Source organism: Limanda limanda, chromosome 10, assembly GCF_963576545.1.
Source record: "Limanda limanda chromosome 10, fLimLim1.1, whole genome shotgun sequence".
NCBI lineage: Eukaryota > Metazoa > Chordata > Actinopteri > Pleuronectiformes > Pleuronectidae > Limanda > Limanda limanda.
Window position 1 is genome coordinate 18,748,736 of NC_083645.1, and position 70,100 is coordinate 18,818,835.

General features: G+C 41.4%; 6 protein-coding genes across 10 annotated transcripts in view; 3 read left to right on the plus strand and 3 right to left on the minus strand.

The window, feature by feature from the left end:
- gpr101 (G protein-coupled receptor 101) overlaps positions 1-64 on the plus strand; it is a 1,323-nt gene extending 1,259 nt beyond the window's left edge. Inside the window, exon 1 of the mRNA XM_061078981.1 lies at positions 1-64. This exon is cut by the window's left edge and continues 1,259 nt beyond it. Coding sequence (XP_060934964.1) covers positions 1-64 — 64 coding nt within the window.
- Positions 65-2,268: 2,204 nt separating this feature from the next.
- Positions 2,269-11,969, minus strand: tm9sf5 (transmembrane 9 superfamily protein member 5). 2 transcript variants are annotated; one of them, XM_061079358.1, is made up of 18 exons: positions 11,673-11,969; positions 11,224-11,291; positions 11,012-11,105; positions 10,310-10,437; positions 10,058-10,187; positions 9,611-9,738; positions 9,400-9,514; positions 9,187-9,266; positions 8,991-9,096; positions 8,506-8,556; positions 7,992-8,124; positions 7,346-7,465; positions 7,182-7,239; positions 6,835-6,994; positions 6,567-6,718; positions 6,379-6,490; positions 5,558-5,729; positions 2,269-3,272 (listed from the first exon to the last, which is right to left on the minus strand). In XM_061079358.1, the coding sequence occupies exons 1-18, from the start codon at positions 11,808-11,810 to the stop codon at positions 3,205-3,207; spliced, it is 2,013 nt and encodes a 670-aa protein (XP_060935341.1). In that variant the 5' UTR covers positions 11,811-11,969; the 3' UTR covers positions 2,269-3,204. The 2 variants fall into 2 exon arrangements, with proteins under 2 accessions (XP_060935341.1, XP_060935342.1); XM_061079359.1 differs by lacking the exon at positions 8,506-8,556.
- A 2,757-nt stretch (positions 11,970-14,726) lies between these two features.
- rbmx (RNA binding motif protein X-linked) lies at positions 14,727-19,728 on the plus strand. 3 transcript variants are annotated; one of them, XR_009680765.1, is made up of 10 exons: positions 14,727-15,002; positions 15,087-15,215; positions 15,716-15,822; positions 15,907-16,069; positions 16,176-16,319; positions 16,479-16,596; positions 16,783-16,911; positions 16,995-17,086; positions 19,386-19,478; positions 19,585-19,728. XR_009680765.1 is itself a non-coding variant. In XM_061079574.1 (9 exons), exons 2-9 carry the CDS (start codon positions 15,107-15,109, stop codon positions 18,160-18,162), a joined length of 1,179 nt encoding a protein of 392 aa, XP_060935557.1. In that variant the 5' UTR covers positions 14,727-15,002; positions 15,087-15,106; the 3' UTR covers positions 18,163-18,477. The 3 variants fall into 3 exon arrangements, 2 of the variants coding, with proteins under 2 accessions (XP_060935557.1, XP_060935558.1); XM_061079574.1 differs by lacking the exons at positions 19,386-19,478; positions 19,585-19,728 and adding an exon at positions 17,846-18,477; XM_061079575.1 differs by lacking the exons at positions 19,386-19,478; positions 19,585-19,728 and adding an exon at positions 17,846-18,477 and having other exon boundaries at positions 15,090-15,215.
- A 573-nt stretch (positions 19,729-20,301) lies between these two features.
- arhgef6 (Rac/Cdc42 guanine nucleotide exchange factor (GEF) 6) lies at positions 20,302-41,986 on the plus strand. 2 transcript variants are annotated; one of them, XM_061079245.1, is made up of 22 exons: positions 20,302-20,575; positions 21,601-21,684; positions 23,530-23,614; positions 26,108-26,229; positions 26,896-27,100; positions 27,577-27,629; positions 28,058-28,152; positions 28,422-28,517; positions 29,093-29,215; positions 30,945-31,083; positions 31,393-31,452; positions 32,531-32,677; positions 33,870-33,956; positions 34,236-34,317; positions 34,821-34,936; positions 35,138-35,317; positions 36,449-36,469; positions 37,805-37,901; positions 38,541-38,627; positions 38,755-38,854; positions 39,171-39,225; positions 39,436-41,986. In XM_061079245.1, the coding sequence occupies exons 1-22, from the start codon at positions 20,411-20,413 to the stop codon at positions 39,562-39,564; spliced, it is 2,328 nt and encodes a 775-aa protein (XP_060935228.1). In that variant the 5' UTR covers positions 20,302-20,410; the 3' UTR covers positions 39,565-41,986. The 2 variants fall into 2 exon arrangements, with proteins under 2 accessions (XP_060935228.1, XP_060935229.1); XM_061079246.1 differs by lacking the exon at positions 36,449-36,469.
- A 2,242-nt stretch (positions 41,987-44,228) lies between these two features.
- On the minus strand, positions 44,229-45,899 carry cd40lg (CD40 ligand). The gene is made up of 4 exons (XM_061080042.1): positions 45,650-45,899; positions 45,099-45,129; positions 44,915-45,001; positions 44,229-44,835 (listed from the first exon to the last, which is right to left on the minus strand). Exons 1-4 carry the CDS (start codon positions 45,848-45,850, stop codon positions 44,450-44,452), a joined length of 705 nt encoding a protein of 234 aa, XP_060936025.1. The 5' UTR covers positions 45,851-45,899; the 3' UTR covers positions 44,229-44,449.
- A 2,073-nt stretch (positions 45,900-47,972) lies between these two features.
- Positions 47,973-55,476, minus strand: tmtops3a (teleost multiple tissue opsin 3a). Its single transcript, XM_061079247.1, has 4 exons — positions 55,056-55,476; positions 51,973-52,301; positions 49,190-49,423; positions 47,973-48,200 (listed from the first exon to the last, which is right to left on the minus strand). Exons 1-4 carry the CDS (start codon positions 55,474-55,476, stop codon positions 47,973-47,975), a joined length of 1,212 nt encoding a protein of 403 aa, XP_060935230.1.
- Between the last annotated feature and the right edge of the window lie 14,624 nt (positions 55,477-70,100).

The window sequence follows — 70,100 nt, forward strand, 5'->3', positions numbered from 1 at the left end:
CACGGCTTCCACCAGCATCAGCTCCGAGAGGGAGCTCACGGTCCACAGCAAACAAAGCACATGAGCGGCCTTGAGAGTTTGGAGCAATGTCGTCATACAACAGGGTTATTCATTCAGAAGTTACTGGCATTAGGAGCAACAACTTGACAATGTTTTTATTTTCTCATCAGACAACTAACTTGATGTCAGATGTATGTAATGGAGGGGAAAACACTTTGTAAATTGACCGCTTAAAAGAAATCTCGGTCAAATGTTGAGAAACAAGTTTTATGTTTTGTCTCATCAGTGTAGTAAACGTGTGCAGTTATTATACAACAGCTACACAGTAAAACCAGAATCAACATTTAATTTGTACTTTAGAGTCTTTAACCTACAAGTCACTACTTAATACCACTAGGGTTTTTGACCTGCTGTGATATAGAAAATATTTCATTGGATTAAAGTGCTGTGTGATCACTTTGCTTTGATTCAGGTAAACAGACGTCTCTGATAACGTATTGATCTGCAGTATCTACGCAGCTACTCTGTCTCCTTTAAACCTTCTGTTTGTGTGTTGTATTCAGAGTCAGAGGATGTACTGTGTACCTTGTGTTGGGGCGGGCGAGCGTCGTCTGCCACTAATGAACTCAGGATCTGTTTTTGGATAAACTTTGTGGTGCCCTTCTCTATTCTTGAGCAAGTGGAACGTGTGCGTGTTTACGTCTTTGTGTCTGTAACTCTTCTTAGTCTCGAAGCGCCTTTTGAGGAATTGAGTAGATCAGTGATGTGCCTGTTCAAACACACAAGGGATGGTGGATTACTCTCCTTGATGGGATGGACAAACAAACCAGTTTGACTTAATCTCTGTATTTCCTTTAATTCTAGTTCAAATGAAGTGGGAATTTTTAATATCGGTCCGGAGACTCTGTATTTTTCTGCCTTTGTGATGTCGGCCTTTCTTTGAGGAAGTACAGTGTTATTGTTGAATCAGTGCAGTGCATAGAGAACAGGGTATAGACTCCAGTGGACTCAGTGGACCAGTTATTTAACGTAGGCCGCATTGTATATATATATAAACCAGTGGCGAATATATATAAGAGTTTTCTTATGTTCCTCGAAACACATGTATATTTGTAAAGATCCCTCCTGATAGAACCTGCCCTCTCACAGCCAGAGAGGATGAATACCTGCCATGACTCATCTCACAGAAAGGCGAATCCCTGAACTGATTGTAGATGATGTGTCGCCAAAGGATTTCACAGTTGCATGACCACATTATGTGCATTATTTGAAAAGTGTGTCCGGTTCTGTGGTCAAGTTTTTATAACTTTTAAATGAATGTTTTATTATTAGGATCATAATTGATATATCGTACTTGACTGGACTGCCATAGATTTGAGCCTGGAGTCATTCAACAGTTTTATAGCAGACAATCAAGCTTGTACAGCCAGTCTGACACGTTTCTCTGTGCAAGACAAAGAGATACACCACAGTGTGTGGAACAGTTTATCATCAAATAAGAGAGTAGTGATGTCTTTAAAGTGCTTTAAAACAACATATTTTTGTGATTTCTATCGTGCTTTTGCATTATTTCTGGTTTCATCGATCAACATCACAAGTTGTCTGTTGTTTAATAAAAGTGAATTATATGTATTATGTGTCTAAGTGTTGTATTCAACTCAAAATATACCAAGTAGTAGGTGTGCATGTGAGGGTGTCAGGTTGTTGTTGTCCCAATTAACACAAAACAGACTTAAGTTATCAATTGGATCTGTGGAGTGAGGTCTGGTCAAAGCATCATTCTGTAAGAACTCAAGACTTCAGGAAAAGGAAATTTTTTAAATCAGAGTGAGACTAGGAAAATGCATCTACATCAAATGAAGTGAGGTTCATTTTGGATTTTGAATTCTCACTTTTAAAACAGCATGACACGCGCTGCACTTTTAAAATGCTCGCCACAAAGGGCACCAGTGGTTTTTAGAGGTGTTTGTGTATTTGTACTAAACTTTATTTTCATTAGTGTTGTATATATTGTTATTTTGTTGCTCTGTTACATACTATATTTTATTTGATTAAATTTGAGATGAAGTTCATCGGTTTTAAAAGTCAACTCAACAAAACAACTTCATGAACATTTAAATGGAAATATAAATCTTCAAAGCTACTTGTCTTTGTCACAAGGGGTAACCTATCCTTTAACCTCATACATATAGAGTAAGGGACGTGGTTAAGAGTGTATAAAATGATCATATATGTATCTAGAGGCTCAAAAAAGAACGTGGCCTTCACTTTGAATTAACTGCATTTATTTGTAAAAATGTTACCACCTGGGTGATGACTCCACGCTGCTCAAAGCAAAAGGCAGCAGGGTTTTACGTATAGTTACAGTTCAGCAAACTGCTTATTAATATCTAAAAGGTCGCATCTGTACTGAATCAGTAAATGAACGGACTGCATGATGATTTCACTGGGGGAGAATCTCTCCTGAGATTCTTAACGTGCAACATACTGTAACTGCAGCATATTCTTCAATGATACACGTGTGCTTCTTAGACGAGTGTGACCTTTGCTACTATGCAAACTTGAGCATAGCCATCAAATACAAGAGAATAGACATGTGTCGTAGCAATGTCAGTATTTTATATGATTTCTTAACTACAATACAAGCTGATAGTTTAAGGATTTAAAGCCCACCCTTTACCTGAAACAAGAAATTAAAGTTCCTTAATGGTGACAATCTTTAAGTAGCATCTTTTCACACACACACACACTCGCTCTGTACAGTATATGTACACACAGTTTTTTTCATTTTTACAATATAAGTAATGAATGAAAAAAAAGTTTAGACATTGAGACACAACATAATAAAAAAAAAGGAAAAATCAAAAATACAGGGCAAACATTTGATCTTCTCTTGTTAAAACCCACCAAAACAAACTGTTCACTATGAGAAACGAGATCATTGGAACCCACACTGATTTTCAAGGCGCCACTCCAAATATTACTGGTCAACAGTGAAGACAAAATCACATATATACTTTTAAAAAAAAAAAGAAGAGAATAGCAATGTAGGTTTAAAGCACAAAAGAGGACGGGCTCTGCTCTTCAGGTCTCTCCATTAGAAGTGATGGTTTCATTCAGGTCCATTGAGACCTCTCTATCACACAGGCAGCACCGAGGAGGCGAGTGCTGCGACAGCAAGGAGTCAGTCTTTCCCTCAGTCCTCTAGTCCACCTTGACCACACTGTAGATCTTATTTACAAACCAGAAGCAGGCAAAGAAGCCAATTGTACCTGAGAAGAAAAGGACAGAGGTTACAGGGATGCTCTGATAAATGTGATTACAAAATATAAAAAGAACAAAAAGCACAAAAATCCACCAGCCACTTTAGGGACTACAAATATGAGTAGAGCACAAAGCTTATGTAAGGCCACATCGTCAAGACATGAATGTACTTTAGGAGCATGAGCACACAAGTGTGAATCTGTACAACCGGTTTGCTGTCAAACTAAAACCACATTCCAGCCACTTTGAAAAAAACTTTAAAAATAACTTTTAACAGGGAGTGCCAATCTGCACGCCTGGAAATCACCCCACCCCTTCACTTTGTCAAAGACAGAGGAAGCGAGAGAGCATGTTCCTCTGAGCTCCACCGACGTTGAGAAGCCAGATTGGACAAAATCCTGGATCAATTCATCTGGGTATTAAAGTCCAATCTGACTGCTCGATGGGGGCAACGCAGCCCAATCCGAATGAAGTTGTGAATGAAGTTGGAATGAGGTATAAGAAACAAACTTAATAAAAAAAAAAAAAAAATTCAAAAAAGGGAAGTGAGAGGATTATTTAGATCAAAACTGGAACCAAGGATGGGAAGCGATGGTCTTTTCCTTGAATCCTTGGATTACTTCTTGGTGATAATCTTTTGACATCTCGTTCCCTTGCTACTTACAGCTCTGACTTAAGATAGTGTCAAACTAGCAGCGACACGTGGGGACTACGGGCTAACTGTTATCTGGCCTAATGACGGTATAACACCATAAAGTATGTCATGGTCTGACATCCTGGTGAGCCTCATCTTTTCTGGGTGGCATAAAGACCAGGCGTGTGTTTGCCAGTTATCTAGTCCTGTATATTATCCTCTTTCGGCACATCCCTCATCTCGTCTGAGTGGGAGTGCATGAGAGTCGGACGGGGTCGGACCAGAGAGTGCCGTTACCATGTCAACATGCGTCAGTCTCGGGATCTTTTAACATGGAGACGAGCACGGGAACAACGTTCTGTTCATTGTAGCTCCGTGATAATAATGCATGTGGTACATAGATCTGCACAAGCCGAGTCACTTAGCTTGATTTTAGGTGCAAGCAGAGGAAATGTGTCTTTAGAGCAATGATCAGGAATCCTGAGTGTTTAAAGGCTTATTATTATCCATGGCAACAAGTGATTGTGGTGGCTGTATCGTTTGATGTTCAGAAGAAAAAAACGCAGAACCAGGCTCTGGCTTGTCAGACAGCAGTCGACAGAAGAATTGACCCAAATAAGTCTGCAAAAAACTAGATCTGACCATCAGGGACTTTTATCATTCTAGTCTCATTTCCCAAAGTCCCAGAGATTTTCATTCAACTACAAAAGGACTTAAGAATGAGAGTTTAAATGGGACCTTTGCAAATAAATGCTCTTGGCTTCATATGACACAGTGCTTTTATTCTGCCAATATAGCAATTAGATGGCAAAGGCTTCTATTTGTCTAAATGACAAGCAAACAAATGATGCTAATAGGGCGGAATTCTTCCTGCTCAAATACTCACAGGAACAGGATGGATATCCTGAATCTCCATAGTGTACATTAAGTGCACTTCACAAACACAGCTAACAATATAAACTACACACCCCTGTCTGCCTCTGACACGTACTGCTTTCATACATGCACTGAAGTCTGGATGATTTTCGAAAATATTCTAGAGCTGCTGAATGTGAGAACGTAAAATTCAGTTTCTTTGAACATTTTCTGGAACTTTTCTTGCCAGCCCCCGAGTAACATGTCCAGAAAATGCACGATCCAGTGAGCATGTCAGTAAGGTTTTTAAACACCCAACAGACTCGAAACTGGAAGAATACTAATATTTTGGGATGAACAAAAAGGTGCCAAACACGTATAAGAAGATGACAAAGATTCTTATGGCAATAAGGGCTGATGACTCAAATCTAATACAAATTCACCGTTATGGATATTTTGGCTACTGTTGTTAACGTGTGTGGCCCCAACAATCTTCCTGCTGCGTTTTCCATATTTAAAAAGCTGCTAAATGTCCGGACGCAATCTCCCGAACATTCTCTGGCATTCATGTGAGAAAATGTCTATGCAGTACAACACGGAGCTTCTTCACAGGTCAGAGAAACTAACACTAAAACTAAATACATTTTTCAACAAAGGGATATAGTGTATGCGGATGGTTATTTGTAATTTTTATATAAATCTGAGCTCACAAGTAAAAGCAATCGATCACAACATGATATCCAGGTATCATTGCATTGTGTCAACACAAGCAGAGCTGACAAATCACTAAACCCAAGGCCTCACCTGTGAAGAGGAAGAAGATGAGGACCATAATCAAAGTGTATCCAAAGTAAAGGAAGGTGCTGGCCGCCCCTACGATTTGTAGCTTTGAGAAGAAGTAATGCACAGCATAGATGAACAGATAGACTGCTGTGAAACCGCTGGTCAGGAAGGAGCGCCACCACCAGTGGTAGTCCTGGAAACACATGACAAAATATGACAGGTTAGGATTTAGCGTGAGAGGATGTTTCAATTTAAATCTGGACCAGATGAGTTTTCCGTTACAATACTGTGTCCTTGTGTAAACAGACATATATTTAGCAAATAACAGGAGAAACATGAACAAAGAACCAACATCATAGTATTTTAAATCCCTGTATTTTCTCCCCTGTAAAATGGTTGATGACTCATCCTGCACTCAGGGGCTGTTTCTAATTTTGAGTCTGGAGAAAATGCACTGCAGGCTTCAGATCTAGGCTAAAAAAAAAATTTATGGCCTCACTCCAAATCAAGGGATTTGATCATGGTCTTCGTCTTCAGTTAAATACTCAGGCTTAGGCGGTGGCGAGAAGTCCTCAGCAACAAAAGGCATGTTTTTGTCACGACTCTCCATGTTAAGCTGTGAGCTACTGCCTTGTGTGGGGGCGTAAAGCACGTTCAGCACCACGGCTGTAGCCCCATAGCTTCCTCTTTTACTACAACCATCTAAATATACTGAAACAAATGGTGCTCTGACTTCTGTTTCAATAGAATTGTAACAATGAGTAAATAACTTAGATTAATATAATTCCATTTTCTAAAAAATTTTCGATAAAGAAAACAACATTCTATGTATAGTTACGTACCTCGGCACATAGATGGAAGTAGCAGAGAAGAATTGTGGCCTCGGAGCAGGTGATGAGCAGAATAATGAAAACCAGGAACAGGAACCCAAACATGTAGTACATCTGATGAGACCTAAAACACAAAAAAACACTTTAAGCTACACAAGATCTCCTGTCAATCCTGAAAAACCGGATTCCTTTCTTCTTACCAAATGCTGTTGAGAATGAAGAAGAGCTGGATGAAGATGCAACCAAAGGGCAGGATCCCGCCCATTACTATACCAGGAATAGGTTTAGTAAAGAAAGACTGCTCAGGAATTTGACGGGGGATCTGGTTTGTTCGCACTGGTTGCTCAATTGCCTGCACAGGTGCGAAAAGAGAGATTGAATAATTATGATTCAAGCATGTGTGCACGTTTCATCTACAAACAGTCAGTCCCAGCAGGACCGATTAATAAACCAGGAGGCCAAACTCACCGATTTCTTGAATCCAAAGTAGGCACCAACAAAGGTGAGGGGCACAGAGATTCCAAACCAAAGGGCCAAAATAGCCACCAGAGTGCCAAAGGGGATTGCTGCTGAGGAACCCTCCCACCAAAGGATCAGGTTCATCAGGAAGAAGTCTGCAAACACAATACTAGCAGCAGAGAGGAGGAGAAAAGGACAATGACAAACAGAAAGTTAATACATGCGAGAGGGATATTTGCAGTGTCCAAGGCATGACAGGGTTTATGTAGGGCAGTGGGTCTCATTCCAGCACTCGAGGACAGACATGATGCAGAAAACAATGGACAAAAGAACATAAGCTGAGCATGTGAGCATACCCTGGGCACAAGAGTGCTGTCAGCAAGACGTTTGTCTTCCACTTTTCACCTCCAAAAGCTGAGAATAAAAACAGATGGATGTCAGCGTCATGATAAGACATTGTCTGCGTCACCTGATAAGACTGACGCTAACGAATCTGTAACCGCTTTCGCTGGATTCTTACTTTTGTAAAGGCGCGCAGAAACATAGCCGGCAGGGGTTCCCAGCAGAACCCAGAGGACGACACTGCACGTCATGAGAGCCCCTCTGTTGGCTGGTGACAGGAAACCCAGACAGGCCAGGACTAAAGTGGGCAAACATGTGACAGTTCTACTTTACAAACATTAAGGTGAACAGAGTCAAGTCCTTTAAATACCTTTACATGGATGATAATGTATGTCAGACTCTCAACCGCATTCAATATTTTAATTTGTAATATTATACTGCGTTTTTTTAGCGATAATGGCAAAGAAACACTTTGCTATGGAAATTAATAAGATTGGATTTAGTAGCTTAGCTGAGCTTTAATTTGCATAATCTTGTTGGTTTGACAATTCAATTTTATTTAGGTTTCCACAGAAATTTTGTTTGTATACTCAATACACACAACACACTGATATACAGTACATTGAAAAATCTGTATTTTGGTTTAGGATAGCACAGCCGCCTCTTAGTGTAAAATTGAACGGGACAACATCCGACCTGCTGCATATTGTTTGCTGTTCTGCACGAGTGCTCAGAAACGCGACGTAGTTTCCAATTCAATATATAGGTAATGTTGTGAAACTTATTACAGCAGTTCATGATAACGACTGTAAAACAGAACTTACAGAGTGTGATGAAGGTCATGATGAAGATCTGGGTGCCCTGCCCAAGGAACACAGACAGCAACATGCCTTTCCTGGGGGGACGGAACACATCCCCGTGCACCTGCTTCCACCCAGACTCCTCCTGTGCATCCTCCTGAGAAGGGAGCCAGTCAGCCAGAGAGGCACAGTTACAATCAAGGTCAAAGAGCTAAATACTTTTCTTGTAAATGACAAAAGTAAAAGGTTAACCAACCACCAAGCAGTGAGTAATATCTCACAAGCTTACACCTGTGAGCAAAGTTAAACGAGGTGAAGACTGAGAAAAGTTCACCAAAAGCTGGAAAATCTGGTGTGAAAACTCCTCGTTCTCGTCTCTTGAGTATCAGACCTTTTTTTCATCAAACTTTCCTGTTTCCACACCACATTTTGAATTTTGTTATAATGTGCAGATTTACTGCAATCACACACCCAAACACCCGATTCCGTAAACACAAAAAAAGGAGTTTTGTTTGAAACAGTTTTTCCATAAGCTTACATAGGGTAGAGGGGTTTTTTCCTTGGTCGTTGGAACCTTTATCAAGTCTCCCTGTGAAATGTGACACAATATATATAATTCTAGGTGTGTGTGCGAGGTGGTATTAAATACTGCAAAAGTTAACCAATAACCATTTACCTCTGATAGCAATGACCAGTAAACACTGAGTTACTGCCATGTAAAATACACTAAGCACTTAAAATGTGAAAGTTTTATCTTAAATGCAGTAAAATAATTTTCACAGTGGGACAAAAATATTACAAGCAGGGCTACAATTCAAAGTACCAGGAGATTTGTTTGTTTAGGACTTCCGTGTTTATAATGACACAAGCTCTTTAGCCTAACTTATTTGCATGGTGACAAAATGGTGTCCTACAATCCGTTTCGGTTTCTTGTCAGACATTTGAATCTTCAATAAGTCTACACTTGTTTGTTAAAAATATATCTACACATCAGGATCAGCTCCAACTGAGAGAGACCTTTACCTGGTCCACCTGGTTGTATCTGGCAATGTCCTTGTGCAGGGTTCTTAGCATGATCATGGCCACCATGCCAGACAAGAAGAGGACAATGACGAGGGAATTCATGATGCTGGAGAAGAACACAGGACATATCATAGTATCATAGCATCAGCTGACAAGACTGTTCCTCTGATGTACTGTGTGAAAAAAGTCATCATACCTAAACCACTGGATGTTGGTATGAGGCATGGAGACCAGGATGTAGTCCCACCTAGAAGCCCACTTGATTAAATTGTTTTCCTGTTAAATGAAATAAATGTATTGATAAAAGCACTGATTTGTTGTCACATTCTCTCTATTTGGGAGAAATAGTTGAATTAGCTCATTGTTGAATTAGCTCATTATAAAAGTATGATATGGTTTAGAGGCTGACCTCAAAGGAGACAGAGTAGGTGTAAACCACAGAGATGTCCTCAGTTAACTCCACAGGAACCTCCATCGGGCTGGTTCCCTCACAGCTTGGGGCTGCCTCATCGGCTTGTTTGATGCTGTTGCAGAAAAAAACACACAAAATCGTTCAGGTCACATTATTAATGAGGCTGGTATGACTTTAAATGGTGTATCTATTGCCAAACAACATGTACCTCTTTGGCTCCAGAGTGGCAGTGACCAGCCGAGCGCCTCTCCATCCCTCGGCTGCTCCACTGTGGTACGTGAGCTTTATGTCCACATGGTTGAAGACATAAAATGTGTTCTTCTTGTGGAAATCAGACTGAAAAAAAAAAAAATATTTTTGTAAAACTCAGATTTGTAAAACAAACGTATTTGAGGAGTCGTTTCTTCTATATTGAAATTGTTCAATTAGAGCAATTTTTATGAAAAGACTTCCAACCTCACCTTTACATTATATTTATGATTATCTAAACTAGATAGAGAGAAGTGAAATTACTCCATCATCCTTGGACATCCATGACAAAATGAAGATCTCATGAAACTCGTGAGATCTGGTCATGCAAGTGACCACTACGGGGAGAACTTCACATTAATAGTGAAGCACAAACCCTAAAACCAAAGACCAAAGCAGGACTCACATTAATGACACAAGCATCTTTGGGTTTGCCATCTGCCGTAACAAGGCAGCCAATGGGGAACCCTGGGTTGCAGTACTTCTGACCGTCTTCCACATCATAGCACCAAGTCACCGGCATGTTGTCGATGATCCTGAAGGAATAATTGGTTAATCTCAGCAAGCCTCTTTTTGTCTGCCGACAAAATGTCCATACCCTGAGTGCTGTAATCTCAAGTATTTCATTGTAGTACAGTGCGGTGCATAATTTACTAACCAGTGGTGCTGGTAGTTCAACTGCATTCCCATCTTGAGAAAATCCAGTTTGGTGGCATCCTCCTGGGAGGCTTTGCTGTATTTCTTTGTGCAAACTGCCTTGCATTTAACCTCTTCATTGAAGTTGAACTGGAAAAGCAAGATAAGAGTCTTATTGCATCAAGAGAGAACATGTATAAAATAGGCTTGGGATTATGGATGGGACAAAATATTGATATATAGTCGTCCTGACTCCTAAGATATGATGATCTATATGCTGGCGCCAAATATCGAGATTTTAATTGTGTATGTATATGTTTCTATATATCTGTAAATTTCTTTTGAAGACTTTCTGGACATTTGCATGTGTATGTTCATTCCACATTTGAATTATGGCACGTTAGAATATTGACAGTATGTGAGTTTCAGAGTGAAAAAGCTCTGAGATACGGCTTTAATCACTTATAACTTAACAGTTTCAGTGTCAAACTCTGTGATACCGACACCGAATTGCATTGAACAAATCAAGCACTTGACACCTTTATGGAGATTCTTCTTCAGTTAGACAGATCTCATGATGTGTGATGTATTATTGTGGGCCATGTATCGTGTCTCGTAATGTATCATGTTACACAACGATTCCCACCTCTACTTATATTTTAAAATAAATAAAAATGGTTAAACAGAGCTGTTCCCTTGTGATCAGATCTCTCTGGTAACACACCTTGTAGGGCGAAGACTCGATTCGCTCTCCGAACAGCACCTGTCCAAGGTTCTCCGAAGGCCTCTTCTCCTTTGCATCTTTGCAAAAGTCGAACCTTCAAATAAATTCACAGATTGTTGCAGAGAATGAGAAGATGACTACGAGATGGAAAATATGTTCGTGTGACCAGCAGTGACACAAATATCATCGAGCAGAATCCAGATCATACTTACACATCATACTCGTAAGGCAGGACCGACTCCACTGAGTCCAGGCGATTGACAAACAGCTGAATCAATGTCTGCAAAGAAGCAAAGAGTTTGATTACATGTTCAGCAGCTGTGTGGGATGAACCCTAGCTAACAGGCTATAAGCTAACCCTGTTGAAATCTGTACTAGTGTGGTGACAGGTTAATACTAGAAAGGTGAACCCCCTCACCCACACACCCACAGCAGAAAGCTGATTTACTGCCTCAGCAAAGACAGATCTGACCGACGCTGCGATGCCTGGGAACACTAAAGCTAGTGTTCCAGGTAATAGCCGCGGCCTACGGGGAGCACTGGTTGGCTAGCAAGATCCAGGAAGTGCATTCCATTCGAACATTCAACCATTAGCTATAATACAAAAAAGCCTCCACCACGTCAGATAGTGACTGTTATTGCATCTGTGACGGGACCTTACCTGGCAATCTTCGCCTCCGTTGTCCTTTTCACAGAAACTCACTGGGGCCAAACCCGGAAGATAGAACGCCGAGCACGAAGAGAAATGCGAGACCAGCAAATAAACCAGCGCAAAGCCTCCGTGTATCCGCCTCTCCATGGTGGCAGGCGGGTGTTCGAGGCTGTGGTCGCGGTGCTGGGAGCAGAGGGGCTTCCTTCTTCTCGGGGGACGCCGGGCTGCTGCTCGCTGTTCTCGGCTAACACGACTGTTTGTGCTCGGGACGCTGGAGCTGCGCTGACCTGACAACGTTGATGACGTTTCGCCTCCGACCCAGCCACGGCATCAGCCCCGGAAGCGAAACCTCTCACCCTTCAAAATAAAAGCGCGCACTCAAACAACGGCTTTAGTATTCTGTATTCCTCACATGCATACCCGGCGCTATGAATGCAGCAACTTGTTGACTGTACATTTTGTTTGTAATATAGATAAAATAACTATTCTTAATAATTAACTCATCAAACTGTGCCATTATGCGCTGACGGTACCTTTACTTTGAAAGTTAAGAAATCGGATTTGTCACATGTGACGAATAAAGTAGTGGAAGTAACAGTGACGTTTGCTTATCTATGTTTGATCAGTAATACCAAATTAGCATTCAAATTAGAAAACATAGTAAATATAAAAGCTGGTTAGTGGATGTTGGACGAAATATTAGATCTATGAGGAAGCAAAACTGTAAAAGAAGCGTGTAACTAACATCAAGCAAATTTGGTCAAAGGCTGCTTGGCAAACTAGAAAAACTGGAATGAGCACAATAACTTTCTTGTAACGACAACTACAAACCATTTTTTTGCTCCTAAATAGTGACTTGAGCTTTTGCACATCACCGTTTTGTTATTGCAAACTTCATAGATGCAAGCGAACTGTGTTGTAATTCAAAAAAGTCTATTATTTAATGTTTATTTACAACAGGAGTTGATTTTCCCCTTCAAAAATCAACAGAAATATGCTTTGTGTAGCAGGTGTGTTCTAGCTCTAATACTGTGGTACAAAAGTGGATATTTAGTCTAAGAACGAGTAATACTGGCGGACACTTGAAAAGCTGTTTGGGACCTGCATAGCCTATAATTACAACCCCGCTCTTCCCCAAGGGGCATTGTAAATGAAAGAATGGTGGAGGCTGACAGGTAGTGATTGTAAAGATAGACGATTTGTCAGTGCAACCTTTAAACAAGTTCTTTCAGTGTACAGGCCTTATGAGGATGATTAAGGGCTAAAGAAATATGTCCCGGAGACATGAGGCGTTAACTTACACCTGGCTGAACCGGTCAGTGCAGTCTTTTCTTTAAAAATCACATGACATAATAACACAAACTGACAGTTGCCACCAACTCAACTCAGTTACTTTACTTGAGTGTTATTCTGCATAATGTCAACTGCTGAAGGGTAAATATACATAATCTAGATACTCATCTAAAATTTGAGCTGAAGATATGGAGCCTACTTAGAAGGCATGAATTTGCACCATCGCAATTAGTTTGGAGCTGTTATGTGGATACATGATTCCTCCACTGCACATAATGAGAATAGACACTAGACTACATTTCATAAACTCTATGGTGGGGGGAACCATAGACATATGGGGGGAACAGCAGACACAATTATTATAAAAGCTTATTAAACTTACTGTTAAAAAACCCAAATCCAACATAAATATTTATCTAAAATGTTGTATTCAAAGTTTGGAGTGGAGGACCTACTGCAGCTGCACTGATGTGGCAGTAAGCTTCAGTAAAGCGGAGGTTGAAGGAAAGGTGGCAGAAGCAACGTGAGGAAGACAGGAAAGGACGGAGGTTTTGCAAAATTCAAAGGAAAGTGGGAGAAATTAGATTGACAGGAAGAAACAGGAGAGAAGAAACAATAATGTCCAGGCTCAAATTTGGACACACAGGACTAAACAGTACTTTACAAAAAATTGGAAAACACGATACAGGAAAATGTTATTATTGTGGGCAAGAGGAAGCTGTCCTAAAGATGAGCAGGAAAGAACGCAGCTAATTGTAAACCTTGGGAAGATTAAAGCACATTGTGATTTAAGAGAAATCCTACAAAATGTAAGTGTTATCAAATACAAGTATTTCATTATCTTAAAACAAACAAATACAATTGAGAGAATATAAGCTGTTGTTGTTAACTAAATAGAACTATAATTATCAGACATCCAGATCCAAACTCCTTTCCAGCTCAGGGCGGTAATGCACTAAATTGTTGTTGAGGAGGAGAGAACTTTTGGGAAGACTTACAAGACTGGCGGTCAACTAACATCCAACTCCCTGCTTCCCTCACAAGGCAAAACATTGTGTTGATATTAACTTAAGAAACATTAAGAGTGTCCCGATTATTAAAAACCTGGTGCTCCTGGCAAAATGTTTAATCCATCCATCTTCTATGTACTTGATATTTATGAAGACTATAAGATATATGAGGACCTCTAGTCAAACTAAAAAGTAGCTTATTTCTATTACTTAGGGCCCGAGCACTGACAGGCATCGAAAGACAGTGAGACCCTAGTGAAATTGTAAGGATTGTTTTTATTTTTTTCAGGCAAATTAATTGGCTTTTTGTTATAATACATCTTTTTATTTACCTCCTGCGCAGAAGTGGACTGGGCACCTCCTGTGCAGAAGGTGTCCAATTTAATTTAATTTAATTTAATTTAGTTATTTATTTGTATTTAGTTTGTTTATATTAAATTTTGTCTTTTTATTTTTTATATATATATTTTTTTACAATTTGTTCTCTTTGCCCACAAAAAAATTTAATCTTATGACATAACGATACAGTTTAATTTATCATTTCATTTGATAATTTGATTGAATAATGTGCTTTGTTATTTGGTATCACTTGTAATGACGTCAATGTCTTGATATTTGACCGATCCAAGTTTTCAAATAATAAAAACAAACAAAAAGAAATACAGGGAAATAAATAATCCTGAATCTGGCTTTGGTCAGCAGGGGGCGGTGTGGCGCCGCGGAGCTCCTGGTCAGCCGGGAGCAGAGCGGGAGAGGAGAAGGAGAAGCAGGGCGGAGTGGGACGAGTCGTGTAGAAGCTTCAGATTCTCGCTGCTGATCCGCTCGGAGGCCGAAGGCTGGAACGCTGACTTACTCCATTTAATCAACTCTGTAGTTCGATCCTAGATGTTGTAGAGTTCGCTTGCTCGCCTGTGTAAAGCTCAGCTCGGTCGCTAGCCGCCGGATCGCTCCTCAGCTCGTTAGCCAAGCAACCAGCTGCGGGCGCTTTATCGCCATTTTGCGCATTCAACAGCCGGAGACTTTCGCCCCCAGCAAGGTAACAACAGACATCCACCCAGGAACACAACTTTTCATCTCAAGTTCCTTATCGCATTAACGTTACACGATCCATTGTGTGTAGCAGGCGGTTGATTGTGCAGCATGGCGGAGGCAGACCGACCGGGGAAGCTCTTCATCGGGGGACTGAACACGGAGACCACCGAGAAGGCCCTGGACCAGTACTTCAGCAAATATGGCAGGATTGTCGAAGGTGTGTGTGTGGAGCCATTTTAACGCTCACCTCAACACGCCACTCGGTTCATGGTTTATTCCAAAATGCATAGTTTTTTGCCGATGAACATTTCAAAACTCTACAAGATGTTTGTGCACTTACTTGAATGTAACTAACGGCACCAGATGTCTACACGAGTGCATTTTACTTTGGTCTTTTCTCGCAATTAGATTATATTAATAACATTTTATTCGGTTATATTTTGAATATCAGATCTGTGCGCCATCTTACGTTTTTGGACCTTTTCCATAGTCCCTATTTTCTCTTATTTACTTTAAATAGAAATCTAGGAACTCAGAAAACTATTTTTCCACAACGTAAGCAGTAAGATTAACCTTGACAGCATTCTTTTAGATTAACAGTTAATAAATTGAGGGTAGAAATAAGTAAAAATTGTTGTAAAATAGTAATTGTTTGTAAATGATGTAATCAGCCTAAACAAAAAGTGCAAGCCTTCAGTTGTTATCTCTTTATTTCAGTTATTTTGATGAAGGACCGTGAAACAAACAAGTCCAGAGGATTTGCTTTTGTTACTTTTGAAAGTCCGTCTGATGCAAAGGACGCAGCACGCGAGATGAATGGAAAGGTAACTACTGTCATCAATCAGCCGCATCCCCCCCTTAGAAATCTGCTTCGAATTGTGATTGAAATTGTAATTCTTCTACCACAGTCTCTCGACGGCAAGCCTATCAAAGTTGAGCAGGCTACAAAGCCTCAGTTTGAGAGCGGAGGCAGACGAGGACCTCCACCCATGTACTCCCGCAGTCGCCCCCCCAGGGGAGCCCGTGGTTCCAGGGGCAGTATGGGTGGAATGAGGGGCCCACCTTCCAGAGGTCTGTTTTTATTTAGCAAACAAATTGAATGTGTGCAATTGTAAAACACCATTTTTATCCTTTTTTACTTGGTGTGTTAATATTTGTATCTCTTGTCTGTGTGAAGACTACTATGATGATTCAGGCAATGGAGAACCCTTCTTCAAAGGGATGTCATCCAGAGGCCCCCCTCCTATGAAGAGAGGACCCCCAGAACGTAATGGAGGCCCCCCACCAAAGAGGTCGGCCCCGTCTGGTCCTTTGAGCAGACGTAAGTATGAGAAGGTTCTATTGGTACCATGCTGACTGGAAACCCTGTGGTGCACAGATTTGATAACTTACCTAGTTCTCCTGAAAGTACCTTGATCAGCGTTTTGTATCTCAGATTCTTTTTTTTAATTAACAAGCCTTTCTTGTCTTTGCTTTCTAGCTTCCATGTCCAGGGACAGGGATCCATATGGTCCAGCCCCTCCTCGCAGAGACTCCATGATGTCCAGGAGGGACGATTATCCATCACCACGAGATGAAAATTACAACTCAAAAGACAGGTAAAACCTTTCTTCTTTAGTTACATTATACAATTGTGTGATAATGTAAAAAGGGTTTTGCATTTAATTAGATCAAGCATTTGTGCATGTGTCTGAAATCTGTTCAAAAAACAGAAATTCGGCTCCCAAGTGAAATATCAAAGATGGCAGGTACAGCTCTGCAGTTAATTTCGCTATGTTTTTCAGCTACTCCAGCCGGGATTATAATTCCAGAGAGTCAAGAGATTATGGAGCTCCCCCCAGAGATTATTCATACAGAGAATACACAAACTCCAGTTCCCGAGATGACTACGGCTCAATGTCAAGAGGATACAGGTAATTGTATAAGTTGATACGAATGATTTTAAGATTAAATCCTCACATTTGGTCATCAAATGACAATTGTTTGTATTGTGTAGCGATCGCGACGGTTATGGCGGAGGTCGCGAAAGCAGAAGCTACATGGACCGTCCGAGTGGTGGCTCCTACCGAGATTCATACGAGGGTTATGGTAAGATAAGACTCCATGAATGTAATAACCACTATGCCACAAAGAAAGGCTGCACAACTACCCAAGCGAATCATAGCATTGACTACCGCACTCTCCAGTCAGAAGAAGCTGCAGTTTTTCCCCGCCCCAGAGGAAGTGACTTATCAGGCAGCCTCTTAACTTTTTTCTCTTCCCTCTTCTGCATCCTTGACCTGCAACCCAAGCTGCATATGTTCACGCTATTAGAAGCCTTAATCCATTGGCATCTCAAATTCAAAACAAAATCCTATTCCAAGGCTGTTTCTTCATATCTATGTCCATAGTACCGCTACAGCCATCAAACTTTTGTGGCAATATCGTGCAGAATATCTGCAACCATAAGGAATCTCAAAAAAAAGTCCTTGGAAACATCTGTTGAGCTCTCAGTATCTGTTGCCTAGCAAAGCACTCCCTCAAGGAGTAACCTTCACAAAACCGTCAAGACAACTCTGAAACCCTCGTCCTTAACCTGCAGTTCTAACTCTTGGAGCTCTAAATGGAAAAGGCTTCTCAAATCAATGGCATGCTGAAGTTGGTCACAACCCATTAATTCCCTGTGCTTGGATACATATTTCTGCTGATATCAACCAAGTATAGCAAAACATGATGGGACATTTAAATATGTCATCCATTCAATTTTTTCTTCACAAAGTGAATTCTATTGGCGAAAAGTGGGCACTTGGCAGTGCGACAATATGTATCAAATAAACCTTGCCAATTACCTGACCATTGACCCTGCAGGTAACTCTCGCAGCGCCCCACCCTCAAGGGGCCCCCCACCATCCTATGGTGGGAGCAGTGGAAGCAGTCGTTATGATGACTATGGCAGCAGTACCCGGGATGGCTATGGCAGTCGTGACAGTTACCCCAGCAGTCGGAGTGAGTCGTATCCACCTAGCCGTGGTGAGCGTATGGGCAGACAGGAGAGGGGCCCTGCTCCCCCTGTGGAGAGAGGCTACCCTCCTCGTGATTCGTACAGCAGCTCAAGTCGTGGAGTGCCTCGCGGGGGCCGAGGGGGCAATCGAGCCGATAGAGGAATGGCTCGCAGCAGATACTGAACTGGACTTGGAAATCGCATTAAAGCAAACCTTGGATGCCGTGGCACAGAAAAGACGTGTTCTGGATGAAACCTGACGTCACAAACAAGCCATGTCTAAATCTGTGGATTACAAAGCTTAGCTTTAAACTCTGTCATGACTTTACCAGTTTTTTATGTGTAAAATTACTTTTGTTTTTGTTTTTTTTAGTATTTCTCTTGCTCATGTAACAGTACAGTTACCAAGTGAGTGTTAGTTTTTGTACATCAGTGCTGTTGGAATCTGCAATGCCCTATAAGTCTGGCTACTCTAATAAAGCTTTTAGTTGTACCATGACCACTGCTCCTCCATTCTCGAAAAAAACAGATCAGAGACAGTAACATGAATGTGAAGTAACAACATGAATCTCTGTAAAGCCGAGTCTCTGCTCATACTATATAAACAGCCAAGTGACTTAAGTTCATTCTTGCCTCATGTACCTCCAACTGGACGCTACTGTTTTTAAGGGTGAGGGAAATGTTGCTGTCAAAATGTTCCAATGTAGTTTCCTTGGAAATGGATCCATCACCCTAGAGCCATATGATGGCATGCAACGACAAAACCAAAGGCAACAACAACCAAATGCAACTCGACTGGTAGTCAACAGCTGGTAAGCAAAGCAAACCTCTTTGTTTCTCGTCTGTAACTGAGTTTCTCATTGTCCTGTATTGCAATTTCCACTCAGAAGGGTGATGTTCAAGATGGCTTTTGCTACAGTGGACAAGAAACAAAAGGAGGTCAACCGAATAAGCCTTTTTCACTGTAGTTTTCACCGGCTCAAATTGTCCAAAGTGAGAAACAGCCCCAAGACAATGAAAGCCATAACAGAAACCACGTGAGCCCTCAAAACAACCCTTTTTGCCTTCTCAATCGTTCACCCTCAGTAAAGTGATTGGCAACAGTGCATTTTAATCTCTAATGTGAAACATGTTTGTTTATTTTTTTAAGACTAAATTTTTGCGAAAAAAATTAAAAGCCATTTTTAAATTAAGAGCCATATTCTCAGTATCCAAACCTGTTCCACAAGCATGCCAACTCAAACAATGGAGACCTCTGGAAGAACCGCATCGTCCTCACTGCCCAACTGGAAACGATCACTGAAGCGAAATCGAAGGCGGACCAAGGACTACAACATACTTTCCGATTATTTTATGAATACATGACAAGGACATGGGCAACATGTTAATATTCTGTTCTCATTGCAGGATGAACATCCCTCCAAGGCAACTGCCCTTGCAACGTAGCTGACTTGTGTCCCGGTGACGTTGAACCGATGAAGCCGCAGTGTGCTAGTCCAGGTATGTCAACCAGACAGATCGCATAATCATCATTGTATCGTGGTTAAGTGGATTTTCATTGCTGTGTACAAATGTAACTGGTCGTCATTGTTTCCCTGTGTTTCAGATGCTGCCACAGGCTTCTGGTGAGAGTGGCGCTCCGGTCCTGTCAAGTGGATCAACGTGTCGACAGTGGGGAAGAACACCGGCTGAGGATTTGCTCATATTCACAGTTTCTGGTGTTTTCAATAAAGAGTTTTCTAAAAACAAAAAGAAAGAGCTTTGTTTCCTCTGTCGTCTTGTCGTGAAAGAAGAATGAAATGAGCACAACTCTCCACAAAGATATTTTTAAAGATGGTTTAGTTATGAGCTGTTTTTTTCTTTCTCATAACCTCTTTTGTGATGAGAGGCTTTTCTAATGGTGATGATTTCCTCCTGCAAATATCCAGTTAAAGTATTTAGCAGGTGGGCAATACAATAATCAAATAGCTTGGTATTGTCCTCTGTTAAATTAGTGCATGACCCATTTGGCACCAGAGTGGTTTTCCATGCCAATGCTATAATGGATGTCAGCAGACTGATCACATATCCTGAATCACTCCCACAGTGCTATGCTGTGTTGTCCCACATCAGATATCAGGACCCTGGTGTTGTTTGTAATATAATATGAGTGTAAATCCCCTGTGACAGCATGTGGTTCTCTGCAGAGGAAAAAACTCCTGTCTATTGTTGAGGTGCCTATTTGCCAGTAGGGGTGATCATCAGTTCTGAGTGTAGAAACACAGTCCTTCCCCCCACCTCCCCTTTTTTTTTTTTTTTTACTTGTGGCAGAAGTGCGGATGTGAGTTGCATATTGATACGGAACAGGCCGCCACTTTTCTCGCTGTTCTATATATATACATATTGAGTGTTTAGCCATGCGTGCACACGGGCGATGATCACTCGGTGGAGCCATGAATCCAGAGGAGCAGACGGTAACGTGGTTGATCTCGCTGGGAGTGCTCAGCTCGCCCAAGAAGAACATAGCGGACCCGGAGGAGTTTCTGAAGAGCTCGCTGCGGGATGGGGTCGTCCTGTGCAAGCTCACCGAGCGGCTCGTACCTGGCTGCACCCCCAAGGTGAGTGGTTTGGGTGAGGGGGGGAACCGAAAAACAAGCGGGGTCTGAGCTCTTGTTTTGGGGGAGGAAAAGGAGGAAGGGAGGGGTGGTTGTTCGATGGAAGTGACACCGACATAACTTCTCCCCGCTGCGGGCCTGGCGGTCCTGCAGCTCGGGTTAACTTCCCGCTCCGTGCGCAGAACTACAGCCGCTTTTCCTGGGGTTTTCAAGACGTGGTTCCCCGCGGAGCTCCGGGGGAAAATGTTCCGCAAACACCCACCAAACACACGACCCAGCCCGGGCAGGGGGAACTCAAACACCGAGGCCGGGCCGAGGCGACGGAGCAGGGTTCCCGCTACGCTTCTTTCCCTTTTAAACCAACTTTTTATATAGTTAACAACCGCGCAGACAGTGGATCTCAAACACACATTCTTTATTATTGAGGTGACAAAACTTAATAAGGATAAATAAACAGTTGCAAAGACGGTTCGTCACTTCCTCCTCGGTCCTTCCCGGTGCGAGCAGCTAGCTTAGAAAAAAACCGGAAGTAGCACGGAAATACCCACTTCTCCCTTGCGAGGTTTAGTCTTTTTTACCCTCGTTTGTTACCCTCGTTTGTTGTTATTTCTATTTCACATGACTCACAACACTTTTTAAAAAAAATGACAAGCAGTAGGGGAGAAAACCCCCCGAGCGTGTTCATTCCCCAGCGTCCGTTGATAGGGGGTGCTTTTATTTTGAAAGTTTGAGAAGTGAGCGGATGTTTTGCTCTAAGTTGCAGCTTTGACGTGTCTGCGCTGTAAATGGTTGTGTTTGTGTGTGTGTGCACGAAGGAGACGCAGGAAGAACCCGCAGTTATTTTATTTTAACTGCAGGTCTCCACGTTTGGATCATCGCAGCAGTGTTGTTTTATTTACTGTCTGTGTGTAGGTGGATTTACAGCAGCTTTTATTTTGTTAACTCGTAGAGCTTGTGTCAGATCTCTATCTCCTTTCCTATTTGTTTATATATTTATTATGTGTGTGTGTGTGTGTGTGTGTGTTCAGTACTGCCAGGATCCGAGAACCGAGGCCGACTGCATTTCCAACATCAGGGAGTTCCTCAGAGGATGCTCGTCCCTGAAAGTGGAGGTAAGAGCGTCCTGTCAAGTTTTCCAGCCCACGCCGATGTGATCTGTGTGTGTCCCCTGAGTGTGATCTCCTTAGTGCAGTTCACAGAGGACACTTCATCTCACTCTCTGCTGGTGTTGTGATCTGCTTAGCTGACATATGTTTTCTTTCACACGACCATGTGGAGTGAGCCATGCTAACCGGGTCAGTCACTCACTCACACTGACCGGATCTGAGCGAAGCATCTGTTCTCAAATTTGACCTAACTCAGCTTTTAGTTTAGTAAACTGTATTTACTTCCTCATAAATCCCCCCTTCGCTTTGCATACTGTTTCCCCTTGTTTATCTCATATGCAGGTTAAAACGAAAAAACCCAGACCCTCACTCATGCTCTGTGTTGCTTAAAAGACGTCCTAATGTTGCAAAGTGTCGAATCATTTGCAGATGTTTGGGGAGTTTTCTCCGTCTCTCTGCACCAGCCTGCTTGAGACTGGCCACACTGGACAGTAATTTCTCCTCTAGCTTTATAAATAATCTCTTTCTGGTCTTGAATCACATCAGTTGGTTTCTTTAAACGGCCGATTGAGTCAGCGGGTCTGGCTCGCTGTGAAGTCAAGTGGTTCAGTAGTTCTGCCCAGCTGGCTTGTTATGTCTGGGAGGTCCCCTTTGCTTTTATCCATGAACTCTGTCGTAGCCCATAATTAGACCTTTTTTTTTTTGCGGCCGACCAGTAGCTCGTGGGCAGAGGCTTTTGGAGATCTGCTGTCAAATGTATCAGCCAGGGGATGTATGTGGCGCTGCAAAAACGCCCTGCCCGAGCTTTGGTCAGTGATGTGATCATGGTTGAAGAACTTTTCTCTCTCTCTCTTTTATTTTTGGCGTACGAGTTGTGCCCGCTTGTCCTGTGACTACACAAAGAAAGCAGTCATACCATTTTCACTTCTGCCCTGAGTCGCAGAAAGAGGAAGCGGCAATTATCTCTCAGAATATCTGTCGTGTTATTATTTCTGTGCTCATGTTTTTCGACGCACTACTTCACAGTAACATGTATTTGTAATGCGACTCATTTGAAACGAATGACCCCGGCTACGGTCAAGGTCTCAGCAGCGGCAACGGTTATTTCTGATCAACTCAATACGCTGACGTCAGAACAGTTCACTCCTTCATTTTGTTTCGTCGCTGCGAATGGATTTTCCCAGTCTGTTCTGCTTTTCATACCAGTGGTGTAAAATATTATTACGCAAAGAGCTAAACAAAGCCTTCTCAGTTTGTTTTACATGACAGAAAAACATGCTGAGTAAAAATATGGTAATCAAAGACTTACTGGTCACACTTACTTTAGGTCTGAATGAGGTCATACACCACTCCTGACCACGGCTGTATCACTCAAACTCTATATTTAAGATGTTTTATTTAAAATGTGAAACCTTATCTGCTGGAGGAAAGAGGATAGCCGTCTGAGACAGAGCGAGCATTTACGAATCACAAATGAGTGCGGCAGTGTCTGTTTTAATACAAACCACTAAGTCACCAAATATGGGTCGTGCGTAACATGTCCGTTTTTATCTCTGTCTTGTAAGCTTTTTTTCCCCAAATCCCTGTGTGCTCTTCATTTTGTGTGTGTGTGTGTCTGTCTATTGTTTGTGCGGCAGCCTCTACCTCCCTCCCCCCCCCCCCTCTCTTCATCTGTGTGTACTTACCAAGCATTAATGCTCAGATCACTGCAATCAGTAGAAGAAGTTCCAATTATGACTTTCCATTCTTCCACATCTGATGAATTGCAGATTCTATGAAAAGATGGTTTGGCGATTTTCTTTTTTTTCTCTTTTGGTCTGAAACCGTCCTCTCTGTTCCTTCTCCATCCAGGGGTTTGAACCGGAGTGGTTATACACCGGCGAGAACTTTGGCAAAGTTCTGACCACTTTGATGGCAGTCAACTTCGCCACACAAGGTAAGAGTGGTGTAGTCTTTCTCTCTATTTCCTGTCGGCTGGGTAATATTCATGTGGTGTTGTTTTTTTAGCTTTTATGTCACAGTATCCTAATGCATGAAAGAAGATGAGGCATGTAACAAATTACTTCCAAGTCTGCATATCATAGATAAATGCTTCTTTAGGATTTCCTCCTCCCCTTTCAGTTAATGCAAACTTGTTTCCTAAGGAACAAGCTTCGATAATAAATGAACATTACACTTAATTTCATTTAAGGCCAGAGGATGTTTTTTGCCTCCATATTTATTATCTAGATTTTCTACTCTGTCCGTGCAGCACTTCTGTGTTACCCATGGGCAGCTGGCCTGGCAGTGTGTGTTTGCATCACGCTGGGTGCCATGTTTACTCATGTGCATCCATAGCATTCATGCACCGGGGATGATATCCTTCTTTGTTGGCTAATTACTTTGGAAATTAAGCTCCAGTATGATGCAAAATCCTCAGTGTGGCTGAATCCACACACGTGTACGCTAACGTGTGTGTTTCTTTAATATGGACGCAGCATACAATAATTTGCAGCACAGTATCGCTACAGCAGCAGTTTAGGCTCGAGAGCCCTTATTTTGGTGCACTGAAGAGGTAAAACCAGTTCCCCTCTCATTGTTGCCTGGGAACCAGCAGCATTGATTGTATAATAATCTAGTTTTTAGACCAGTCTGCCACTTCTGCACCATTTATAACTATTTTTTGAGGACATTGTCTTTTTGACATTCCTGCATATAAACAGATATGTGCTTGATTGACAGAGAGGATTGGAGCCTGATAATAGGGCAGAAGCTAATGTTTATTTTCATGCTTGATTATTGTATTATGAGTCTAATGTCAGAGCACTGTGAAATTCGGTTGCAGAATTTTCTCAGAGTGAGAAATGAGGTTTTCAAACAGCAAATTAATCCAAATATTCAGTTTTGAGTTATATAAAACAAACAAAGACACAACATCCGCATAATTTAGAAGCCATCAGCTGCAATTGTCTCCTATTTCTGTTTGATGAATTTTAGTGTTCTCTGTTTGACCCATCAATTAACAGGTTAAATGTTTCTATACAATTGCACATAAATGGAGGGGATAATGCACGGCACCTTGTGAGATGTGGATCAGAAGCTTCTGCCGGTGCTGGGGCTCTGCTTGATATGCAAAGCTTTTCTAGGCTGGCCAGTGGCCATGCCTAGCAGCTGTTCTCTCATCTTCAGAGGTGAACTTGATTTGAGGTGGATTAGTCACAAGTTACTTGATATAATCATACAAAAGAGGCCTCTGTGTTTTTTACTCATGATCCTCCAAGCCTCATGAGTTTCAGTTTGAGGTATTGACGCTTGTTCAGGGTAAATACTTTGAACACTGCTCAGATCTGACAATGCTTGCCACAGAGCGCTTGGCTAACAGAAGGGCTTGTAGGGATCCTGTTTGTGCCTGTATGTGTGGAGGGAGTGGCGTGTGGGATCCATGAGTCCCACCAGTACACGTGGAATGTCCCGCTGACTGAAGTGTTATTTTAATCATATCAGTTGTGCCTCAGTGTGATGCAACCTGACGTCTTAGCATATGGAAAACCGTAGGGAATCTCCACCATCTAAACCTACATGACATAGATTCCAGAGGACAGGCTGATTAAACGACAGAAAGAGTTACACTAGCACGTTTCTATTGCCCCCAAGGAAAAGCGCACTTAAGCTAATGTCAATTTTATAGACTCTGAGTTGAGCTCCTTATTTGATCTGAAGAGACAAATGGTGCATGCTCATTATTTTTTCAATCCTTCTGTAATTTGCAGTGGGAAGACACAGTGGACCTTGCTAGCATCCAGTTGGAATTTGAGAGGTAGTCATCAGTGAGTGTGTTACTGCTTTTCAGCCTGTGTGCGGCTGGGTGGCTGTCATGTGTCACTTTTCAATTGAGTGCTGGGAAAGAAAATTACTACCTCTGTCAGAGAGTCTCAAAGATTGCACTCACTGCAGAACAGCTGGCAGCGACTGAACCTAAATCACTGCTGCAGTGGCTCAGTGGTGACACTGTCGAGGCTTTGGCTGTCTGTAATGTAAATCGCCTCGTAGACTGTATATCTTATAGGAGACAGGTTTGTAGGGTATATATGTTTGAATTAGTCAGAAGGAACCTATTTGCTGGACTGTACGATCACTGAGACATATTTATATTATAATGTATAGACTTGAGAGTTCCTTCTCCCCTTTTCCAGCTGCTTGCTCGTGTCGGAGCGGTGCAACAGTTTTACTCAAATCAGTTTGTTCTGTCTGACATTGTAAATGTGTGTGCCCATGTCCACTGTCCTGGGGGTTGTGCAGAGCAATGGACCATTCCCACATGAATTATCATCAAGTGTTTACCTGTGTCAACTCTGACGCTGATCACGTGTGTGTTTTCTTGGAGAATTTCAAACATGAACACAACCAAAGTAACCGAGGCTCCATGTTTCCTCTGTGTGTTTGTCCATAGACTGCGCCGCAGAGAGGTCATGTTCGCAGTCCGGCGCCCATTCTCCTAGTCAGTCCACGTCTTCACACACACTCTCCTCTGGCAAATCCAAAGGTTCCCTGCGCAGACAATCCAAATCAGTGGTATGCTCTCTTCTACATGTGTCTACATTTTCTGTCATCTGCTCACTTCATTTCTCCATTGCGTTTGTCAAATCATATGATATGTTTTACCCCACATGACTGCACATTTGATTTGTTTACACAACAAGTATGTCTCAGTAGAGCGCATACCTCCCCCAAGGCCCCCAGTCCCCTAATAATCAATCAATCTGCAGCACATTGCACACACTCATAAATATGGATCCTCTGAATATGCTGTTTTTCATTGAGATCTATATTATTCCTCTGGAGATCAGTGAAAATGTAAAAAAAAAAAAGCTCTCTGGCAATGTTATTGAAAGAGAAAAGAACATCTTGGATGTGCCCCTCTCCCCAGATCAAAACCAAAATTGAATGTTTTCTGTCTTGGCCCATGTGCCATCGTCCACCAAGTTTCATGGAAATCTGTGCAGTAGTTCTTGCATAATCCTACCAAATTATAACTATAAACACAAGCACTGTGGCGGAGGTAATGAACAGTTAATTATATCAAGATACTTACAAGAATACGTAACCCCAGCCTAATTGAAAAGAAAACTTGTGCAGGTTCAATATGGTGAGTGTATGTATTTGATTGCACTGCACAAGATATTTTTGTTGTTGTACCTCTTGACATTTGTCTTTGTGATGCTGACGCCTCTTTAACAGGAGATGTCCGAGAACGGCGGAGGCGGGCAGGCGATGGTGAAGGCCCGCTTCAACTTCAAACAGAACAACGAGGATGAGCTGTCGTTCAATAAAGGTGATACGATCCTGGTGCTGCGGCAGGAGGAGGGCGGCTGGTGGGAGGGCTCACTCAGCGGCAGGACGGGCTGGTTCCCCAGTAACTACGTCCGGGAGATCAAACCCTGCGGTGAGTCGCAATCATCCATTTCTGAGTGTGGATTTCATTACAAACATTTCTTAGAACACCATTTGTTGGCAGAGCTATAGTGTTGCTACAGTAAAGAATTATGGGTCAGTTGCATTGTTCAGGCTTTCGAGGAAAGGAACTGTGTGGGAAAAGAAAAATGTCTTTGCCCTGATTTGTGTTCCAACACTGAAATTAATTAACTAAGAATATGATTGTGTGCAGGAGAGAATGTCACATTGAAATGCTGAGGATTTGATAAAAAAGAGTTTGACTTATTAAAGAACTTTTCTGAAACTCCTTTCTGAATGATATATATTTTAAAATTCAATTGTATTGTATATTAAAAATGTCAAACTGATGTGTAAGATGATTTTGTCTGGATAGAAATAAATAGATATTATGTTGCTGATTATTACTATGCCTTACTTCTGAGGATCTGGTTAGTTCTTACTTATCAGTTCTTATCTCCTCTACAGAGAAGCCGGCGTCTCCTAAAGGAACTCAGCTGACTAAGAACTACTACAGTGTGGTGAGTGAAACTTCTGTGTGTGCTGTTCTTCATGTCAGTTCTCTTTATTGTTTGGTTTTCATACAGATCTATGTACAGCTGAAAGGAATTTGTTATTATATACGTTTGCTTGACATTAAAAACTATTGAGTCATTTGGACATCATGCATTTGACAAAATGTAGTTTGGTCAGTCAGTGATATTTCTAGACAGTAGAGCAAAATAAAGGAAAGTGATGCATTTTATTTTATATTTACTTATCTGTCTATACAGTTTTCTTATTTTTAACAGATATATTTTTTATCTACTCTGTATAACCTCTGCATCTCTTTTTGTGATTGCATTGTTTAATTGACCTTAATAAGAAACTGAAGTACTCCTTAATGTTCCTTGTATAGTTTTTCTGGAATCTGACTATATTAACCAGAAGTTTTCTGCTGCTTTCCCAGGTGGTACAAGACATCCTGGAACATGAGCGAGAGTTTGTGAAAGAATTACAAACTGTGCTGAGTTCTTACCTCCGACCTCTGCAAGCCAACGAAAAGTAAGAGCCAATAACTAAGAGGGTGATGGATCCACTAATGTGCAAATGATTTTAAATGAGGAAGACAGAGGACAGTCTGAAATAAGAAGAAAATCTCCTTTGTTAACTGGATGATCTAGAATGATTGAATTTCAGTGTCTTAATTAATGCTGCACAAGTTTTCAGAAATATGTCTGTACTACTGTACTTTAATGTTAACTTTCTTTCATTGTGGAAGTTGTAGTACATGTATCATTCTCTGTAATAATACTACATCTGTGTGTATTAAGGCTGAGCAGTGCAGACAGCGCCACCTTGTGTGGAAACCTGGAAGAGATCCTGAACTTCCAGCAGGGACTTTGTGTGTCTCTGGAGGACTGTACCAAGTAAGTCAAGCAGGTCAAGGACCTCCATGAAAAGTTTTCTATTTAGATCAGTAATGTCACGTTCTGTCATAACTCAATTTCTACACAAAGCATATCATACTTATTTGTATTATCCTTCCTCCCAGACCTCTCACATTAATTTGTTTACAGAACAAATATTAACTTGCTGAAATATTGTAATCAAAGTTACCACCTTTGCACAATTTATTTTATAAATGTGCATGTTGTCTGGTGCATTACCTTTATGCACCCTCGGGGAAAACTAACATGCAAAACTACTGGAATGCAAATATCTACCGTGGGATGGAAGGGAAATATGTAAATACAACTAAGGTATCGTTTCCATTGGAAAATGGAAAAATGTGCACATTGTATCAGTAGCCAGTTTTCAAAAATGCTAGAACCATCTTGTATCTTCAGTAAAAATGTATTTTGCAGGAAGACATCTAAGAAAATGATTCTGTGTATCATCAGTGTAAACTTTTTGCCGCGGTCACTATCCTTTTCCTGAGCCTTTTTACTTTCTTCACATTTTCAACCTCTCTGATCTTGTCTCTGTTTGTCCGATCTTGCAGAGTCTCAGAGGGCCAGCAGCGAGTGGCGGGCTGCTATTTAAACCTGATGAGTCAGATCAAGACTCTGTACCTGGCTTACTGCTCCAGCCACCCATCAGCTGTGTGCATCCTGACGGACCACAGGTCAGCCCCTGCACACTCAACAGCACAGACAGACATACATTACACTGCCAGTGGAGAAGTCTTGCTATGGAATTACAAATGTCAGAGGGGAAAACTGAAATGGACAGTGCAGACTGGCCAAAAAAATCGGTGTCCAGCGAGATTTACGTTTTGAGTTATTTCACTGAAGTTTCAGTTGGAAGTCCTGCATTTTAAAAATGGCTTTTGACTTAAATGTCCCTTGTGCTGCTGTTTCTTAAGAAATATGTAGTTATGGTAATAAAAAATAAAAAATTGAAAGATCTAACCGTTTTTTAGTTCACTATGTAGTGGATCAAAGGCTAAAAGGCAGTTCTTTAAACTATTGAGATAAAATCCCAACATGCCCTGAAACTTTGTTTATCCACTGGCCTTTTCCATGTTATTTGTGTTGTTTATCTGTGAAAAGTTGACATGGATTAGTACTGAGTGACTTGTCAGTCCACCTTATGTTTTCCACTGATGAGCTGTAGTACATTTTTCAGCCAGAAGGTGTCAGCCTTTCCATTTGTTGATGACCAGGAGGTTAATTGTCCCTGTTCCCTGTGCACTGAAAGTTGTTGTCTCTCCGTTTATAATTCAATTGCTGTGACCTAAAGGCAGAGGGACACCCTGCCATGAATCTGTGCAGCATAGATCACAGATCATAGATCAATGTGAATAAAGCAGAAGGACCACGGTATCATTTTAATAAGGTGGTTCGTCAGTTTCTACACTGAGACATGCAAAGCAAGTCGAATTAGAAACAGGAAGAAGCCAACTGTTGACAGGATGTATGTACATGTAGTTGTGGTTAAAGACAAGCGAGAAGCTTGTTTTCTCACAGTGAGCACCTTTGTGTTGCAGTTCAAGAAGCGGTTATTTGTCACATTTACTCAGTGTTGCCGGCTCGTGATGCTACAGGAGACTGCATGACTGAAGCTCTGAATCTTTCAAAGAATGTTAGCGTGCTCGCTGAGATGTGAGCATGTGGCGGTTTCAAAAACCAAAAAGATGACCTAATTTATGTGGCCTGTCAAACTGTGTTAGCACCATTGCAGTTGATGGTAATGTGCACCACAGGTGTGATACTCTGTCGAAGTGTTGATGTGAACTGCAGTCACATCTTGACTCACTTTCCAAACCTCATCAGTGCGTGGTTTATTCTCCAGAAATCAGTCAAAATATTAACTTCATCATCAAAACTGTGATTTTGAAAATAAAAATCTTCAGTACACTGTTCATTGACCTGCTCCCATGAAAATATCTAGTTTTGAATGGTTCTAAGTTACATGAACTGAAAAGTATGCCTACTTTTATATATATTATTTGACTATTTTCAACGCTGTGTATCTCGATGAGGTCTCCTGCTGCGTTATACGTAGTAAATAAGTGGAGTATATGTGTGTTGTGTATGCACATGCAAAATGATTAAATTGATATTGAAATAGATCGTACTTAACTTTAATCCTAGCTGTGATGCAATTCTTTTTTTGTTTCTTTTGATCCATTGAAGGCACAATGAAGAACCTTTAACTTTACATGGTGCTCTGTGCTCTGTAGCCTCAGCAGAACACTCGTTTCCAATAACTGAGGGTAACACGTGTGTGTGTGTGTGTGTGTGTGTGTGTGTGTGTGTGTGTGTGTGTGTGTGTGTGTGTGTCTGTGTCTGTGTCTGTGTCTGTGTCTGTGTCTGTGTGTGTGTCTGTGTGTGTCTGTGTGTGTTTTACAGTGAAGAACTAGACAAGTTCATGGAAAGCCAGGGAGCAACTGCTCCGGGGATCCTGACCCTGACCTCCAGCCTCAGTAAACCCTTCATGAGGCTGGACAAGTACCCGACCCTGCTGCAGGAGCTGGAGAGACACGTGGAGGTACAGAAAGACATGTTTAAATACATACTAAATTAAGATTCAATATTACTCCATAGATAAATAAGGAATTAAAATTAATACTGAAAAGTGTTCCCATATTTAACCGCTCATTCAAATTCCGTTGACCTGATTTACCTCCAATACCTAAATGAATGCTAAAACCTGACAAAGTATATTAATGGGAAGTAAAAATGAACGAGTCTTTCTCCTCCTGTCTCCATCTTCCTTTCTATACCACAATTGCTTTGTTATGAAGCGCTGGTCCATGCTGCTGCATTTTATTTGATGTGTCGCTTGTTTCCATCACAGGAAGCCCACCCAGACTACACCGACATCGTAAAGGCAACGGCAGTATTCAGGAGCCTCGTGGTAAGTCTGGTAATCCAGAGAGCTCCTCATGCTTAAACCAGGTTTAAACTCAATCTTAAAATTGTTAAGGTTAAAATGAGGCTGAAATAAATCTGCATGGTAAATTTATGCATGAATTAATATATTCCTACTAAAGAATTAAGTTATGTCCTATGTGTTTCTTTTCCTATTCACAATTGTATTATTTCCCCCTCGTTGTCAGTGATGCCACAAATGATTGACAGTGGAATGTACCATAGCACCTCACAGCCCTGCATGACAGGAGTGTAATGGAAGTGTGTGAGCCTTTTGGGTGAAGATCTTGTTCTTACAGTGGGTGTGAATGGAAAACATGCTAAAGAGCTGGATTAGAAAAAGGGCAACCCGCATTGTGCCTGAGAGAACCTTAATTCTGACACACATTTTCCCTTGTAGAGCTTTGAGTTCTGTGTAAGAGCAGGTGAGGTGACTCACACATGTTTCTTCCGCAGTGCTGCACAGGAAAATTGGTGGGGGGGGAGTAGGAATTGCACAATGCTGACAATTGTAATTCTGCCTGTGTGTGTGTTTTGCATGTGTGGTTTGCATGTGTGGTTGGGTGGGAAGGCTCCGAGAAAGTCTAGTTCCCTCTGCAGTACCCTTTCTGCAGAACCTCTTTTTGAATTCTGCACAGTGGAAATGGATGATGTTGCATTATCATTTCTTCTGCTTGAAGAGGGAGAACCCCTGCCAAGCACCTGAGAGTTTACTGCTTTCTCCTCATACCTCTGACAATGAATTTAAAATAAAGACATGGACGTCAATTTTTCTAAAGCTGCTCATAAGTCAGTATTCCTAAAAGGAAAGAAGCTATATTGTTCAACAACAGGACAATTAAATGTTTTAATTAATGACGTCTACCATAAAGGAAGCATCTCATTTTTGAGAGTCGGTGTCCACATGGGCTTTAGACTTAAACTCCCTAATTCCAGTAATCTGTAAATGTGCACTGCCAATACATCTCCAAGGCAGCCCTGTGCATTCAACAGTTTCAGTGAATGTTTAAATCATTTGTCATCTTCATAGACTGATAAATATGATTGTGTGTGTTGGTGTTTAGTCGCAGTGCCAGGAGCTGCGGAAGCGCAAGAACCTGGAGCTCCAGATCTTGTCGGAGCCTGTTCGGGGCTGGGAGGGAGATGCCATGAAGAGCCTGGGCCACGTAATCTACATGTCCCAGGTCCATGTGAAAAATGGGTCCAGTGAGGTGAGAGAGCTGTGTTAGGTTTAATGACGCCCGGATACAACCAGAACTAACATCAGTTTTCATTTGAATTGTTTGAGTTGGCTGTCTTAGGCAAATGTGTAAATAAGAGTTCCAAGGTTGCCTTTCAGTCAAAGGGGATAGACTTCTCTGTGCCTGATTTTAAAACAATTATACACATCCGTGAATTATTCCACATGCCATTCGTCAACCAAGTTTTGGGGAAAACCGTTCATTGTTTTTCACGTAATCAAACAAAACAAACAAACAAACAAAGGACTTGGGTGAAAACAGAGCTAAATATCACTTCCTTATCCCAGTTAACTGCTGTATTACAAGTACAGTTTAAATCGTCTAAATTGTCCTCATGTTAAACTACAATCTAGACCGATGCATTGACCTTCACTAGTTCAAGAAAATGCAACACATATTTAAAAAATGTTTTAAATTGAGAGGATTGACTAAAGTTTTGTGCTGAAGTGAGACTGTGGTGTTTCATGCAGGTGAACAGTGTGAACAGAGGAAGTGTGAAAAGCACCTTTTGGTGAAGCGCACTTTTCTGTGTTAATCCCAGCAGGTTCTCCATTTTCAGAAAAATGAAACTTTTATCATCATCTAAATGTGTTATCATTTCCCACAGTACATCTAAAATCCACCTCCTTTACCTCTAATTCAGTGTCAAAACAGAAACGAGTGTAGGCCGCACGCAGACCGAAAAAACAGCTCCTTTTTTGTGTGGTCTCTGTTTAGGGGTAGGCTTTTATTTGATGGTGGGAAGAAATAAACCTCATTTGGATTCCCTGTCTTTTGATCACTGCAAACCACTTTCCAACCACCGTACCTGTCACCATATTTGCTTGACAACTGAACCTTCTCATCTCCTCATCTTATTTTCCATTCATATATAGAGCAACGGCTTTCCCAAACCCGTATCTAGTTGCTTACCTGAGCTGCATTATGCCAGCGTCGGCTATAATGATGGCTTTAGCGTCAGTTGGTGCAAAATAAACTGGAACGCACTTTGGTTTTGGATGAACAACATGATGAACAACCTTTAGAGCTGCTGCCACCCTCCATTCAGTGGCAATACAAAAACTGGACGTCAGTTTAACCAGCGACTAACTGTTGCCGTACATGTGTGCAAGAACTCATACTTCATATTGCAACCAAATGTTTTTCTGTTTCTCTTTTCCAGGAGAAAGAGGAGCGCTATTTAATGCTTTTTCCTAATATGTTGGTCATGCTCTCCGCCAGTCCCCGAATGAGTGGATTTATTTATCAGGTGAGCTGAAGCACGTGTTGATCCGTTATCAATAGAAAGGTGAAACCCAAAAGAAACTGTATGTGTGACCTCTGGTGGAATCTCACCATTCACTTGGTTTAATAGCCTCATTTAGTATTTAACAACCCCCCAAATTCTAGGTTTATGTAAGATTTTGCTTTTTTGTGGATGTTATCCTACATATTTCATTTATTTCATTCGATAACAACATATTGTGGCTACATGGCCTCTGCGTATGACATGATGTCATATTTCCTCTCCATTGTTTGTACCATTCAGGGAAAGCTGCCGCTGACGGGCACCACAGTGACGAGACAAGCAGAGGATGCAGACACTGCTCACTTTGCCTATGACATCACAGGTTTGCATCTGAAGCTCCTTTCCTTCAGTTTATTTGTGGAAACAGCAATAATGCATAATGATAATATATAATAATGAGAGGATCTTGAACAGCTTTGGGAATATGGCTTCAAAACTGGCAAGGGCTCACAGTTGTAGCTCCAAACTAGAGCTATTTTCAGACATGAACTCCATAAATAGTCCAGAAAATTTGGTTTGCACCTTCTCCGGAGTTTTCCTTTCACAAAGAAAGCCGGCAAAAGGAGAAGTATACATTTCACAGTGGAAATCGTGTGCATTTGTTTGCATCGGCGTCTGTTCTAATGACCAAAAGTTCTTAAATCTCGTTGACTTTACAAGTTGACATCCTCAGCTGCAAATTTTCTGGAGTTGCTGACTCCTTCGATCTCTAAATGCCACCTGCGTAATGTTGGTTTTGTAAATGTTGTGTCTTGTCAGCATTTTGAAACTTCCACTCAAGTCGGTCAATGTGTGATTGTGCGTGGGTTTGTGTGTGTATTGCAGGAAGCATGATTGATCGAATGACAGTGCTCTGCAGTAGTCCCCAGGAGTTGCAGGATTGGCTCGAGCACCTTCAGCCCTTCACCAAAGGGGGCAGCCCTGCAGGCACCATTGCAAAGGTTAGAACGCACACGCATGAATGTAAGCGCGCATTTACATACACAAGCACACAAACACACACATAAACAGCATTGAGTCAAAACCGTACTGAAACTGATAAGGTGTGAACCATTTTAAGTATTTTCTCACCCAGCATGATGAACATGACTTTCACACTTTCATTCTACAGTCACACAACCGCTTCTCTTCTTTCCACATAGACTGCAGAGGGAAAGCCACTGAGCATGATCGGCACCCCAACCCACCTGTCCCACCCGGGCAGCCTCAGCCCCATCAGCCGCGGCCCCCTGGAACCACCAAAGATCAGCAAGCCGTGGTCGCTCAGCTGCCTCCGCCCCGCGCCCCCCCTCAAACCCTCCGCTGCACTGGGCTACAAAGAGGTAGGAGTTAGAAAGCGGCACAAACAAAACCACACTTGCTGGCTGTGCATCTACGGTAAGCAGTCTGGCAGTGAGCTGTTACTGCAACCGAGAGAAGTCTCCTCACCCACGTCGCCCTCTGTCCTCTTTTCTGTCTCTATTTGGATTCAGACCCAGACGTCTTATTTACACAAAGATCTTCACCAAACGCACAAGTTAAATTCCCACACATGTCTTTAATCCATTCAGATGACTGATATGGCACCTGTTCAGAAGTAAAAGAGACAAGTGCTCTAGGTTGATGAGAATAGATTTAGTGGTTCAGTTCGTGAAGCCTGAACTATGTGGTAACAGACTCTTAAAACCATTTGCTGCTGTGATGCACACAGGAAAACCCACATTTAAAATAGTTTTCTGAAGAAAGTACACAGTGACTGGAAATGAGCAGCAAACATTGTTGTTATTATTGTTGAGTAGTAGATAGTTAGAGTCCTTTCCAAGTAAATTTTTGCAAACTGGCTGACCCATGTTCATTTATTGTAAAGTTTGTCACGAGTAACTAACCCAGTGCAGGACTCGTAAGATGGAATAGATTTTAAACTGTTGAATCGGTCCATGTGTGTCTCTATCAAAGCCAGCTATGCTGTAGTCCTCAGGAAGTTAATTCCAGTAACAGCAGAGTGATCACGGCGTCTGACTGGCACTGAGTGAACCCTGTCGTGTTCGATATGTGTTGACGGTCACTCTGAGGCGCATGCGGGAAGCAGAAGCTTTACTTCTTAGTCAGCACTCGGTTGTGAAGAACCCCCACAGACACTTTAGATACACAGTATATTTACATAGCTGTTCATTTTTAAAACTATATTCACATATTCCTCTTCTCCCACCTTGAGAAAAAAAACGGTTTATGGCTCGCTGGGTCTTTTTCTCTGGATGCACAGTCCTCTGAATGCATGACCTTCTTGCTGCTATTTTTTTAATGCTATTTTTTAAACACGTAATTATCACCCTATGCTGCATAGACAAACCGTAGGTGAACTGCAGAGGGGGGGTAAAAATGCTCACTACCAACTCTCTAGCACATCTGTCTCTCATCGTATTTTTCATGCACATTTCCTCTTTTTCTCTCTTTCTCCATCTTGCCTTCTGTAGAGGATGTCTTATATCATGAAGGTAAGGTTAGAACACTCTCTGTTTCTCTGTGTGTGTGTGTGTGCGTGTGTGCGTGTGTTCTCCCCAGTGTTGAGCTGGTATGCGATCGCTTTGTTTGCTTCACTCCTCCCTCATTGTCATCTTGTTGGTTTCCTGTTTTCTGTGGCTCTGCGTCTCTCTCTCTCTCTCTCTCTCTCTCTCTCTCTCAAAGAACGACTCACCGAAAAACACTTCGTAGTAATTTCTTCTCGGATACTATTTTTGGAAATGTGAGTACAGAGTGCAAAATACAGTCAAATGTCATTCAGCCCTGAATGTTATATGCAACTGAAGCACATTTGAATAATGAGGAGCCTGAAAATTCTAGCAAAGGTGTAGTTTCCTGTTTCTAACAAAGCATTGTTTTCCTTTCCACAATGGTCTACAGTTTTTTCAGACATTGAAATAATGATTGAATCCATCATTCGCCCAATGGCATTAAACAAAACTCCAAACTCCTCATTTATGTTAGCATGCGAAGTTCTGCAGCTCCCAAATCAAATTAAGTAATTCATCTCCATATGCTCCTTACTGCTCATCGATTCCAAGCAGGTAGATGACTAACCAGTCTTTGCTCCAAAAGGGTGTTGGGGTGACACTGACACACCAATGTGGCACAGGCCTCAGAAAACCAAGCCTAATAAGGAAAGATCCTCTGTCCATGAATGGGTCGACTACCTGTTTTCTCTGTGACGAGCTCGTCTTAGCTTCTCCTTTTCATGGAACAAATGACATACTGCAAAGTTTGATAAGAATATGTCTGGAATAAGTTCAGTCACAAGTTAGCACCACACTTTCAAATCAGCATTAGCACTTCAGCAGTTTGTTTGACTATTCACCTCACACCTCATCTTTAATGTTCTCATGGGAGGAGATCGTCCCAAACAGACGGCTGTTGTCTGAAACGTATGTAAATCCCTCATTTATAAAGTTATAGGTAGTGTCACAATAATGAAGAACATCTTTACTTCCTTTCCTGGCTTTGAAAGCAAATGTTATTGGACTTGAATAAAGAGGAATTAGGTTTTTCTTCATGCTTCTGCTTTTCGTCAGGAAGGATTCATATCAGCACAGATGGATTAGATGGGTGCTTCGGTCCCAGTCCCCACCACATGCTTGCTGCCTTGTTCGTTGATGGTATTTTGTTCTTTGATGTTGTCCGTTCACAAGGGATGCGCGTCCCTGTGAGCTTGCATTCTGTTTGGTTTGAAGTCTTGGCTTTACAGGTGTGTGTAGCAGTGTGTTTGTGTTTGTTTGTGTGAGTATGTGTGTGTGTTTGTTTGTTTTAAGACTAAATTGAATGTTTCACTACTCCAGGACTCCAGCAAGAGCCCGCGGCCCATGAAGAAGTTCCTGCCAGGCAACAGGAAGAAGGAGCGGAAGCCCTCAGATGACGAGGTTCAAATAAGGAAAAGTAGGAGTTTTATCTTAATTATACAAAGGTTTATGGGAAACATGAGAAACAACATAATACTGGCTTATATTACCTTATAAATGCCTCAATTTGGTCTATTCTATTATGGTATTTACTTTCATTAAGAACTTTAAATTTGTTCCCCCTGTTCAGTATTTGATTGGTCGGTTCGTTTGTCAACCAGATTACACCAAAAAAAACTTAATGGATTTCCACATCAATGATTATTTTTCACTTTCTTTAACATTGTCTTGCACTTCCTGACATTTTCACCAGATTCCCAGGGATTTATAATCGTGGGTCTATAATTTGGGAACACACTCGATAATTGATAGAAATGATTTAGATTTCTACAGTTGCTTGATATTGAAACTCTGAAATTAAAACTTGAGAAGTAGTAAGTCTCATTCAAGCGTTGGGTAGGTCAGCTGTGTCCACTTGGAAAATCCTTAGTCCTGACCTGAGGCCCCTGTTTACATCAATACTATAGACTAGAGGACTGTGCACATTGTAATCTTGCATTTACTGCACCAGTGCAATGTGGGAAATTTGTATTACCTCCGCCAAGGACATTATGTTTTCATTGGTGTTTACTTGTCTGTTTGTTTGTATTTATGATTCGTAATCTGCTTTTGTCAGGCACGGCCGCTCTGGAGGAGGATGCTCAGATCTTGAGGGTGATTGAGGCGTATTGCACAGGAGCGAGCCTGCTCCAGACCACCACAGGTGTGTGTGTGTGTGTGTGTGTGAGACAAATTGTTTATTTAATGCCTTCTTAGACAGCAAGTCCATTGCAACTAATATAGCCGCGTATCAACGTTTCCTCTTGATTTGTCTGTGTGTTTATATGCAGCGGTGCGGAAAGAGTGCATCCCTCAGGTGCTCCTACCAGAGGAAGAGAAGATCATTGTGGAGGAGATGAAGAGCAACGGGCAGACAGTCATTGAGGAAAAGTAAACATATTATAACTTTGAAAAATAGGCTGTCATTTAGTTGTTGTACCAACAGCGACAAAAACTGATTTGTCATTGTTTGAATTTGGATCCTAATTATCTCTGTAATTAGATTCAGAAATATGATATTGATCCTATTTTGCTCGTGGAGGCCTGGATCTTTACTCAGAGTGAGCTCGGCTCAGAAGCCAGTGTGACCTTCATGTTCAAATGTGTTGCCGTATAATGACATCGCTATCTGCTTTATTTATTTGGCAGCTAAAAATAAATATGGATATTGTCCTTCAACCCTCACTGTCGTTTGGTTTGTCTTCAGGAGCCTGGTTGATGCCGTGTATGCTTTAAAGGACGAGGTTCATGAACTGAAAAAGGTGAGTTTTAACTACTGATCACAACTTTCCTTTTGCTTCAGTATATTTTAACTTCTTTTCCTGTTTTGAAATATAAATACCGTGTCTTATAAACTGTTTATTAGATGTTCATATGCTGCTTTTAAATGCTAAACTAGGCCTCTGCATCTGGGTTTCTTGCAACGGTTTCGCAGTTTGTTAAATATTGTCTCTGTCCAAATGTTTTTACAGGAGAATAAGTGGATGAAGCAGTTTCTGGAGGAGGAGCAGAAGTCTCGCAAGGAGCTGGAGCGAGTCGTCCGAAAACTGGCCAAGACGGGCCAGAAGAACGATTGTGCTTGGGATGACGCCGGCCACTGAACGCATCCCTCTGATCCTCCTCATTCTAGTGTGCCTGTGTGTGTGTGTGGGTACCTTTTACTGTGTGTAAGCATGCTTGCAGAGGGACAGGAAGGTGTGCGTGTATATTTGTGTATCTGTCTATGTTGCGTCTCCGTATTTCAATCACACAAGAGCAGAGTTGGACTCCCTCTCTGACGATGACTCTTGGAGACTCTTGGCTTAATTTGACGTCATGGTGAAATCCGTCTTCCTCGTCCAGACCCACTGGACGAGAGATACAAGTCCGCTTCCTCCCGAAGCAGATCAGCTAAACCAAGACTGGTAAAATGGGATGTTACAAACGTACCTCCTCTCGGCTACTGGCACTGTGAACCTGCCCCAGCAAACAGAACAATTTTGGACGAGGACAAAACAAGTTCTCTGCTGCTTCTCTTGCTTCAGTTGGCAGAACAGTTCTAAGCCATCAAGTCCAATAGGTTTTCTCTTGCATGCACTTCAGTTACATAGGGGACTTTTTCTTCTGTTCGCATCTTGATACCTTATTGTCTTTGTATTTTTATTTGTCACAAGGACCGACCGTGGGGAAATCTATTGACCTGTCATGAGTGTGTGTAATTGCCGTTTTTGTAACATTTCAGACAACATTTCACTTTACAAATTTCCAGCCGGTTGTTGTGGCCGTTTCAATCAAATCAACCAGGTTCAGCTCATCGTCTTTAACTCAGTTGTTGCCCATGACTGTTGATTGACAAACTGCATGAATGTACAGTGTTTCTGCAGAATCCTGCATCAGAAATGTGACACGATTTTCAGATATTTAGTCCAAAGCTATCAGGGATGCAGCTGCAGTAAAACTAGTAAAGGCTTAACTATCATTTATTATACAAGAGCAAATAATGACTTTGATATCTCCCCTACTCCTCTTACTAAAATATATTCAATCATTTTACTCATTGACATAGCCTGGCTTTATTTTGGATTTTTAAAAAGTATTCTTTATTTATTTCTCACCCAAGCATTTAATTGTGGTGTTAGCCTTGTTGATATAGTTTTGCCGCCTTTTACATCTGTTTGGATTTTTTGTTATTAATCAAACCAAACTGATGGATAAAGGCAGAACATATGTCCTTGTTTAGGCCAAGGGGAAAGCGGATTGGGGTTTTTCATTACAAAAGAGGAAACATGGTAATGAATGAGTCTGCTGGACAATTAAAAGGTTTTTGGTTCAGTCTCGTACAGAACTGACAGAGACAGACTGAGGAAATCCACCCAGTGAGATTCATGTGATGGTGTAGAGTAGAGCTGAACTGTCTAAGTGCCTCCCAAAGGGGTCGTGAAACTTATAACTGAGTTTAACACCAGACTGGGACTAAATGCATGATTTATTTTGAAAGTGTCGGAGATGGATCATTGTAATATTTGAATGAGATTGGCTCAAACTCAATGGGCGTATATGGGGTCTGAAATATGAACGGGGCTCAGCATGTGATTTAAGATGCAGCCTCTCAGTGGGACTCTCTGCGGTACATTTCCTCATGAGGTGGAGCGTGTGCACTGTCAACACTGGTATCTATTCTTGCAGCGCTGCAGAGCAGCAGTGGATGCTATTGAAATGCAATAAGTGACTGCTTTACTGATTGACCTCTGGGTCAGTCCCAGCGCCATGGACCAGATTTGGAGAAATTGCAATAATGAAAGAATTAACCCAGTTTATTAACCAAAAAAATAGGACCACAGAATGTGGCTCAGTTAGCTTGTTTATTACGTTCAAATTTGCCTTTATTTAATCAAGTCCTCTTGGTTGATGTTGATTGTTTAAAGATCGCTGACCAGATCCCAGTTTTCATTGCAAGTCATATAAAATGTTATAATATTGTTATACTGTACAATCCATGTTGGGAATTGCTGTTTTTGCATGCACCTCTTTACAGGGAGGTCAGGGCACCGTGTAGGGGACAAGGCAGCACTGGTACATCTCTTGCAGAGTCGCTGTCTTGCTCAAGGGCACGAAAGCAAGGACTGTTCCTACACAGCTGCAGGGACCGATTTAAACCGCTGTTCCTATTCCAACATGCAGATTCCCCTCGGCGCTACACAGACTCTGCTGCCTGCACAGATGTGTGACTGTCTCATCATATCTTTGCTGTTGAGATTAACATTGTTGCTCATTCTGTATTTTGAATTGTTTTCATTGAGTCTAACATACTGTCGTTTTCAATTCCCCAAAGCCTCATTGAGCACTTACTAGTGGGAAGGGGCTGAACTCCGTTTTTTTATCTTGTTTGAAATCACATCTCCAGACCACTGCGTGTAATGTTTTTGAAAAGTTCTTCTATGCAATCATTGTTGTTGCAAAGTATTGTTATTGCTTCTTTTTTTTCTAGACACTCTGTTACTTTATGTTTGGTATGGTCATCCTTTTATTAAAAGTTTAATATAACCTGTGGAGCTTGACATCAATGTCACAAAATGGAAAAGTCCAAACATTGAAACTACGTGAGGTCACGTTTGACTTGGAAATCCCGTCTGGTTCGTCCTGTTCCACGCAGCATTCAACACTTCTGCCCTTCAGGAATTTGAAGGTTGTTCAGATTTGACTGCAGGAAACTCTTCACAGGACGGAAAGGAGTGACTAGAATAGATGACATCCTGTGAGAGAGCGTCGCCTCTGCATCTTTACGCACCTCCATAGTTAATCACATTTTCCATTCTGTGCTACTCATCTGACACACTGCAGGTTTTTTTTTATGATGGGCTGACTTCAATCTTGCACTGCACTGCATTTTACTTTTGATGGGTGGGAGGGAGGTAGAACCTACTTTTATAATACTCACCCAGTATTTTTAAACTCCAATAGTCATCAAGCAAGTTAAAGTGGCTTCTAACTCATACCTGGAGGATAAGGTGGAGCCAGCAGTTAAATATAAACTGATAATATGATTTGTAATATGTCATCTTTAATGTTTCAGCCCCTTCCTTTACTGGGAATCTGGAATACTGAGAATCATTTCCTGTCTTTTAGGCAGCCATTGGTCTAAATCAAATTTTCCACTGTGTAAAAATTGAATGGCAGATGTCACATATGGTAATCGTGTGATACATCACAGTGACTCTTTAATCCATCTATTTGTGTCAGACATATTATCGCTGTGAAGGAATCATACTGTTCCAGCAGAGGATAAAGAAAAATGAAACGTTAACTGGGATGGATCGTGTCAACTGATTTACACACTACATGGGATTAAATGTAAGCCAATTGCTGCATACTTTCTTATTCTAACAGAATAAGATAGTATGCAGTTTATACTTGAAAACTGTTAGCAGTAAAATACTATACATAAAAATTATTATATGTCATCAAAGAAGTAGTTTCCCGTTTCAAGGAGGTAGTTAAACTTTTTTCAAGTTGTAACATCTGCAGTGGTCCTGTTTCTTGTGGCGCTGCATCATGAGAAACTGCATCTTTCGTGTGGTTTCTTGTGTCCTAGAAATTTGAAACCGCAGTGGAACAGACTGACTAATGATTCAAAGGAACTTCACAGTAAATAAATTACAAAGTTTGATTTCTGAGTGGCCCGTGGAGCTGGTCAGACCTCCCTTTCCTAATCCTGATGACTGGGTGATGACTTATCCAGCGCCTCTGCAATTATTCTATTCTTTTCGTTGGTTTGCAGCATTTCTTAACGTCGTTTAAAAATATTTTCACACAGATGTGCTCCATGTTTGGACATTGACACATGACTGTGTAATACAGTGGTCACCAACCTTTTCGAGGCCATGATCACATTTAAATCTGAGATCTACCACCCTGATATCTTTCAAGAAACCCACTGAGGAGGCTCATATTTATTTTAGCATTTTCTGTTAAAGGCTGAATATACGAGCATAAATATACACAAAGAAAAGCGGTTATGCAACTTTATCTATTCAATGAACAATAGTCACATTTACAGTATCTGTGCAGTGCACAATATTTAGCTTCAGTTCAACACTGCAGTGCAATGCTTTTTACGTGGCCATAAATATGAGTATTTACTTGTGTGAAAGTGGTCTCTTGTACTCAAATAAATACAAATACTAAACAGTTTGAAGACGCTCATATTCTGCTCCTGCAAATATTTCACAATAAAATCTCCTTTTTAAACAAAAGAATGGTTTTAAACGCTGGGGCGCTTTTATTATGATACGCATACAGAAAGTGTTGCAACCACTTGTGTTTGTAGCATAATTTCAACAGATAAACATTAAAACTCGACTGAAATATAATTTTCTCGGTTTATTCCTCTTATAAAACACAATGTGTATCTGTTTATGACACAAACGTATACAACACTTTACCGTTTCAAACTAAAACAGTTTAACTTTCTGAGTCCATTCATCTGTTCTAAGGTTCTAACGGGGCTTAGATTGTTATCGACAGACCAGAAAGATGCGCGTCTTCCCGTAGTATTCTAGTATTTACTTTAGTACACAAACCAACTTGCAGTAGATAAACTAGCAGCTGAGGCGAAACCGCAGACAGTGATTCCAGAGATCTCGGGGGTCCACAGTGAGATCGAGCGGCAGATCGCTATCGACGGGTGGGCAACCACAACACTGAGATGATCGGTATCTCTTTTACTTTGAAATTCACTCCTGAGTTGAGCACACGCGTGATAAACTGATGAGATAAGAAGGGACAGTTAAGATTAAATATAGAAAAAAAACATTTCAGGGTAATATAAACTTCATTTAATTGAATAAATACAGAATGATTAAGTATAAATTATAGTTGAGGACTGTTTCTCTGTAATCACAGTTTATCAACCCTCTGTATTCAGCAGTGTTCTCAGTAGATTTATATCCAAGTCCATCCACTGAATGAGTTCACTCCAGGTCCGTCCACATGCTCCTCCGGACGCTCCTACAGCCTGTACATCCCAAACGCTGTGGCTGTTCCATCGTAGTCCACATAAGAAAGGTTTTCTATCCAGACCCCGAGCTGATTTCCCTCCTCCAGCGTGACCACCCTTCCCTGCGTGGCCGTGCACTGCCGAGGCTCAGAGGGATTCCCAGTGGGGCTTCCCAGGTTGCAGTAGGCCTGCATCAAGATCTCCGGGTCCTTCTCGTCCTTCTCGCTCTTCTTCAGCTTGACTCTGCTGAACAGGGGGATGACGGAGTGGCTCTTGGAGAAGGTCACCCTGGAGTAGACGTAGTAGTCCCCGGCCTGCAGCACAGTCAGCCAGCTGCTGTAGGAGTAGTTGATGTTCTTGCGAGCTGAGGTAACCATGTTCCACTGGAGATAACCAGCTGGAGAGACACAGGGAGGCGTTTATTACAGAAAAAATACTAATTTCATTTCAAATATGATCTTTCTATAGATTCTTACATTTAGGTGACTTTGCTGTTTCCCGTTTAACCTCCAAATGCGCCAAGGCTCTGTGGGTTTCCTGTTTTACTGCTGATAGAAGTTCAGCTGCAAATGAGAGAAAACATTTGGTCAGAGTCGTATAAATATTTTTATGCAACTTAATATATCAAATAACATTTGGGGAGAAATTAAATAAGTTTACCTTTTCCTTCAGCTACGGCAAAAACTCTCTCCTGTGGGAACGAATTAGGAACACAAATTAGGGATTTTCCTCTTATACTTATTATCTATATATCATATTATCTATGATATTAACATTGTGAAATTAAAGAGCTTTCTCTCTTTGATCACAAAATGTCTGCTATAGTAATATCACACCTCACCTGCTTGTTCAAGAGCATTTCCTGTGCTCTAAATACACAAATGCAAACTCAAGTGCACTGCAGTTTGCACATCAGTTACTTCATTCAGAATTTAGAATGAAAAATTATGAATTTGCGGATGAAACTTATATATATATTTTATAATTGTTTTTTCCTATCGATTAGTTTTTAAGTTGAATAGAATTTGAAAAAAATTGAAAAACAAAAAGGCACTTTTTCCTCAAACCATCACCTTTATATTTACTAAGTAAAATACTTGAAATGGGTTTAGTAAGTACTGCATAATGATTTAAAAAATAGATTCAGCAGTGCCACCAGCTAGGCCATTCAAGTTAAAATCCTCACACTGTAATAATAGATGTATTTTTACCGTTCTTTCATAGTGGTACAGATAGATGAATCCTACGACAGACAGCAGCAGATGCAGCACCGCCACGCCGACCAGGAATCGGATGAGAGTCTTGCTGTGGCTCGGTGATGGATGTGGACCGGGGATGAGGAGCGTCTGGGACCCGTTGTGGCGCGGAGGCACCGGCGGTGGGGCCATGCTGGTGTGGTAAGTGTTGATCATGATGGAGAGAAGTGGTGGAGTCTGCAGGAGCTGCCTGCTGTCTGTCACATCCCCACGGCACCTCTGAGCTGCAGCTCTCTCTGCAAACTGAGTTTTACTCTTGACACTTCCTGGAAGCTCTGAAGTCTTCGACGTGCCCAAATCTACAAGTGACGTGACCTTTGCAGAGGTCATGTGTGATTGTGTGTGTGCATGCATGTGTGTGTTGCGCCTCCCATTCTGACAGGTTCCGCTGAATGTCACGTGAACTTGTACTACTCAATATTTCCATGTAAGTGTGGCAACACTTCTATTTTTGACAAAAATGAACAATAATCCTACAAAGTGCAGTCGAATGTTCTACTATTTGTTATACAGGAATAGAACTAGGCCATGTGTCGCAGAGCTTGTAACCAAAGGCTTGTGCATTGGACGCTCAGTGGTATTTTCACACAATTTTGATGCTGTGTGTATTTCCTGAGACACAAATGACCTCAGCAGCCGCAGATACATATGGTCTACAGAGTAATAGGAGCAGGAAATAACACATTTAAAACATGTTCTACATCCATGTGGCCACTAAAGAAGACCTGTGTGTAGACCCACGCAGTTAAAATATTTACAGAGTAACTTCTCGATAGTATTTGTTGGATTTTTTGGTTGTTTACTTCACAAGATATTCAGAGGAAACAAGAACGAGTGCAAAATGCGAGGGGACAAATGCCAGCTGAGCACAGGCCGGTAAAAGCTTCATGAATTCATCTCACCTCAGTTCAACTTGAAAGAGGTTTTTTTCAGATAGATGTCGTCACACTGCTGAAAACAAGGTAAGAGGAGTAGGAGAAGAACTGGAGAAGTTGCGCAGAACAAGAGATGAAGAAAGAGGGTTTTCCCAATTAGTCACTGAGTGCTGTGAAAGCAGAAGGAAGAAGAAGGCTTAGCAGAGGACAACTTGAGTTTCTTAAAGTGCATGCTTCTCATGAAATCACTGCCATACTGAGTTAAGTTTACCCAGTGAGTAGAAAACAAGTCGTTATTAGTTATTGTTGGGTTTTCAATTAAAATGCTATAATCTTCTCTTGCATTTGTGTCACTTTTTGTTACTTGTCGTCAATGACTTGTTTGTCTTCTACATTTTTTTATGTTGAGGAATGAAAAATGTTCACATAAAAAAACATTTGTGATATTTTTGGGGGCTAAAATTTAAGATTCTCATGTTGAGCATTGGGTTAAAAACAGCGTCATTTATCTGGTGGTGCCTCGAACCCCATGAAGGCTGTTTTAACCTTAAATATGTATAATATTCTTGACACGGCACACAAGAATTGGATTTCCTATGATAAAAAAAAAGACTTTAAAAACCGATACTTAAAAATGACTGACACAGTCTGAGTGTAATGTGACATTACTGCAGATGTTCATATCAAACCACGTTTCATGTCGACATCTTTTACATCATCTCAGTGGTTCAAAATATTCTCAACTTAAAATATACACATAGATTATTTGTATGTATAGAAATAAATACAAAGAAGAATAGGTTCAATGTTTGTAAACGCTATATTTCATACTTTGTTTTCCTTATTTAGTACCAGACACCATGTACAGTTAAATTCTATGTAATTGTTGAACCAGAATCAGTGCATGTTCAAATTATTCCCCTTTCTCTCCATTAAATGGTGCATTACACAATATTCAAACTGTTTCTTCTGTTTCCTGTAGTTGCTGTTTTTGAAAAGGAAATAAAAGAAGATAGGATCAAGACTCAGAATCAAACGTCTAACTGAGAAGTCCAAGGGGATTTTATTCTTATGCAAACCACAAGAGACATTCATTGATATTTACATTTCATGAGCGTCGGCATGAATATTCAGAGGCTGCTTTAACTTGGTCTGTCAACCTGCAAACTTACACATAATGACATTCTTAACATGTGCTGTACATTGGCATTATCGTATATGGAAGATTAGCACATATCCAAGTGAAATGTGAACTAAAGCAGAACTGCATGGGACTGAGTTTACATTCATACCTTATACAGTTCTTTGTCATGTGTAAAATGAACTGTCTTTGAGTTGCTCTTTGGATTCTGGGCATTAATTTAACGTCCACAGTCTGTCAGATGAAAAAGGGGAAAAACCAGCTAAGGAGTGAAATGAACAACAAGTGTGTGATGTTCACTGTGCCGGCTGCAGGGGGCAGTGTTTCTGGAGCTGCTGTGGATTGGAGGTGGGGCGGAGCAGAGAGAGGCCTGATGCTTGTGGAAGGGGTAGAGGCCTGAAGCCAGAGTCCTTGGGGTCGGGGGCACTTCATCATGAACAGACTGAGGTTCGTCTCTGCACTTCATCAGAGCCACAAAGCCTCTGTAGAACTGGTGGGAAACACAGAATACAGGAAGATCAGTGTTTGTCAGCATTGATGTGGTGTTGTGGTGATTTGCAGGTTATGAGAAGTTTGACATCCAAGCTCATTATATCAGTAACATACATAATAATCAGAAACATATCAGTCGGTTACTAAAAGTTAGGGTAAAGTCTGCTGAAACAATACTTATACTCTACCTAGAGAGGAAAACATTAAATCATTAGTTTACTTAAGACAAATATTGAAAGTATGTTTAAGCAGAAACCATACATTGTATTTAAAGATGGATGTCGTGCGTCCACTTCCTCCGACTTGGCCAATCATGAGTCAGTCTCAGCTGTCAATCATGATGTTTCGCCCCTTTTTTTTATCGTATTAAATAATTAAAACCAAACCTACTGGAAAGTGTATCACTTGGACAAACACCAGTGTGAGAAGATTTACCTCAATCGACAGAAGACATACACAAAAATGTGCGTAACGTGAACTTTGACATTTTAGTTTGGTTCATATCCCATTGATTAACATGGAGGATTTATGCGTGTTACTTCCGCCAGCCACTAGGTGGCAATTGAGATGCATTGGCTTCACTTTTGGGGAGCAGTCATGTCGCCCACAGTTTATGAAAGAGACAAAAGGTCACATATAGCTGCGGGGGAAGGAAAGCTCTTGTGCTACTTTCTATTGTGTGTAATTGTAGCATATTTGTCTATTTGGCTCAATTTGTGTATTTGCCAAATTGATGAGGAGGTTTTCTTGCTTCTGCCTAAACAGGAAGCTGTCATCCAGTGTGATGAACATAACAGCTGATAAGTGGTTATCGAGAAACACTGAGAGAAAAAAGTCTGAGCTTCTCCTCCGTGAACGTCTCTCTACCTTTCTCTCCACTTCACAGATTACAGACACAGCTGAGCAGACATATTTATACTTTACCCAACAGACCTTACATAGTGTACTTCATCGTTCCTCACCCCCCCCCCCGCCCGGGTCGCTCACCTGGTTGTTGAAGAACATGTAGATCACAGGGTTGATGACGGTGCTGAGCTTGGCCAGGACCGAGGGCACCACACTGGCCATGGGAGTGACCAGGCCCAGCCGGCCGAAGGTGGCGATCAGGGCCATGATGCCGTAGGGCATCCAGCACAGCATGTAGCAGGACACCATGGACAACACCATCACCAGGATGTGCTGCTCTCTGCGCTGAGCGGCCAGCAGGTTGATCTTACCCACCTGAAAACATGGAGCAAGAATCAGAATCTGGGTTTATTGCCAAGTTGGTTTACATATTCAAGGGATTTGCTTTTTTTTGATGAGTGCTGGATCAACAAATCATTTCTCTATACATCTGCCTGAATGCTGAACCATGGTGTTAGGGTAACTCTCTCTATTTTCTCTGTAGACGCGTCAATTAGGGAGTATTTAAGATGGCGACTTTGTTTCTAAAAGGTTTGAGTATAGCTATTTTATGCTCTTCACAAATTGTTCTCCAGCTTATCCAGAAACAAAATGAGAGCTGACCGTTGGTTGAGGAGAAAGTGTAAATTTGTCCGTGCCGTGTGTGACGTGTGAGTGTTCAGCACGAACGTTGATCAAACATGTCAGACTCGGTAATGGACATGTCGCAATTACCATAGAGACACTCATTAAAGAAATACTAGACGGTTAACGTGTGTCCAGCAGCTCCACTGTGTTCCATTACATCCGACCTGCTGGTTTCCCCTGCTCTGGTGCAGCTGTGGGCTAAAATTAGCTCAGATACTGATACTTGCCTATCATAGGCAACATCTCCTCTGCTGTGGCTGCCACTTCCTCAGTAATGATTTCATACCCATTTCCAGTGCATTATGTGATCACCACCATGCGTTATGTTTTTGTTTTTTTGTTTGACGGTTAGCAAGATTATGCAAAAACTACTGAACTGATTTACATGAAACTTTGTAGAAGAATGTAGTTTGAGTCATGGAAGAACCCATCGAATTTTGGTGGGGATCTGGAATTAGGAGGCGGATCCAGGAATAATCCATGTGTCCTAATGAAAATAAACATGTTTATAATCATGTTTAGGAGACTGGTATTTATAAGTGTGGGCAATTTGGTGCAGATCAAAATAAAAATCTGGATCTAGTGAATTTAAATGTGGTTTCATCTGTTGGGCCTTGCGCTCTACTGAGTAAGATTCTATTCTTTTCATCAGGAAATATGTCCATTGTCAATAAACAGGACACAGTTATATGAAAATAAATCTCCCAGGTCTGTGGGTTCATAGAGGAAGCTTTATCGACAGCATCATGAACCCAATCTCAGAGCGATGTTGCCATGCAAAGGAAAAACTATAGAAATCTAAGCCGGATCCACACTGATGCTGCTGGTGTAAATGTCATGCGTCCCTCTGACGTGTCCGCTTCAGTCACCTGGGAGAAGCCGGCTGCAGAATACACACACTGATTGCTCAGTTTCTAAGAAAAGAGCTTCCAGTCAGAGGGCGACGGCTGAGCCACCGTTCGAGGGTATACAGTAATCATGTCTGCCAAGCCCCTCCGTGCGCTGACTCCCTCGGGTGCATTAATAGCAGGGATCCATTAGTAACAGGTTGCTTCCTTGATCTAAAAATACCTCCCATGGGTGATTCATAGGAGCAGTAGCAGAAAGGTGCACGGAGCCACCCAACATCAATTGATTGCTCTATAATTGTGTGACTGACAGGTTTACGTAACCCACACCGAGCTGCCGATGAGTCACTATCTGGGAAGTGAGAGGGGGTCATTGCCCTCAGGAAGGAAGCCGGTCTCTGAAACGTCGCTCGCCCGAAGATGTCGCTGCTCGATCCTTCTCCTGCTGGAAAAATGGCTTGTGAGATAGCCAACACTGATCTGCGGCTTCTGGCATTATCTGCACTGCGAAATGACCTCGAAAACACGCAAGCTAGTGCTGATGGGAGTGTGAGAGGAATCACTCAACCTCCGAGCGGCGATCTAATGCCCAAAGAACCTTGACAGCTCAAGAGGCACCATGAAGCCCACTTTATGAGACCGATTAAGGCACTTTATCCTGAGAAAATTACATCTGGGGGCTGTGTGTAGCTCCCACTGAACCTTTAGAAATGTGTCTTCTTTACTGTCAGGGTGAAACGCAGCCGAAGGTCATTGAGCCAAGTGTATGTACAATATATTATAAACATTTCTGTGACATAACAAGAGCCTGCAAGTGGTGACAATGGAAACGTTCCCTTCAAGCAGCAACTAAAGCATCCGAAGCTTTGAAAAAGACCGAACAGAAAGCACACACAGGCTTTAAATCTGATCTTTTTTCAGGGATTTTCTCCCGTGAGCTATTTCATATCAGGGCATTGCCACTCCCACCTGCACAAACATGAGAAACAATGAACTTGATACACACAACACAAAAACTGTGCTTTGTCTCTCAAGCTAAACTTTGTATTGTTTGTCCTGATTTTTTAAAATTGTTTTATTCTTTATTTCATTCGTTGCAGGTATATGTCTAGTGTCTCTGCTTCTACTTTACCCGAGGAGTTAACAGCCTGTGTCTACAACGTTAGCAGGAAGGTAACTAAAAAACTGGTGTGTTGACATTTCTTGTATTTTTTAAAGCACCCCTTTTTTAGAGCACACCTTTTTTAAATCCCTTATAAATTAAACTGACAAAGAAACTATTCATAACTTATGCTTTATTATAACACACATGTTTTGTGTTACTTCAGTCCTATGACATGTTAAACCAACCGATCTGTGTAAGCGTGTACCAGACAGGCATGCACTCACCCTCCTGATTGCAAACAGGATTCGTCCGTAGGAGTAGACCATGAGCAGGAGGGGCAGCAGCAGACAAAAGATGAAGAGACACAACACGTACGACACGCTGGTGGGCGAGCGGAGGTGCCACTGGACTGAACATGTTGTGCCCGGTCCCTCTGGCCCGTAGTTGCTCCAACCCAGTAGAGGCGGCACAGTCCAGAGGAGAGAGTAGAGCCAGGAGCCTCCGACACAGAGCCAGGCCTTCCTGAAGTCCGAGATGTCGGCCTGGGAGGAACGCAGCACGGTGGTGCAGCGCTCATAGGAGAGAATGGACAGAGACACCAGGGAGACGATCCCTGATGGAGCAAGAGAGGAGAAATCAGAGTAGATCAGGTTAATAAGAGAGCAATTTATACTTCTTACTCTCCTTCTTCTAACAACTCTACACTGGTTCCAATGAACGAGGAACAGTTGGTCTGAATCAACCTGCTGAGATGTTCTCTGTAAAATCAGACCTTTAACTTTCTCGAGGGTGTGAAAGCAGAATATGAAATAAATAGTTCAAATGAATTTATTAAATGCAAAAATCATTGCTTGTCTGGCTTTTATTCTTCCAAGTAAAAACATGAAAGTTGATGCCTTTTCTTAACAATGAACAAAGATCTTGAAATGTATATATGATTTGTGATATGTTGACTTTCCAAAACTGACACATGAAGCTGTGTGTGAGCATCATTCTTCCTTTTTTTGTGACAGGAAACCTTAAGGCCTCTAGACAGTCATAGAAAAATCCATATCAGCTGCGGTCTTTTCCTTTTCATTGTGAACCGCTCACAGAATGACAACGTCGGCGGAACCTCCTCTTTGCTCCAGACTGAAATATCTGAGCAACTGTCTGATGAATTGAAACGACATTGATGAATTGACTTTTCCTCCAACATGAGGTTTCATACTGGTGGTTTATAAGAGAAATGTCTCAACAACTGCTGAAAGGATTCACCATGGAAGTTGGTACAGATATTTATTCCGACTCTAACATTCCCTTTGTCATCATCTCATTGATACGTATCCCAGAATGCCGTCAGATCTCCAGCACACAAAAGGTTTGAATCTTACAACTATATAACTTTTCATCTAAATTAATTGTTTAATATTAAAAACATGAGTTTCACCGTCAAATTCTTTTTGATTTTAGAGTGAAATAGTTGATGTTAATAATATTTGTGAAAACGTTTGATAGTTAGAGAACTCTCCTTTGCTAGTAGTTTGCTTGTGTTCCCATGTATTTTGTATTTCTTCTTTATTGCTTATTCTTTAAGTTTTTCAATGCTTCTGTAAACCACTACGACTCCCATGTCTGCCTGGTGTTATATAAATAAACTATTTGAAAGTTTATGTGTGTGTGTGTGTGTGGATGTGACTCATCGCTAGGACAATGAGATTGTTTGTCTTTTGTACGTCAATTAAAAACCAACAGGATGCACATTTCTACCTCGGCTGCAGAAAGCCTTCGACTGAAAGCTTTTGTGTGCAAAGGAGATCAAGAGACTGAAACTCAAGTAAATCTGTCAAATGACATGTCGACCATGAGTCATCCTCACTTTGACACAAGATGAATAGATCACAGCGGGACTCTATGTCAGCGTCACTGGCTTCCTGTCGTGAAACTCGCTGCCGTCTTTGGTCTCAGTTTCCTTTAAAGAGCCAATTAACTGAAATAAATGGTAGAATGTGACACCTACACAGTCCAACATGGTTATTTTGGATTTATTCGACCAGTGGTAGCAATGGAAAATAACTATGTAAAGTACATTTACTCAAATGCTCAAAAAAATGACCATGAAAAATATAAAAATTCCAGAGTAAATGCATTTCAGCTACTTCCCTCAACGGGTTAAATACTGTGAACTCTCTATGGTTCTTATGAGCCAAATATCTGAAATATATGGTTGAATCTGACACCAACACAGATCATTTGGTTTTATTTAACCATTGGGGTTAAGTTATCTTTTCTCAAGCACTGTTGAGGTTTGAGTTTCCTGTGACACACAAAGAGAGATACTATTATTTTGACTCCACTAGATGAACTCTACAACTACATTTTACTATGAATTGCTTTGCACAGAAGGATTTAGGAGCAGATTTAACATAAGAGAATTTACTACAGCAGTTAACATGTCATACATCAATTACGATTATACAGAATCCCTCTTAAAGTGACTTAATGCTTTTATGTTGATATCTGATATTTAGCTGATAACAGATTTGCACGTTGCAGTTTTGATTTGTAACAGTTTGAATGCAGGACTTAAGGTTGTAAATAAGAATTCTTATACAATGATACTGCTACAGTCCTATTATCAAAATTATCTAAAAACTTTTCGCACAACTATAGTTAACCTTATCGTCATCATCCAAATGGAATTAACAGAGTCAGTTACCATGTTTGACTTTGTCAAAGATGATTTAGATATCTGATGTTAAGCTGATATTGGATTTGCACTTTAGCCTGTGAATAAGTAATTTTGCCCCAGTACTTTTATCGAAGCTCTTAATGTTTCTTATGCCTTTATCTTGACAAAATCATCATCATCAAAATCACCACATCATCAAAATTAATCTTTAACAAGTCAGTCTCTCCATGTTCGGCTTTATTAAAGACTATTTTATTATCTGAATGTTTAGTTTTACTTTGGTGACATTTTGTATACAGGATGTAAATAGGTGATTTTATACAGCAGTACTGCTACAGTACTATTTATTCCACCTCTGTCTGTATTAACAAAATCATAAAGTCCTTAAAACAAGTCAATCACCTGAAATTTGCCTAAAGATTATTTTGAAAATCTAGTAACTAGCTGACTATGGATTTTCACTTTGACTTTGGTAAAACTTTGACTTCAGGACTGTAGGTTGTAATTGAGTCATGTTATGTAAATGTACTGCTACAGTACTACAGGTTTAACTATTTCTTCCACGTCTTGTCAAAATAATCCTTACCAAAGTCAAACTGTCAAAATTTTTTAACTTTCTGAATTCATAATAAAACTCACGAGTGGCTGGAAAACCACAGACAGAAAGTTTCGTGTCTGCTCTCACTTGTGACTCACCGAAGAGCGAGTTGGCGAAGCCGTACCACTTGCAGCCGTGCTCCCCGATGAGCCACCTCCCCTGCAGACTGGCAGCGAAACTGAAGGGAGTCCCGAACACGCAGACCAGGATGTCGCTGAGGCTGATGTTGAGCAGGATGAGGTTGATGGGCGTCCACAGCGACCGGAACTTGGCGAAGACGAGCAGAGTGAGCAGGTTGTTGAGGATCCCCGCCACCAGGATGAAGCCGAGGCAGACGGCCACCACCGTGTGTCCGCTCCGGCTCAGACCACCGGGGCTCAGGCCACCGGGGCTCAGACCACCCGGGATCTGGGACGCCGCCGCCGGGGAGTCCCGCAGGGAGAGGTCGGTGCCGGGGCTGGAGGTCGAGTGGGAGCTGTCCGCGGTGCTGAAGTTGCAGCCGCGTATGAGGACGACCATAGCAGAGAGAGGAGGAGGAGAGGAGGAGAGGAGGAGAGGAGGAGAGGAGGAGAGGAGGAGAGGAGGAGAGGAGGAGAGGAGGAGAGGAGGAGAGGAGGAGAGGAGGAGAGGAGGAGGAGAGGAATGGGAGAGAAGCAGGAGAGAAGCAGGAGAGAAGCAGGACAGGAGCAGGAGAGGAGCAGGAGAGAAGCAGGTCAGGAGAAGGAGAGGAGCAGGAAAGAGGAGCCAGATAGAGGAGCAGGAGAGAAGCTGTAGAGGAGCAGGAGAGAAGCTGTAGAGGAGCCGAAGAGGGGCCGTAAAGGAGTAAGACGGGAGCAGGAGGGAAGCAGGAGAGGAGCCGGACTCACACACTGTCCTGCACAGCTCCGTTGCAACTGCTCCACATGCTGCGAGGGCCGCTACTGCACAGTTCGAAGAGAGAGTGTACTTTGCTCTATACTCTTCTTTATATCTGCACTCTTATAGTAGCCTCCCCGCCCAACCTCCCGACTCCTCTTCTCCACACTCTCTCCTCCCCTCTCTTCCTCAGAATCTTCCCTGGTATTATAATGAGTCCTTTTGATTCCAGTTACCTGTGTTAATAGAATGAATCCCTGCAATTTATTGCTTTCCAGCTGCAGGTGCAATGTCTTTCTGAGCTTATGTGCAGACAAGAATCAAATGTGCGCTGTCACACCGACTTCCATCGGATTCCTTCCATTGGAGTTTTCGCGACAGATATAGGCCAGATCAAGCGATTGTCCAAAAATGAAGATCTAATTATGCACCAGAGAGAGAATTACTTGTGGGGTTCCGCTTCAGAAAGACAAACTTTGGCTGCATGGTTTTGCTAAGCCGTGCGTTTCATATTCAGTGCTGCTTTCTGTGCAGGACTGCTCTTGTGTGTGGGAGCTTAGTCAACTGTGCACACAGTAAGTCAACAACAAAGAAACCTTTCCCACCTGTTCAGCATTTTCTTTTGCACACGGCCAAACTGTGTTTTGTGTGCTCTCAATAAACGTTTACCTCACTGCACTGACTTGCTCTCGTTCATTTCCTTTTTGTGTGAACTTATGGAGACTTCCAAGCCCGTTCAGATAGGTGATCCATGCAGAGAGTCAAAGTTGGCAAAGTTCACTTTCTGTTGCAGATCAATGCAGTGAAAACATCTGCGCTCCCGGCTGCCTTGTTCACAGCATCAATTGAGTTTCAGATCAGTATGAAGCATGGAATTAAAGGGATGGGACTAAAGGGATTTGGAATACGAATGCATCTTTTGCATTTGGTGCCTGTGTCTGTGTCTGTTATGTGGTGTATTTTAGGTAATAGATCTTTTGAACATGGTTATAAAACATGATGACATCTTAAAAGCTTAAGCGTCTTGACTCTCGTTAAACACTATCCCAGATGGTATGGAATGTATGCGTTAACTCTCTCCCCCAGAGAATACTTTCGACCTGTACAATGAAGACGCCTTACACTACAAGATACTAAACATGCCCTTATTTAGGCTGAAGACCCTGTTGTGTGATGTAATGTTATCTATAGGTTTGGGGTCCTACCTCCCACCTATAAAACTTCTTGCCCTGCAGGGAGAAGTCAGACTTTCACCATTTGGCTGTGTGATTTCTCCGAGTCTCTAGAGCTCGTCCTGACCTGTACTACTTTGTGTAATAAACATCATTATACTTGTAAGTACTGGGTCCGTGGTCCTTTCCTTCATCATCAACTTCTACAACAACACGGCGACATCTCGGCCGACCAGAATATACGTCAGTGACACAGTATATTTACTCCCTGTTTTTCATTTTTATATCTGACACTCATCTTGTACACATTGGTTATTGTATCTTTGGATGTTTTAGGTGTTTGCTTTACTAGTTGTGTGATTTCTCAAACTGTCAGTGATATGGTTGATAACTTTCCTTTTTTCATACTTCTTCCTCTTCTTAATGAGTTTCTAGCAACTACACTGAAGAATGATTTTCACAAACAAAGGTGACGTGGCCCCTCAGGTCTGTGAAATCCTTTTAGAGAGTCAAGGACAGTGTCATGATTGTTTTGTTTGGAATGCATTATCTCGATGATGCTGTCTGGTGTGAAGCTAAAGGAGCTGCATTTTTCAAATAAAGAAAAATCAGGGTCACGCAGACTGAATGTCCATCGACAAAGAGAATGAGAAAGTTGTATTTGCAGAAGAGAGTTACAGACCCAGAGAACAGTGCTTCTGTTTGCAGCCCCCTTCTCTTACAAAGCTTTAAATTAACAGATTCTTATCAGAATCAGAATGTATTTATTGCCAAGTAGGTTTACACCTACCTGGAATTTACTCTGGTTGTTGGTGCATACAATGAACATTAAAACATAAAAACACAATATATACAACAGACATAAGAAAAAAAATATATATATAAAAAAAAATATATAAAAGATAAAAGATATGAAAAGTAAAGTAAAAAGTGAAATGCAAAATGCTAAACAGGAGAGCAATGTCAATTTGCAATATGCAATGTAATGCAATATAATATAATATGTGTTAATGTAAAACATCCTTGAGGTGTGAGGGCAGGATGAAAGTCCTCGTCAGGTGGGGGTCCCGGGCCTCGTTGATAAGGCCAACTGCAGCCGGGAAGAAGCTGGTCCTGTGGCGTCAGGTTTTGGTCCTGATCAACTTTAGCCTCCTGCTGGAGGGAAATATAAACTATCTTAACTAATTTGTGATTTCGTTGGAGATTCAGAATCGCAGCTCGGGCTATTGTGGAGTCAATCATGAGTCATTATTGTGTGCATCACTGGTAATACCTCAAACATTACAAACAAGTGTCATTACTGCTCCCCACATTTCTTCCACACATTTTGTATAAATACCTTAAACATTAATACACTGTCTTGAATGTTAGAGATAATGTAATTTTGTCAACGTATTTTGTCACATGTGGAATCTATTGCACCCTCTCCGTCCTGGGAGAGGGATCCCATCCCTGGCTTGTGGCTCTCTGAGGTTTCATCATTTGCTCTCCTGTTGAAGTGTTTTTTTGGGGGAGTTTGTCCTCACTCTAGTTGAGGGTGAGAACAGAAGATGTCACATCTCATTAAGCCCTATGAGATAAAATATTATCTGTGAATTGGGGCTGTACAAACACAATTTGATAGATTGGTTGATTCTGTTGGTAACAGCTGAAGCAGCTTGATCACAATTCAGTATCATTTTTTTTATTTCTCTGCACTGTTTTAGGTTCTCACAAGTTTTAAGATTGTTCTCCAGTTTGGTTGTTTTTATATAGTTTGAACCAAATTTGAACCATACTTTTTTTTTCATATAACGTTTTAATACTTTGTGTTTTGCAGTGCCTCGCTACATTCGGGTGTGATCAACTGGAGTGTCTCCTGAAGTTGGCAAGGGTACCAGTCCTTTGTCGTCATGGTTACAATATTAACGTTAAGTTAATGGAACGACTGTGGTTTGAATCACAGCCTGGTTAAGTTATGTTTACGCCCAAAAAATGCAAGAAGTGTTATGCCAACTGTCCAGTATTTGTATTTATTCACAACATTTTGTATGTCATAAGGTCTCATCTGTGTATTCATTTAGAATTTACAACCTTAAATGTCCATAGTATCAACAAGTGAAAATAAATCATGTGCACGAGTTGAAGATGTATTCAAATAATTTCATTTAAGCAGAAGATGCAGTAAGACACACTAAAAATACCCAATTACACATAAAAAAAACCTGACTTACGAGTTTTACTGTTGTAAAAGTATTATCAGCAAAATCTTCTTCACAAATTTAGAGTAAAATAATTGATTGTGCAGAAAAGAGTCTTTTACTTTGATCTTATTTATAAATTATTATTTCTAAATTAACATACAATTTCTTAGTTTAATGCTGTAGTCGTGTGAGGTGAAGCTAATTTAACTTCTTCACTCTTCTGGGTAGTTTACTCCATAGTAGCCTTATGAATACTTAATATAGTGTCAACCTGCCACTAGATGCCACTATTTTTCGATTTGTGTTGTCTTCTGTCCAGTGTTAATTTCTTTTCAAAGCCAGTGAAAAGAATTTAACTTTACTTTTGATACACAATTACAGAAAACTATTTATTAAGATTGAATGATTGTGCCCTTTTGGATATGTAAGAATATTAACAACTAAAGGTCATCCAGGTGAACTGCAGACCAATATTAACAAAAATATTTTTACACTGAAAAGGCTCACAAGGTAATACTAGTCCAGTTACTGGTATAGATCCACTAAGACAAGAAATAAGAGAAAGCACTTTCGACTCCACAGCAGAGGGAGAAACAACATAAACAGTGCTCAGAGATCTACCAAAGGAATGACAGAGTTGAAGAACAGGTTTGTCAGAGAGTGTTCCCTTCCAGAAGGCTTGTTCCAGTTAACACATACTGAGGAACTGAGTTCATTTTAGCGAGAAGTGCAGAGAGCGAGCCAGGGGATGGAAGCGCTGCTGTTTCTTTCGTGTTTGTGAGTTCTCCCTTGACACGCCGAGGTCTGTTTGACAAATACACATCTGGCGGCTCCTTGACTGAAGAGTGAGCCAGCTGTTGTAACTCAGTGTCGCGTGGTTGAAGACGTTTCTGTCTCTGCTGCTCCAGTCGCTCGCTCTTCAATACCAGTATAAGTCCTTCTTTCGCTCTGACAGAGAGGAGACAAAATCCCAGCATTTCTAAACAGCTCACAATCACCCACACTGTTAAACATTACAGCCTAATTAATATATGTGTATCTTTTTCAAACAATAGCAGAACAAGATGCAAGCACTTCCTGTGCAGATACAAGGAAATGAACAAGAAAGTTGTCCAGATCTTACTGTCAACACAAAAGATTCCTAACGAGTAATTTTCAAAGACCTCCACACTGATTTGAGTATGACAGGTTGTCTGCTGTCCAACGATAACCTACATAAGTGCCTCCGTGCTGACTGATTCTGAATCTGGTGCATAATGGCACATAATCACTGCTTTTATGTAAAGATGTACTGCAGCATGCCTGCTTTATATGCAGCACGAGCAACAAATGAGCATGAACGTGCTCTGAAGATGACCAGTAAGATATTTTAGTTTAATTGCCATCACTCAAGTGATTTGTTAATGCTTTTCCAGTAGTAATGCACTTGCTACTTGTCAGTTGTGTACTGCCGGAGCATAGAAACACAAGCATGCACTTTAAAGAAGGAACATTGGTTATGTGCCTCTGCAGCTGATAAGGATTTGAATTCCAGCCAAAGATTAACTTTGGTTCAATTAATTTCACTTTCATTATGCAGCCGGTGAGACTGGGGGATGTAATCATTAAATGCTAACATCTGTCCCGTATCTAAGATACATTTTTAATAACCGATCATTACCTACTATACACTATTAATTTGTTCCTTTCTCAGACCGCACAATTATTGGAACCAAGTTATATCATCATTACTGCCTTATCAGTTTCTCCATCTGGGGTCCTATGCTGCGGCTGCAGGCTTACCAGGTTCAAATCCCACAGAGGGGTCCACAGACTCTCTGAACCCCGGAGGCACGGTCCAGCTGGGCAGCAGGTCTGGCTTGGAGCTGGAGGCCATGCTGGGTCCCAGCTCACCCCTGTCACTGTGCAGCAGGTTGAGCAGGGATGTGGCGTATTGTTGTCCAGTCAGGCTCAACCCTTGCGGGGTCAGGGAGTATGCAATGGGAGGCAGACTTGAGCCCTCTCCTGGCCGGGCTGTGAGCGAGTGCCACGACCCGGGGGGAGTTTCGGCCGCGGGGCCAAATGTCAGGAGACGTTCCGCGGCAGGAGGGGACTGTGACTCAGTATAAGGGTCAACAGCCCTGCCCTGACATGAGCTGGTGCTCTCTGCAGGGGGCAGAAGAAAAGAGAAGCCATGCAGTGAAGTCGAATAGAATCCAACATCTTGTTTGTGTGTCACTCACTGTTATGTGCTCACCAAGTTTGATACTTTTCCTCGTTTTTTTTGTCTTCGCTGCCGGAGCCTTGGCCTTGCTGTCTCCTGTGAGAGCTCGGGTGAAGTGAGCGTCCACCATGCTGTTGATGTCGCCCTGGAAGTAAGTCAGGATGACACCCCGAGAATGCTCCTCCACCTTCACAGCAATCTGGGTTTCTGTTCTGTCCTCCATGGGTCTGCTGGGACTGAACACAGAGACAAAACTTATCGCTGTTGACGAGAACTGTCAAACTCAAGAGGGATGATTTCCTCCTCATCTTCACATGAAACCTGACTCGCCCTGCATGATTCAAGCCATGAACAGCCGGCTGCCTCTAACTGTCCTGCTTCCCATAAAGTGTCCAAACGATTCACACAAACTCAACCAGTCAGACAGTGAGGTCCACCTTTCATTTCACTAGATTTGTTGAGTATAGTAACATCTAACACTCACATGAATGGAAATATGTACAAAGAGCACAGAGATGTCAACATTTGCATGAAGCGCTTTTGTAATCTGTGAAAAATGAGCAGCGGTTTGCACAGATTTTTAAAGCGACTCATTATCTTATCATCTTTTGAATTTGAACTTTACTGTATATTTAAAAGAAATGGTGCAATTAAAGTAAGTTTTATGTATTATTATATTATATAAAGCCCCCATGAACTTCCTAACCTGACTTTTGAGCTTAGAACCAAAGAGTGCATCATTCACAAGTTCTTACCTGACCTGATGTTTGCCCGAAGACGACCAGACGCTGCGTCCTTGAGTCGACCGGTGGATCAAAGTGAAAGTGAACAGCAGCAGCAGCAGAGAATGTTTTCGGAGGAAATATCACCTGGTTTCAGAGTCATCGATAAGATTTGAAGAAGCGACAGCTGCTGCCGTACTTTTCTTCCTCTACTCTACACACACAACATTTCGCTCGCCGATCCTCCAGGTGTATATGTTGCGTTGGACTGGCAGGGCGTGTGATGCTTTCTAGACGCAGACGGCTATGAGCAGAATGTCATCCGGCAAGTTCCTCCAGAAACTCTATGACACCTTATAAAAACATTCCACAGTCACACTGACAAAAAGTCAAAGAGTTTGGCAGCTGTTTGGAAGGGATTCATTAGATCTTTGCAGATTAGACTTCATGTTAATCAGATTCAGAAGTTAGATAATACAGGTTTGTACCAATTGTACTTAAGACATAAAACGTTTTTTTGTTTTTTTTGACAACCACTGACCTTTCGTTTCAGGGCCTCTGTGGTTGCCTTATGAAATCTCGTTTCCTTGTTTAAAGGAATGAACTTTGTATTTTGTGTCAATCATAACAGATTTAACACAACAATGTGGCTTTTTTATCATTGAGAACAAATAAAGATTTAGTCAGGACTAAAATAAAAGTAAAATTCATAGTTTTTGTCTGGTCACTCTGCAGATCAGTAGTAATGGAAATGTAAAAATATGTAAATAAAACTGAATCGTGGCATTAGAAAATAGAATCAGAAAAAGCAAGAAAAAAAGCAAAACCTACTGAAAAAACACTGAAACTTGACAGCAACTGTGCAGAGAGATGATTTAATATCTTACAAATTACAACAATATGCTTTTAAATTTCATTGGGAAACTGTTACAACTTTAAATGCAAGGTTACATTTTCTTATTACTTTACAATTATTACATTACATACATTATTTTATTTTAATTATTTGCTATTCAGTGATACAGACATGGAGCAGTTAATCTTTTAACCACTGAATAGTCCCTGAACAACAGACCTTGAGAAGGAGAGCTTCACAGAACGTCTCACACGGAGGCCGCTCACGCCCCCTGGTGGTGCTGTGGTGCTGAGTCTGTAGAGGAGTCAGAGACCTTCCTGATGCTGGAGGTGTTGTCTGACGAACCTGAGTTGATAAGATGGTTCTTTTTGCGGCCGCCCCCCACTGTCGCAGAGCGGCTCCAGTCTGGACACAGGGGGCAAGAAAAGAGAGAAGAAGAAGGATCATGAAAAATCAGGACATGAACCATGGAACACTGCATGTCCACAAGAAGAAACATGGCTTGACAGCAGGTACCTGAGTAATCACTGAGCCTGAAGCGTCCGCAGCACAAGTGGATTCTCCACTGTTTCCTCACGTTGTCCTTCATCACACAGTGGAACAAGAAAATAAAGAAGCCTGGGACACAAGAGCAGAGACAATGGACATAGTCCTCTGTCAATATGTCACTGCTTTTCTCATACGATAAAGGAATTGAAGTGTTTTCTTCATTCTTTTTCTATTTCTCTAAGCTCTTTTGATTATATAATTTCATTATATTGCTGTTGCAGCACTCACATTTTGTCAAGAAACGAGAACCCATCATTACATGGCGAATTGAATTGAAGAAACTGGTTGTGAAATCTTTTTAAATCCAAGGTAAATGCACGTGAAGTACGCTGGTAAATGTCAAATCAATCACGTGAACAACATGATGGGAAGAAATTGGATTTTTAAAACCTATCCCGAGTCTAGAATGCAGTTAAAATTACATACATGCGAGAACTAAGAGAATTACACACGTGTTGAAAATGACCTTTCACTCCTTTGTGACAAATAACCACAAAACACTTCAGCTGATATTTACCCTGCAGAGTGTTGAGGATGGAGAACAGGTACATCATGGCCACTCGGCCCGGCCCAAAGGAGAAGAAGCCCATTGACCACGTCAGGCCCAGGAGGACGGTGAGACTGGCCACCGCCCTCAGATCCTGCAGCGAGCCGACGCTCTTTGCTGAGGGCTTATTGGCTCTCATCTGTCGGATCTGGATCAGAACCACGACGAACACGGCGATGTTGCCCAACAGGATCAGGAGAATAAATGCCACCACGGTCACAAAGAAGACGATGTCATCCTGCAGCCAGCAGCTGGAGGGAGGAAGACATTTACACTGGGATTTATGATGAATGTCATCAACTACATTTTTTTTTTGTCTGTTTGTTGTTTTTATGGATTTTCATCAATATCCCTGGAACATTCAAATCCGAGCTAAAGTCCTGTTTACCTGTGCTTTTTATCACTCTTTTTTAAAATGGTTTTATTGGTTTTAATTGTTTTACTCTCTGTGTTTGCTCTGAGTTTCTTATCGCTTTGAATTTTATTTCCATTTATTTCAGTCATTTGTTTGTCCATCAGGGTTACCGTACTTTAGGTTGCCTCTGAGGGTAAACACATTCACAGTGCTTTCCTTTGACCTGGTACATTTTTTGCTTTGATACATTTTATCAGGCACCAAAGAGATATTAAAATTTCTATCATTCGAGACATGAAGATCAGTTCTTACAATGGGTCAGTGGACATGTCCGGGCTCACAGCCTGTTCAACCACAATGTTGCCGTAAGCGTCTTTATCTATTGCCAGCACCAGGCCGACAATGACCAGAGGAATGCCTGTGAAAACACACAAATATACATGTAGTAAACTTAACAGAAGAACTTAACTAGAATAACTTGCTGATTTGTTGAAGACATTTTGACTTTGTCTTAGTGGAACCTAACTGCTCTTGATTTTGTTGGTTTTCTACACCTAAAAGTCCTGAATAATGTCAAATGCCACTTTTGTGCTTTATTTTGTGTGTCATTTCTTAAACACACTATGAAATCTGGTTCTTTGTGTCGTTCAAACAGAAACATAGTTTGACAGGTAGATTTCAACATATATAGAGAGTATTCAGGGAAAAGGTTTTAAATGATAAATAACTATTTACCCTATTCTATATATTTCCTACACTAAATTTAAGTTCTTTCTTGGATACTTAAAATTTCGATGATTGGCAAATAAATATCTAATCTCAGGTTTCTTAAACAAAGTTGGCCCCAGCCAATCAAAATCCAGTCCTGAACCCACACAGGCAATTAAAGCCAGCAGACCCTGAACTTTTCTTCTGTAAGGAGTTCTCAGTGTCAGCTCACCCCATCCTACAGCGCAGAACTTGAGGATGTATGAGGGAACATAGATGTTGAAGACCTTGACCAGGGCGAGGTACATGTTTACGGCCTCCAGGCCCATCCAGGTGAACGAGGCCAGCAGGAAGTAGTGCAGCGTTGCAGCGGTGGCGATGCACAGGCCGTAGCTGGAGAAGGATGAGAACCAGGAGTCCAGGAGGAAGAGCATGCTCAGCCCCAGCAGAGCAGCTGACAGGTTGATGAGGATCTTAGACGGGTGGTCCCGACGCAGCTTCCTGAAGAGTGTGTGCGGGGAAACGTTGAGAGAGAGGACACAAACACAGACGGACCAAGGACAAGTCTGAAGTCTCGCTTAAGACCCCAATATTTTTAAGGACTGTGCAAGTAGGTAATAGTGTTTTAAGGCTTATTAACAAATTCTTATATGCCACAAAGTGAATCCCTGAAGTAGCTAATGCACGATGCCTCTGATACTGTCAGTGTGTGTGACTCACTCAAACACCAGGTAGGTGAGTAGAGTGATACCCAGAAAGATGGAGGATATCCCACATCCAAGATATGAAATCAGAGTCAGAATGTAGCTGTTGGCTTCACTGATGGGAATTCTGGACACATCCTGAAACACCAAATACAAACAGGACAAAACTTATATTTAAAGCCAGAATTGGTTAAAGTTTATGGTTATAATACGTAACATCTCTGCATCAAAATATATAAAAAACATAGACTTATGTTATATATTTGGTTGAGTTATGCACTTAAATGATCACAAATGTTTCCACCAATCCTTAGTCACCCTTTGAATCAGTGTTGTGGTTGTCTGCCAACCCTTAACCCATTTGTACAATACACTTTTAAAATCTTGATAATTTTAACTACTTATTTCACAATGAGGGATTTTTGTCATCGGATGCCTGGATCATAAGTTACCAGAGAAACAAGCTAAGCCAGTGTTACCAGCAGCATGACTTTGCTTTTCAGTGTTTTTCCTGGAGTGAATCCAGAGCTCTGTTTGTTTTGAATAGAACACCTCCTGCTAATTCGTCTCCCAATAAAAACCTCCCATATGTTTTCATCATAAATTATTAGAGAACGAAGCCGAGCTAATGTCAACAGCAAGCGGCAACTGAAGCCGACACCAAAACTCTGCAGTTCATTGAATGGCCACTTGAGGCTGACTCCAAAAGTGAGTCAATCCCTGACAGCAGTTTGGCTAACAGCTCCTCTGGGACAATATTCAACATGAAACGTCTTCTATAAGATTATTAACTGGTCTATATGTTTTGGAGAGAAGGAGGCCTTTATGGACAATAAGCCGTCCGTTAAAAAACACCTCAACGATAAACAACGAAGGAAAGCTAATCAGGCAAAGTTAATAGACCACTTACAGACCACTAGTGGCAGAAAATGACACATCGTACATTTACATTTTTCCAAATGTTAGCGCACCCTGGTGGTAGACTCAAAAAGCCGTAACGTCCTTACTTGCATCTCAGCAGTCAGCCACTCACCAGACTGAACACCTCATGTTGTTGTTGTTTGTTTCTTGGATTAGTTTATAAAAAGCAAATCAGTGACTCACCAGGAGCACCGCGAAATTTGTGAGGTGATCGCAGAGACAGCTGGTCTGATTAGGAGAAATACTCCGGGTTTCACAACCACTGCCGTTCCAACCACCCAGTCCACCTGACACACACACACACACACACACACACACACACACACACACACACACACACACACACACACACACACACACACACACACACACACACACACACACACACACACACACACACACACACAAAACACAAAGATACACTCCATTTATTGGCTCTGGCATCTACATGGACCTTGATTGTTTGGTCTCCCTGGTTCATAGAAAGTTGGCTCTAAATCCAACTGTAAACACATAAAATATATACTGGACAATAAATGATGACTAACTCACCATTCTTCCTGAAATCCCAAAACATACACTGCACCCTGTCGTCGGGCTGTAAAAGAGAAACAGGAAGTGATGGTGGTTTTGGAGTTAAAAAAAAACCACAACATGTCTTTTCACTGCTGAACTGAAAATGGAGTAATTTCTCACCAGTTTGGGTTTGTGATGGCTGAGCGTCACCACCACTGGTTCACTCAGGTTGCTAACGTCAGTGTCATTGATGCTGGCAGATACTATATACGAGTTAAGCTTCCACTGGTTCTGAGTTGCACTGGTGGTGTCCTGGTAGGAATCAAATAGTGGTTACATTAACTGTGGCACGACTATAAATCACAGCAAGTTGGTAGAGGGTGTAAAGTTTCACTCAGGTCATTGATCAGTGATATATGCTCCAGAGAGGCAGATAGAGATTTGTCATATTCAATGATTGATTTTTTTTTGTGTAAGTGGGGACAGTTACAGGTTTAACTGTAAATATGAAATATCATCAACATTTGTTTTCCTGTCGTTTCTCAAACAAAACATTAGCTAAATCAATTTCAAGCTGAGATTGATAAGAAGAATTTGTTCCCCTCTTTTATATTTGCGATTACATGTAATATGAATACATACAGCGGCAACCTGTTAGCTTAACTATGCATCCAGACCAGAAACAAATCCCAACTGAATCTGCTACGTTGAATTAAATGTAAAATTGAGAGGTCAGGAGGTCACACCCATATCCCCCTGTGTAAAACCACGAGCTGTTCTTTCTCACTTAGGATTTTAGAACAGGACTAAAGAAACAAGAGGTAATGTTTCAATTATTGACCTTAACGGATTTTGTTATCAGACCAAGTCACAGTAGCTTTTCCCACATGTCTCCAGTCCTTATGCTAAGCTAAACTAACCGTCACCTGGCTACAGCTTAATTTACATCCTACAGATATGACGGTGGTATCAACATCTTATCAACAAAATAATTAATCTCTTAAGAATATCACAGTTATATTCTTGCACTAAGTGGCCTGCACACAACAGGCTACTGCAGTTTCCTCAGTTTCCTGTAATGAGAGTACCTGAAAAAGCTCGGGTGTTCCATGGAACTGAAACTGAACACGAGTTGTGTTTCTGGTGAAACAGTTGTTGAGCTCAGACGGAAGAGAGATGGTTGCATCTGTGTCAGGAAGTGGTTCACTCACGAAATTCCAGTTGACAAAAGTCTGAAAAACAAAATATAATAGCAGAGATAATAATATTGTACTTGTGAATTATTAGCCTACATGGCATTTACTATTCAAGCTGAATGTATTATTTTAGAAATTGTATGAAAGTCGACTCATTTGCTTTCTCACTGAAGTTTAATGAGCTGTGGCGGCTTGAGGCCACATTGACTGTTTATTAACTCCATTTCCTGCATTTCATTCAAGGACATACATGACACATTGAGCTGGTTGAACCATTGTTTGATCAAAACAATTTTTATTTTCAGCTCTCGCTGGTCACAAACCAGCTGATTTTGTGAAATTGGGATTCCTCATTACATCATATTTCTGAATTTTTTACCTTCAGATCCAGGAGAGATGAAACTGAGGACACACCAAAGGTGAGGCCCTTGAATCCATCTGCAGCTACGTTGATCATGGAAAGTGCCAGTGAGGGAGCAGTGACACTCACAGATTCACCACTGAAAAACATATTGTCTGCCATTCTGTCCGTCAGTTTGAGGACTCTTTGAAAAAAGAGAGACAGATTAACAATCTTGCACAAGGGTGCGCACGTTTTGTTGATATTGACTGAGATTAACCAGTTGCCCACTTCCCTCTTTGCTTACGTTGTAGCCACTTGTGTGACGTTGGTTTCAGAGAGCAGGATAACAGCGATGACATCAATAATATCAGCCCCAACAGCAGCTTGGATGACACTGATATCAACCACTTCATTGAGCTTCCTCACCACAGAATCCAGCTCCGAGGATGAGAGCTCGGAGCTGTTACTTAACTGCACGTCCACCAGGTCCTGAACAATATCCACCACATCAGCAGCGTTATCTACAAAACAATAAAAACATTTATGGTTTAACAATAACTGTAATTGCAATTAATTATGTTTGCATACAAAAAAAGACAGTGAACCAGACTGTGTGTGATACTCTTACCAGTGGTGACCGTGATATTGAAAAGGTCGGTCATGGTAACAAGTTGCTTGCAGTTCTTCATATCAGGCGTAGCCCAGCTGGTCATGTCAGTTTTAATGTCTAACTTGCTGAAAACAGAGAAGAATCAGAGACATTTTTGTTAATAGTTCAATAATAAACAAGTTAATCTTGAGTTTGGTTCCTATGCTTGTAAGATCATCACCAGTTTCTACCAAATGTTGATTATTGCCTTATTTAACATCAACCCTGTGTTCCAGTAATAAGCCATAAACCCAGTTATCTGTATTGCATTGCCTCTTGAGTGATAGTGATAGTGCAGGGATGATGTGAGGAAGACTGAAGCCTCTCATTACTCTAATAATTCACTTAGAGGAAATTGATTTCAGCCTGTGCAGGGATCCTTGAGTGTGTGTGGGGTATGAGAGCTTGTGTGCAGAGTGGGAGGGCCGCGTGGAACAGGACATCGTAATCAAGGGGAACGTCTTGTCTGGCTGGGCTGTCTCCATGGAAACAGCGTGACAGTTTTGACAAAGACGAAACAAAAGATGCAAACAAGTAAATACTGTCAAGGAGTTCGAAAAGACACTTTCTCCCCAAATTTGATTGGATCAAGTGATTCAGCCTCATGCTATTGAGATTAAAGCCCTTAATATGATTCCTCACCATCTCAACTATCAACCAGGAT

Coding starts and splice junctions, on each gene's coding strand:
- tm9sf5 (XM_061079358.1), bottom strand. CDS start 11,810: ATGGAGAGGCGGATACACGGAGGCTTTGCGCTGGTTTATTTGCTGGTC. Junction 8,125..8,505: donor AAAAAACCCCTCTACCCTAT/GTAAGCTTATGG, acceptor CTCCCTTCTCAG/GAGGATGCACAGGAGGAGTC. Junction 6,491..6,566: donor TTCATTCTCAACAGCATTTG/GTAAGAAGAAAG, acceptor TTTGTGTTTTAG/GTCTCATCAGATGTACTACA.
- rbmx (XM_061079574.1), top strand. CDS start 15,107: ATGGCGGAGGCAGACCGACCGGGGAAGCTCTTCATCGGGGGACTGAAC. Junction 16,070..16,175: donor GAGGGGCCCACCTTCCAGAG/GTCTGTTTTTAT, acceptor GTCTGTGTGAAG/ACTACTATGATGATTCAGGC. Junction 16,320..16,478: donor GTCTGGTCCTTTGAGCAGAC/GTAAGTATGAGA, acceptor TTTGCTTTCTAG/CTTCCATGTCCAGGGACAGG.
- arhgef6 (XM_061079245.1), top strand. CDS start 20,411: ATGAATCCAGAGGAGCAGACGGTAACGTGGTTGATCTCGCTGGGAGTG. Junction 23,615..26,107: donor AGTCAACTTCGCCACACAAG/GTAAGAGTGGTG, acceptor GTTTGTCCATAG/ACTGCGCCGCAGAGAGGTCA. Junction 28,153..28,421: donor CCTCTGCAAGCCAACGAAAA/GTAAGAGCCAAT, acceptor GTGTGTATTAAG/GCTGAGCAGTGCAGACAGCG.
- cd40lg (XM_061080042.1), bottom strand. CDS start 45,850: ATGATCAACACTTACCACACCAGCATGGCCCCACCGCCGGTGCCTCCG. Junction 45,002..45,098: donor TGCCGTAGCTGAAGGAAAAG/GTAAACTTATTT, acceptor TCTCATTTGCAG/CTGAACTTCTATCAGCAGTA. Junction 44,836..44,914: donor AACAGCAAAGTCACCTAAAT/GTAAGAATCTAT, acceptor GTGTCTCTCCAG/CTGGTTATCTCCAGTGGAAC.
- tmtops3a (XM_061079247.1), bottom strand. CDS start 55,476: ATGGTCGTCCTCATACGCGGCTGCAACTTCAGCACCGCGGACAGCTCC. Junction 52,302..55,055: donor CTTCGCCAACTCGCTCTTCG/GTGAGTCACAAG, acceptor TTGCTCCATCAG/GGATCGTCTCCCTGGTGTCT. Junction 48,201..49,189: donor ACATGTTCTTCAACAACCAG/GTGAGCGACCCG, acceptor GTTTCCCACCAG/TTCTACAGAGGCTTTGTGGC.